This window comes from Lactuca sativa, chromosome 5 (genome assembly GCF_002870075.4).
Source record: "Lactuca sativa cultivar Salinas chromosome 5, Lsat_Salinas_v11, whole genome shotgun sequence".
NCBI lineage: Eukaryota > Viridiplantae > Streptophyta > Magnoliopsida > Asterales > Asteraceae > Lactuca > Lactuca sativa.
The window spans coordinates 368,386,342-368,458,430 of NC_056627.2; the positions used below are offsets into that span (position 1 = coordinate 368,386,342).

Sequence of the window (72,089 nt, forward strand, 5' to 3'; positions counted from 1 at the left end):
TGCACCACCGGCCTTGCTCCTTCTTCTAAATTGATTTTGTGAGAGCAGTAGGATGGACTTATTCCTTTGATGTCGGAGATGCTCCATGCGATGGCTCTTTTCCTTTTCTTCAACACGCGTACAAACTCCTCTTTTTCTGTTTTGGATAGGTCCGAGGCTATGATCACAAGCTTCTGATTTCCTTCTTCCAGAAAGGCATACTCCAGATGATCAGGTAGTGTTTTGAGCTCCAATTTGTTTTGCATAGTGACGGACTCGCCGAGTGCAGGTTTGGTACTCGGCGAGTTGGTGGCTGTATTCACGACTTCTGGCTTTTCTTCGGATGTACTCGGCGAGTAGATCGGGTCTACTCGGCGAGTAGTTCTTTCAGTTTGCTGCTTTATTTCTTCATACTCCGCTTCTTCCAACAGTCTTTCAATCTCTAGTAAGTCCTTTTCTGGATCAAATTCTTCATCCATGGCTGCAAATTTGCCGGAATCTTTAGGTATGTCTTCTTCCAATATTTCGTCAAGCATGTCGATTGAGAAAGCCGTGTCGTCACTACTCCTTGAGTACTTCATGGCTTGGTCTACCCCGAATGTCACTGAATCGTCCCCAACTCGCAATGTGAGCTTAAAATCTCTCATGTCTACGATAGCGCTAGCGGTGTTGAGGAAGGGCCTTCCAAGTATGATTGGCACTTGCGGGTCCGCCTCCATGTCGAGAATGATGAAATCAGCCGGGAAGACAAATTTGTCTACTTTTACTAGCAAATCTTCACAAATGCCTCTTGGAAAAGTAACCGTCTTGTTTTCCAAATGAATTGCCATTCGAATTGGCCTTGGCTCCGGGAGGTCCAGCTTTTTAAAGAACGAGTATGGCATAAGGCTCACACTTGCTCCAGAATCAGCTAAGGCATGAATTGCAGCCAAGTTGCCAAATTGGCAAGGCAAAGTTAAGCTCCCCGGATCACCCTTCTTCTTTGGTAATTTGTTTAGCATTGCGGCGGAGAAATTCTCATTAAGCACTACCTTCTGCACTTCCTCCATCTTTCTTCTGTTAGTGAGGAGTTCCTTAAGGAACTTTGCATACTTGGGCATTTGCATGACGACTTCAATGAAAGGAATGTTGATTTGAAGAGTTTTAATATGATCTAGAAACTTCTGATATTCCTCTTCCTGCTTCTCTTTCTTGGCTCGGGCTGGGTATGGCATTGGAGGCTGGTATGGTTTCAAGGGCGGCTGTTCATTTGTTTTAGCAGGGGTACTCGCCGAGTCCATCGGTCCTACTCGGCGAGTAGGACTCTCAGATTGTGCGTGTTGGTTTTCTGTTCCTTCCTTCTGTGAGTCCTTGGTTGCTTCAGTTCGAATGGGGGCCAGGGGAGTAATGATCTTCCCACTTCTTGTGGTAACAATGTTTACTTGTGCGCCTCGTGGGTTGTTCTCGGTTTTGCTAGGAAGCTCACCCGGTGACCTTTGGTTTAGTTGTTGAGCAAGTTGCCCAAGCTGTGTTTCTATGTTGTGGATGGATGCTTGCTGGTTCCTGAGCATTGTTCTTGTTTCTTGGATAGCAGCATCATGGTCACTATGTCTTTTCTCGGAAGCGGCCACAAATTTAGTTAGCATATCTTCCAAGCTTGGCTTCCTCTCTTGCACCGGCTCCTCCTTTTGGTAAAAGCCTCTTCCTTTTTGTCTGTACTTCTCCTCCTTGGCCTTCTTATACTCTTCGTAAGGCAGCCACTCCTTCTTTTGTTTGCGCCAGTCTTCATCATACCGGTCACCACTCGAATAACATACTTGTGCCTTTTTGTTGCCGTGCTTATCCAAATCGCAATCTCTAGTGAGGTGGGGTCCATTGCAGTTTTCACAACCCACCCGTATGGCATGGATAGTTTGATCCATTTTGTCCATTCTCCTATCCATGGTTTTTAACATGGCCATGACCGCGGATAAATCTTCAGTAGCAGCGTACGCGGCTCCCCTCGTGACATCATTCCTAGGGTTGTGGTATTCTCTAGAGTGTTTAGAGAATTCTTCAATTAATTCTTTAATCACCGGGGGTGGCTTCTTTGTAAGTGGGCCTTGTGAGTCTAGCAACTGCCGGGTTGTGACATTGACTCCATCATAAAAGATGGAAACTTCTTGCTGGCTGTTTAGATCATGGTGTGGGCAATTTCGTAGCAGACTTTTGTACCTCTCCCATGCTTCATATAAAGATTCTCCAGCTTGCTGTTCAAAGTTTGCAATGGCCTTCTTGAGTTTGGCTATTTTGGATGGTGGGCAAAAGTGATCTATAAATTCTTCCTTCATTTTGGCCCAAGTAGTGACTGACCCGGGGGGAAGTGATTTGAGCCAGTCTTTAGCAGCACCCTTGAAGGTTACCGGAAGCATCCAAAGTAGTTGAGTTTCGCGGGTTACATTTGGAATGTTGAAATAATCAGCAACATCATTTACTTCATCCAAATGTTTGTAGGCATCTTCATGATCTTTCCCATAGAAAGGTATTTCCTTAAGCGCAGCTAGGATATGACCTTTTAGCTCGAAGGTAGCAGTTGCGGGAATTGCGGGTTGCACAAGTCTCGGGCCATGGTCGTCGCGCATCCTCTTCTTCCATTCCCCCATGGGAATTTCATCAATGTTAGCCATAGTGAATGCTAACTCTTCCTCCGATTCGGTTTCTTGTTCGTACGTTGCCTCCTCTTCTTCCTCGGTCTCGTATCCAATATCTTCTTGAATTGGCTCCTCAATTGTCAAGGAAGCGCTAGAAGCTCCTGATTTATTGCTCTTCTTTTTCCCAAAAACAGTCTTCAAGTTGGACAATGGTGATTTCTTTGGTGTGCTTGAACTCTCCACGTCCTTCCCTTTGTTTCTTTTCAATTCGGATTCGGCATCTTCAAACGGGGGTACCAGTGGTGTGTTTGCTCCTCTGGTCATGAGAGTCCTGAAATTAATCAAATAAAAAAAACGTAAAAAGAAAAAAAAAGATTGTAAAAAAAAATTGCTGATTAAACTGCTACTCGCCGAGTAGGTGCGAGTGCACTCGGCGAGTATCAGTGATATTTCAAAAAAAATTTAAGTTTTAACCTAACTAAAACAGATACTAAAACCTAATTACTAGTTACAAAATTGCAATAAATGAACTTTATGCAAGAAAACTCACACAAAGGATCGAAAAAATTAGGAATTAGCTTAATTATTTAGAACCGTTCCCTGGCAACGGCGCCAAAAACTTGATGTGTGTAAATTCAACTAGTTTTATCCCTACTTTTTATTAGTAATTTGAGCACACAAAGGCAGTGAACCTGTCTTTAAGTGGTATAGATTGATAAGTAAGGTATCGAACTCAGGGAACGGACAATTAAACTAATAGCTAATTTTAACTAAAACAAATAATAAAAGTAAAGGGTTTTTCTCTAGTTTTGCAAGACTAGAAACTTAAACAAACTAAATTAACTAATTAACTAAAGCAACAACTATTCACCAAATTTGATAAAGATGTTTCTATTTAGGTTCAACCAATTCACTCCTATGGTTATTTAAGTTAAGGTGGATTAATTGCTATTGGTTACCAATGATAATAGTTAGGTTCATGTTCATTACTCCTAACCCTTAGACAATTAACTAATTTAAGCATTGATCAAGTGCTTAAACTATTTAATTCCCTAGATTAATTATTTGGATTAAATAAGATTTGTAATGGTCAATTAAGTTATTAATTCAATTAACCTCTTGTTGATGGTTTCTCAAACAAGCTCACACATTAATCTTCCTATTTTCTTATTAATCTTAGTTTCATAATCATTACTTCTAAGCATATATTTTAGCATTCACATAGACATATGAGGTTAACAATTAAGTGATGTTCATGCAACCTAATTGCCTTCCAATTAACAGAAAACAGTAGTGATTAATACATAAGGTTCTTTAACAAACTTAATTTAATAAATCACCAATAGACAATTAAGCAAAAATCAATAATTAAACCATAGGAGTTCTTTGGTATTCCCCAAACAGAAACAAAAACGAGTTTAGCTCATAGTTGCAGTAGAAACAAGCATAAAAACAAAGTTTATGAAAGCAAACATGTTTAATTCCTAAGTCTAAGTGGTAGAATTAACCTAATTGCTTGAATTCTTCCAACTCTTGAAGCCTAGGGTTCCTTAGCGCCTTCTGAACCTTTTAGTCGCAGCTGATCCTTCAAAAATCGCCAGGAATGCCTTCTCATGGAATAAGGATTCGTCTTTTATAGATATCCCCAAACAGAGGGTACTCGGCGAGTAACAGAATCAACTCGCCGAGTAGGTCAATACTTATCCGTCTTGAATTAGCAGTCGTATTTATCTTCTGGCACATCGTTATGTACTCGCCGAGTAGGGTCGATCCACTCGCCGAGTAGGACTCCTTCTTTCACTCTTTTATCTTCACTTGCTTTCCTTTTCTCCTTTTTGCCTCCAAACATATCTTTTGGACTGAAAACACAATTCACAACATTTTAAGTACCTTTTGTCCACATTATTCTCATAATTAATCAAAAATAACTAAGAATATACGTTAAATAATTAACTAATTATGCACATATCAGCAATCCATCGCTTGGCAGCAATGGGGTCTTTCACCCCGTGGAAATCTGGCGCACCACTGCCCTTAAAGTCCTTAAAGGACAGTGTGCGAGGACCCGACTGACCAGATGCCATGTCGCTCCTAAACGCCCTGAGGCGATCCTCCATCAACTCGATGATCCCTTCCTTGATCGACCCGAAGATAATGGGAGTCGACTCAAGGATACCCCTGGTGATCTCTGACGCGATGAACTCGCGTAGCCCCTCATCTACCTGTTCGGAACCTGATCCCGAACCTGACCCTCTCCTGAACCACCATCAACCGGCCTCGATCCAAGTACCACCATGCTGCAATACATCACAACAATCATTAGTGATACTGATACTTCCTGAGGGATCACAACTACTACAAGATCCCTGGTCTTATCTTGGCCTTCCTTGGTTCGGGTACGGATCCTCTGCTTTTAGTAGTACGGGCCCATACTACCTTCCACATCTATCCGTACCTTCTTCAAGGACTGCCTCGACTCCACCAGACCCCTTTCACTATGGCTGATCACTACTATACTCATCCTAGGCTCGCTCTAGGGAAATCTCCGATTATACTCTATCCAGTCCTCAGCTGCTGCAGGCCTCCTTGTAATGCCAATTAGTCATTACCCGAATACCATCACACGTGACGAGGCTTTGATAATCCTTCGAGTACCCGACTCGTCCCTACAACGGTTGGACTCAAACAAGAGCTGCGCAGTAGGATCAAATCCGGTACTCTAAGATTATTCAACCCTGATCACATGTGACGTGACGTATTCGCCTAATGGCTAACTCCCATTATTCAGAGCCCCACATAGCACAAAGCAAGCAACATTCAGACAAGGGAAACAACCTCAAGCAACTCCGCTCTCATAGAGAGAAACTGAACTAGCACATAGTGCTAAACTCATACTATCAGGCATAACCTAATCAGGCTATCCTACTTGCTGTCTACTCAATAACTAGCATGCAATTCTCATATAACTGGAACACATAAAGCAGGCACATAAGGCATCACTCCTAGATCCTTAGTCCTATACTAGCATGCTGTTCTACAAGAGCTGATTAACATAGCATAAACTTGTATGGGTACTTTGGGGAATACTTACTTGAGCTCGGCCGGTCGCGCACATCACACACTTCGTTCTTTCTCATAACTCTTTTCTTAACTTTTAGAAAAAAAAATTCTTTTAAAAGATCTTTTAATCTCTTGATTTGAGTTTAGACACCCCCGGAGGTGTGTCCGAATCCCTCAAATTAGGGCTCTTATACCAACTTGTAACGACCCAATTTTCACGTCCAAAAATTTTGTTATAAAACATTACATAACAACATTAATAGTTAAAACATTGTTTGATTAAACCATTTCACATCGAAAACCAAATTGAAAACCACAACATTCGATCAATCAAATATCAGAGTATTAATCCCAGAGTAAACTCATAACTGCGGAAACAAGAGAGTGTGTGTGTGACATGCTGCTACCGCGCCGGCTCCTTTCCCCTAGCTGAGGAGGTACCTGAAACCAAAACTGAAAACCGTAAGCATGAAGCTTAGTGAGTTCCCCCACTGTACCACTGTACCACATACCATATAATCTCATAACATACACGTATTGTCAGACATATCTGGGTGCCCGACCTACCCCTTCGTGTAACGCCCGCAAATCCGGGCTAGTCAATTTAGCGGCAATAGGGGTCGAAACCAAGTTGTAGTATATGTCACGAGGTTTCCGTACATATAAAGAACGCCAAAATCCGAGTTATAACGAAGAAGTTATGGCCCATCGAAGTTTTACGGCAAAACCGGCACGGCACCGGAGAGCATAAATAATGAATTTATGATAGAGCGAGATTTAGGCTTAGCAATCTAAACGGAAGTCGTAGAATATGTTAAACTAAGAACATCGATAAAAAAGAACGTCCAAATCTGACTTCGTATGAAGAAGTTATGATTTTTCGAAGTTTCGGACTAGCAGTGTACAACCCTAAATTCGAATATTTGATCGAGCGGTTTTTAGCTGACACGACCTAAACGAGAATCGAAGATCTCGTTGAGAGTAGCGTAACGAGAAAAAGATGGGCGAAAACGGATGTCGGATGAAGAAGTTATGAGGATTTAACGGACCAAATCGTGTCCCGGCCCGTTAATAATATAAAATTTAAAATCGAGCCAAAGTTAGCCGACGAAGTCTAAACGAAAGTTGTAGAGTACGTTCCCACCTTCTCGTGGATATAAAGAACGTCGAAAACGGAGGTCGTACGCGAAAGTTACGAATTTTTAAAGTTGGAAAGTAAACTTGCGAAGCTGATGCATGAAAGGATGACGTGGCCGAACTCCCAGCCGTCGGATGAAATCGCTTCGGATGGTGACACCTGGTGCGAGGGTTACGCCCAGCGTAGCGAGGATACGCCTAGCGTCCGGAGAATGCCCCGCGTCCGAGGCCAAGTACGCCCTGCGTACTTCGGTTCTTATCCGTCCGATGGAGTGCAAGACAGCTGGTCCGAGGCTGGCAATCTTATCCGAGGAGTACGCCCAGCGTAATGTCCGAAGCCAGACCCTATAAATTGAGGTGCGAGGCTGCCATTTCTCTTCACCCCAAAACCTCTTCTTTCTCTCACTACTTTCTCTCTCTAGCACCTCTAAACATCCCTAAACCCTAGAAAAACCCCCTAGCACCCTAGGGAAGCCCCGAGGCTCCCGGAGTCCCGAGAAAAAGGAGTTTTTCGGTTTCGAAACGCTGCTCCAATTAAGTCCCGGTTTTCGATAAAATTCGCTGTAAGTGTGCTACGCTTACGCAATTTTTTATATAGCTTTCAAATAATTACAGGAATGTTATTAGGTCCTTAAAATAATTATTTGGGCTATTATTATGAGTTATATTGAGCGTTATTAACGCTTAATAATAGCCAGACTAATTAATTTGCCGCGGTTATCGTTAAACTAAACCCTAGTGGTATCGGTACTAGGTTTTATCGAAGGAATATCGTTTTGAGAGTATCGAAGCGCTGTCCGAGTGCTGAGTCACCACCTACTCAGGTGAGTGCATAGTCCCTTTCATCTTACACATAGATATGAAGTATTTTAATATAAATTACGTGCTATGTGTGCATATTGTTTGAATACTTGTTGTCTATGCTGGATGAATGATTTATACATGTTTTAAATGATTTAAACTGTATATTTATTTTATATCTACAAATATGTTGGGATAAAACATGGGTAGATGAAATAGTTGGTGAGTGATGAAATAAAATAATGAGAGATAGGTGATGATAGATAGGTGATTATGAATTGGTGATGTAGGATACTACAACCTTGTCCGACAATTTGGAGATGTAGTCATCTACCAGAGTATAGATGGCGACCACGGACTATTATAGACAACCCCGTGGAAACACCAGCAGGCTAGCAACCTGTAGGTGATGAATTACGAGTTCAGGCGATGTTGTAACTATGTATTCATGCGATGATAGTCTAACCCTTATTATGAAGTACGAGTCCAGGCGATGTTGTGGCTACGTATTCATGCGATGATAGACTAACCCTTATCATGATTTACAAGTCCAGGCGATGTTGTGGCTGCGTAATCATGCGATGATACCCTAACTCTTGCTAGACACATATTGAGGGAGTAATCCCCGGATTAGTATTGTCTATGCAATGTAGGCGATGATCCTTAGGTAAAGTTCGTAAGAACAATCATATAAGGAAATACGATGTAAGGAGATGAAAAGTAAATATGATATAAGAGATGACCCTTGAGATAATATCTTTAGGGAAGACTAAAAGAAGATAACGGGGATGGGTAATTGGGTTGATTGTTTGATTGTTTAAACATAATAACTATATTATTGTGGGTTGAAAACCCTATGTACTCACCAGGTTTCCCAACCTGACCCACTCAGTTTATTTACATCACAGGTGACGATATGAAGTGACATTACACTGAGAGATTTAAAGAGATGTAGATCACTAGTGTAAATAATTATAAGTTCTGTTTATGCTTATGTTTCTGTATTAACAATGACATCCCAAACGTTTTAAAATGAAATAAATACGCTTCTTCGAAAATGTTTTAATAACGTATTTATCGTGTTTTTCTGGGAACAAATTCCGCAACATTTTTATAAAATGAAGTACTCTGATTTTTATAAAGCATAAACAAAATCGGTCTTTTCTGGCCGTGATTTTGGGGATGTCACACTTCGGCCCTCTCGATCGGATATTGCCTAGCATATCTGGGTGCTGGCCTCCCCTTCGGTCCTCTCGACCGGATACTGCCTAGCATATCTGGGTGCTAGCCTCCCCTTCGGTCCTCTCGACGGGATACTAGGGAACTATTTCTCCCCTTTACTACTACTACATAGCATGTAACATAATATCAGAATCTATCTAACATGGCTGGGTATGACTACCCCTTCGGCCTTACCGACCGGATATCTCGGGGACTATGTCCCCCTACTGTCACTAGCACATAGCATCATATCATACCAGCACATAAACACAACACAGGTAGTAGTAATCCCTAGATGAATATCACAGAGACAATCATCTACACACAACTCCTACTGGTGGGCCGGCATTGTGGCCGTAGGCCCACCGCTACTGGAAGGTAACTCACCTCGAAGTAGCTGCTGATCTGATCGGGAACTGACTGTCTACTGCTGCTGCTACTGCTCCGGAAATCCTCTGGCTGCAATTCCCACAACATACTCAATCAAACACTGCTAACTGTCCTTTGGGTAAAATGACCATTTTACCCCTGATCATGCCCTAAGTCAAAGTCAGAGTCAACTTTCAGTACCCGACTCGTCGAGTTGGCTCTCCAACTCGTCGAGTCCCTACCCGAATGGTTGTCCTGAATCCCGTTTCTACTCGTCGAGTTAGGCGTTGAATCGACGAGTTCTCCTTCCAACTGATGTCCAAGTCCTTCATCCTACTCGCTGAGTTGTATGAACAACTCGTCGAGTTCGTCTTCATCTGAAGAACACTCATGCTAAGACTCGCCGAGTTGTATGAACAGCTCGCCAAGTTCATCTTCATCCGAAGAACACTTATGCTGAGACTCGCCGAGTTGTATGAACAGCTCGCCGAGTCCGTTCTTGATCTAAGGAGATTGCCTTGAACTCGCTGAGTCAGGGCATTGACTCGCCGAGTTCCTCCATAGATGAGTTCAGCTTCCGACTCACTGAGTCACACCCCGTGACTCACTGCTCACTTGACGCTATGAAAAGGGGACAAACTCAGAGACTCGCGAACCGACTCGCCGAGTCGTTGCCATGAAACCATTAACTACACGGATCTGCTCGATTCCAGTCCATGCCAATCACAGATCTGGGTTCCTAGAGCATGAATCACACGTAAAGTTTCCAACTTTACGTGTAGATATTCACCAATAAGGGTTTTAGCGTTCAAAATGCACCCAAAAGGGTAGATCTAGGGTCTTCATGCAATGAGGGTCCATAAAGGCAACAGATCTGAGCTCCTGGAGCTCAACCATGCGTAAATCTAAGGGCCAATAAGCTTATTACGAAATAATTTGCACATACAAGCTTGGGGATTGGCTCAAGAATGACTTAAATGAAGTAATAAGCATAGAAACAGGGGGAAAACGGGTTATACCTCAAAGGAACTGCTAAGAGATCACAAAGATGCTTGGATTCCTTCCCTTCCTCTTGATCTACTTCCCTTTTTCCTCAAAACCTTCAAGAACACACAACAATTGCTTCAAATTCTCAATGAATAGCTTAGAACGAGGGTTGGAAGCTCTGGGGGGGGGGGGGGTGAATGGGGGCTGGCTTGGGGCGGATATGTTGTTTAAATAGGGTGCAAACCCCTGAAACTTAGGGTTTCATCCAACAGCGGTGACTCGCCGAGTCACCAACTTAAACGTGTCCCGGGGTCCAGTCTCTACTCGACGAGTCGGACCTATGACTCGTCGAGTCCAAGGCTAAAAATGGAAAATACTCAAATAAGATTTACGTACCAGGAACCAGGTGCTACACTATGATCAATGATCTATGTGCGATCAGAGTATCTTATGTGCGTATATTGAGTGTTATGATATCCTGCATTATGTCTTTGTAATTTATGTTGTATATTATGTTGAGCTTACAGAGTTAGGACCAGAGGGTCCCACTGAGACACATTGACTGGAGGGTCTTACAGTGATATAGCCTTGAGTGGCTAATGAGCTGTGTGTGTGGTATTTTTGGGGAACCCACTAAGCTTCGTGCTTATCGTGTTATGTGTTTCAGATCTTTTTTATCAGAATTGCGGGAAGGCGCCGACTTGATTGTACACACTAGAGAAGGAGCTATATTTTGAGGATCCTGGATTGTTAACTAAATAATTATGGAATTGTATTTGGTAAATTAATTAAATGGGATTTTGGTAAAACACGTTGTGAAAATTATGTGATTTTAAATGAAAATTTTGTTTGAAAATTTACGGTGTTACATTATAGTGCCAAACGAAGCTTTCTGTCCAAAACGGACCATTTTGTCAAACGCAAGAAGCTCCCAAATGCTCCATACCAAACACACTCAATAACTTATTAGATTGACGGTTTGTAAAAAAATGATGACTTTTATGTCAAAAAAACGAAGGACAAAAATATTTAAAATATATATATATATAGTGCTTTTGTGTTGTATTAAATAATAATTGTAAATAAAAGGATATTATATTTACATATTTTGTATATAAAAAGAGATTACATTTATATATTTTAAAAGTTAAAGGTAAAAAGTAAACTTATAAGGGGACTTAATGTAGGTATACATCTGTTTTGTAGGTCACATGTCCTATTTTTACCAATGAATTTGAAGGGACCTAGTTTTACAAACAAAATCCAAAACAACCTTATATTTGCAAAACTCCCCAAAAACCCCAACCCGATGTCCGTCCACCCTTAGAGAGTGGTACCTAATCACCACAAACAAATGAATTTGAAAGGCTCTAGTTTTACATTCGGTCAGCAACCGGTGATAAGGGTAAAATGTGAACACTTCAAATAATTCATGGGTAAATCAAGCACGAAAAAAAGTTCAATGACTGAATATGAACTAGTTGAAAGTTTGTTACCCTTTCAAGTCATTATCCATTTTTGTAATAATCTCTTAGTTTATTTTGCTTATCGGTAGCAATTACTTCGATTAATAATTTTGATTTCAGTCACTACGATTGTTTTGTTTTGTGTTTGTAAGTAGTATTACAGTTAAGAATGCATATCACATAACCATGTTGTAGTTCATTGCTTTAATCTTAGTCAGTGAGATAAAATTTTAACTAGAGTTTTGTAACACCCGAAATCAGAAAGGTCAAGAAAGGAAAGGAGAAACCCTAAGTTAAAGAGGGTTGACTCGGCGAGTCTAGGAAGGAACTCGGCGAGTCGGAGCGGGATCCGGGTGTAAAGTAAGTGACCGACTCGGCGAGTCGGCAAGTGGACTCGACGAGTCTGTTCTGGGTTGGGAAACCCTAATTTTGGGACTTAGTACCCTATTTAAGCATCTTATTCTCTTCCCTAGGGCTCATTTGCGGCCCCTATAGTCCAAAACCAGAAACCCTAAGCCTCCATTGTTGCTCATTCAAGCTTTCTTGCCATTTTGGGTGATTTGAAGGAAGAAGGAAGAAGACACCCATTGGGGATTCAAGGATTGGCAGTAGATCCAGAGTGTGTGAGGTCTTCCAGAACATTTGAAGGTAATGAGTCGCTACCTTCCCTCTTTTGCATATAGATCAACCTTTATCTTGGGATTTGGGGCTTTTAGGGCAAGTTTATGAACCATTTCAAGTTAGAAGCCCAGATCTGAAGTTGCTACTTCAGATCTATGTGTATCTTGGCCTAGAGAATCATAAAGCATCGGTCTTTGGGTTGATTGTTAAGCCCCTTTGTCTCAAACCATAGTTTATAGTGTTTTGAGCCTAGATCTCCTTAGCCACACATAAAGTTTGCCACTTTACGTAAGGAATAGACTTTAGAAGAGTGGATCTACAGTTTGGAGTCCATGCATGACTCAAAAGTCCTCTGCATGTATGTAGATCTGAATGGACTCGGCGAGTCCTTCGAGTGGACTCGGCGAGTAGCATGAAGATGAGGAGGAACTCGACGAGTGGGATGAACAACTCGTCGAGTCGGATGAAGTTGGGCATGAACTCGGCGAGTTGGAAGAACAACTCGACGAGTTGGTTGAAGATTGTCTTGGGCTCGGCGAGTCTATTCGTGGACTCGGCGAGTCAAGTCGCGAAACCCCAAACCCTTCAAGTTGAGACTCGAATCAGTGAGTCGGGTGGAGACTCAGCGAGTTGGATAGGACAGGACTCGGAAATCGTTGGACTCAGCGAGTCATGTACTGACTCGGCGAGTCGAGTCGCGAATAGAAGGACCCTGAGCATATCAACTCGGTGAGTCAGTAGGTGGACTCGGCGAGTAGGGTTGACCTGGAAGGTTGACTTTGACCGGGATTTTGACTTTGACCAGAGTAGACTTAGTTGACTTTTAGAGGACTGTCAGACTAAGTGTCATATTGATATTGATAGCTCGGAGAGCTAGAGGAGCAGCGGCTCAGGGGATTGTCGAGTAGCAGCCAGAGGATTATCGGCAGAGCTCAGCAGTTCAGGTGAGTTTCCTACCAGTAGGAACGGGTCTACGGCCACAATGCCGGCCCGTTTAGCTAGCAGTTAGTTCTGGACTTCGGTCCGAAGCAGTAGTTCAAGGTGCTTGATGTCTTTGTGATTCAGGCATGTCTATGTGTTATGTGTTCCGGACTTCAGTCCGATGCAGTATAAGTGTTATGTTAGTGGATACGTGTTATTGTTATGCTATGTTCAGTCAGTTCCGGACTTCGGTCCGATGCAGTTAGTTCCGGACTCCGGTCCGATGCAGGGGACAAGGTCCCAGTCAGTTCCGGACTTCGGTCCGATGCAGCTAGTTCCGGACTCCGGTCCGATGCAGGGGACAAGGTCCCAGTCAGTTCCGGATTTCGGTCTGATGCAGTTAGTTCCGGACTTCGGTCCGATGCAGTCAGTTCCGGACTTCGGTCCGATGCAGTGGGCAAGGCCCAGTATGTGCTTTATATGTTATTGTATGGTATGTGGTAGATTAGGGGAGCTCACTAAGCTTCGTGCTTACGGTTTTCAGTTTTGGTTTCAGGTACTCAGTTTTCAAAAGAGGAGCTCGGGAAGATTGCAGTGCACACACCATAGTCAGTTAGCCTGAAAATGTTTTACTCTGATAATGAGATTATGTTTTGAATTAATACTCGAAAACTATGTTATGACTTATGATACAGTTTTATAAATATGGTTTTAGTAATGTTTAATAAGAAATTTTTAGTCATGATTTTTGGGTCGTTACAAGTTTCTTTATTCATGTATAATTGAAACGCCAACCCACAAAGAAGAAATAATCAGTAGAGTTTTACAAAGGCAAAAAGACACATATACAAGCAATAAAACGAAAAATAGATCGTAAATCAAAATGAGCATGGTGAGAAGGTACATATACAACCAACATACAAATAGAAAAGGTAGATACAAGTAATAACTAGGAAGAAAAATATCGACAAAACAAGTTGAAAGTTAAAACTAGACAAAATGCACAAACAATGTAAAGGCAACTAGCACCTAGACTACTCATGTACTACTCCACGACCTTGATCTTATGCATCCACACTCTCCAATCAAATCTCGTGTCTTTGTAAAGAGAAAAACCTTATTCAAATTTAACAATGCATTATCTTCATGCTTATTTATCATATGTTCTCTCGTCCTCGCACGATCTACAACGACCGTCTCCATCATCTAGAGTGAAAATTGTCGCTTATGTCCTAAGTATATTTCTAAAACCACAATAATCTTTGTTTCTTCAATTTCTATGTGATTAAAGTCGCTTCTATTGTATTTTAAGTGTTGTTTTTAGTACCTTACACAATAAATGTATATCACACAATTACTGTAACATCCTCACTTTTGTGACCTTCATATTCAGCTTGTGCTCATTCTTAATAACATTTAGAACCATTTACATGATAATGGCTTGAAATGGTAACAAACTTTCAATTTTGTTCACATTTAATCATTAAACGTTTTTTGTGCCTGATTGACCCCCAAATTATATGAAATTGTTCACATTTTACCCTTATGACCGGTTATAACTAGTCATAAGGATAAAATGTGAATAAATTCAAGTAATTCAGGGGTAAATCAAGCACAAAAAAATCAAGTGACTAAATGTAAACAAAGTTGAAAGTTCGTTACCCAATAAAGTTTGAAGAGGGTAGTCGAATTTGAAGAGGGTTGTTGCCAGTGGCATTGGGTTGGGACCCTAAGATCATCTCCAACCTCTAACATTAATTTTTTACACTACACTAATAATTATAGTGTAAACACTAAAATCCTCCAACCCATTACACTATATTTAACGCTAAAAAGAATATTTTATGTATATTGTTCTTTATTCAACACTATATTTAGTGTTACAATAAAATCCACCACTATATATCGAGTTACACTAAAATCCAATACTATATATAATGTTAAGTATAATGTAAGGTTGGAGCATTAGGCCTAGGAAAATGGGTGTGGTAGAGGATGCACTCCCTTGCCACCTCAGCTTAGAATACCGCTCCCTCATTGTGGTTTCGGTGCGGCAGAGGCCATAGTTGACACTTTGTGGCCACGCTCCATTGTTGCACTTTCCACCCACATGACCAATGAACGGTCAAATTTCAAATGTATATATATATATATATATATATATATATATATATATATATATATATATACCTTTAAATGAGTGTGACACCACTCATTGAGTGTGCACACTTTTATGATAAATGTTTATATATCGCAAAGTTCTAAATAACGTAAGGCGTGGTTTGGCGGCAATGTCAAGCCTCAAGTTTTTCTGAGCTTTGGCGAGACACGTCGTTTGTAAGGCGACAATTTTGTATATAATTAATATTTTTATATGTATTTCCAACTACTATTCATTTTTATACACATATATGAATTAAGACGACGTTTTTGTAAAGCAATGTCAAGCCTCAAGCTTTTCTGAGCTTTGGCGAGACACGTCGTTTGTAAGGCGACAATTTTGTATATAATTAATATTTTTATATGTATTTCCAACTACTAATTCATTTTTATACACATATATGAATTAAGACGACGTTTTTGTAAAGGCTCAGGTAGTGTACAAATGACTTTTTATGCGGGGTTAGAGATGCCCTACGCCCGTGGAACACATCTTCTCTTTTGTTCTAACTATTTTCTTTTTCCCGCGAATACCTTATCTCTGCCTCACTAACAACTGGGATCTTCTCCATCGCCATTCTCCATAAACTCATCCGCCGCCATTCACGCCGGCCACCTCTTTGCCTCCCATCACGTGACTTGTGTTGTGCGAAGAAGTGAAGAACACCAAGAACGCAAGCAATCAGGCCATCAGCCCTCTTTCGTCTGGTAGATTGTCAAATGAATAGGGCAAGGAGGTAATCGGCTGGAAAGGTTATTGAATTCCTGAAAACTCAATTGGTTTCCAGCACAAGAAAGAAGGAAGTAGCACATCAACTTTGAAAAAGGAGGGCTGGTGGTGCTCACGACCATATACAATATCGGTTTGTATTAAGTAAGCTTACTGGTGGTGGTGCTGCAGACTGCTTGCAGTTCGGCTAAAATGGCTATCCCTCTTTCAAATCTCACTCCCAGTCTCATTGTTTCAAAGCTCTGTTTAGGTTGTCCTCGACCTTCTCCCCCTTTTATAGAGAGAGTAACAATGGACTCAAATTTTTTGTTTTGTTTTGTTTTTTCTTTGAAAGGGACGATGACGTTCGGTGAGCAAAATTCGTTGTCACAGTCCTTCAAACTCCTGGACAAAGCATTCGATTATGGAATCAACTTCTTCGATTCTGCAGAAATGTAACCTATTTTGCTTTCTCATTAATTGATTATTACTTTGTAATTTGTATTGAATAATTTCTGAGAAATTTTCAGGTATCCAGTGCCACAGCGTGCAGAAACACAAGGAAGGAGCGAAGAATACTTTGGTCGCTGGCTTAGAGAGAGAAAAATACCTCGTGATCGTGTTGTATTTGCTACCAAGGTTTTTGTCTCCTTCCTATTTGCTAATGATTGGTTGCTTTTCAGAATTCGATATGTATGTCTGTTTGTTATTAGGTTAAATTGAATAATGAAATGTGTTGGTAGTACTATACATGTTGTTTGCTTAGGAATTATCGAATTGGTTTATTGTATGAACTTGACAAGCTTTGTTTCCTAAAAATGTCCATTAGGGAATGTAAAATTACTCTTCTGAAAGTAAATTTTGCAGGTTAGTGGCCCTTCTGGGCAGATGAGTTGGATTCGAGGGGGTCCAACTAGTTTGGATAGAAGGAATATAAAGATGGCTATTGACAACAGGTTAGATCACATTCACATTCACATTCACATTCACATTAGTGTATTATCATCTTACACTCAGCTTGCTTTTTACAAGAATAGAATACTTGTGCTGTAATTCTAGTAAAAAATGGTAACTTTTCAGTTGATGGGTGCATTTTGTATGTTGGACAACTGCTGCAGTTTGCTGAGACTACAGACTGACTATATCGATCTTTATCAACTCCATTGGCCTGATCGGTTTGTTGCCCCTTTAATATAAACTCCATTAACATGAAGCTGTATGTATATATAATACATAACATGGTTCCTAATATTTTGTTTTCTTGGAAATTATTTGATGCAGATATGTTCCAATGTTTGGAGAAACTGATTATGATCCTGTCAGACAATATAGCCCTGTTAGTTTTGATGAACAACTTGATGCTCTAGGAACAGCAGTTGATGCTGGTAAGGTTGGTACCCTCACCAATCATCTGTAAATTGTAATTCTACACCAAATCAGCTTTAACTAATGATAATGAAAATGATGTTTTTTATGTAGATCAGATTCATTGGTGTAAGCAATGAAACACCATATGGGGTCATGAAGTTCCTACAAGCTGCTGAAAATAACCCTAGCTATCCAAGAATAACCACTGTTCAGGTTTTGCATCATTTGATTTTGACTCATCAGACTATTTGCAATTAGCATCAACTTTTATTGATCTTGTAGAACTCGTACAACTTGCTCTGTCGAAATTTCGATTCAGGATTGGCAGAGTGTTGTCATTTGGAGAGGTATCTCTTCATTGCTTACTATTTTTCATACTATATATAAATAAATATTTCAAAATTTTATGGTCTTTTTGTAAATAATTTTTTTAGGGTTAGGTTATTGGCATATAGCCCTCTGGCAATGGGTTTGCTTTCTGGAAAGTATATGTTACCTGATGGTGGTGGAGATGATGCTCGTTTGAATCTTTTCAAAGGCAGGTATTCAGAAGGGGAATCCAGATATAACTTATCAAATCCCACCATTACAGAAGCTACTAAAGTAAATCCACTCTCCTTCTTTATGAATAATGAATTTCACATCAATTTTGTTCATATGCTTCATTTAAAATTTGATTCTGCAGGCATATGTCTCGATTGCAGAACGTTATGGTATCCATCCGGTATCTCTTGCAATTGGTATACAATGTGTTTTTTTTTTTTTTTTTTTTTTTTTTAAGTTTTGTTTTATAAAAAATCATTAAAAGAAATAAAGTTAATTTGTATGTGGTAATTATGGACAGGTTTTGTTTTGAGACACCCTCTTGTGAGCAGTGCTATTTTTGGGGCTACAAAATTATGGCAACTTGAGGAGGTTGTTAATGCATGTGATATAAAGCTTAGCCCAGAAATCATTGCAGACATAGATGAGGTTCATTCAAGATTTCCCAATCCTTGCTCTTGAGTAAATCAGTTTTCAACTCTTTGTTATCTTCTTTGGAATTAATAGTGTTACTTTAATTAGTTTATACTTATTCACTTATTTCTTATTAATAAACAATATTACTATGTTATTATTTGGACGTTAGTTGTTAGGCAGGGTCCATTTCAATTAATGCAAATCGTTTTAATTTGGCAGCTCTTGCCTACATAAGAAGACCATTCTCTGATATTGATATTCGTATCAAGCCATGCGAGATTATATTATTGGGTTGGGTTTTGTTGAATTCTAAATTTTTTTAGAAGGAAAAAAAACACCCATGGACTAATTTTTAATTTCTATCTTTTTAGAAAAAGATAAAATAAAACACATGGTCTTGAAGTAAATGGGATCAAATGTTGTGGTTCTCTCTTTAAGAGGTAAAATGAAAATTTAAGGAGACATAACGCAAAAAAACTAGCCATTAAAAGCCAAAGATAAAAGTTGGTTGTGTTAGACCATCCGTTATACCCACCACATACCACATATGTGGTGGGTGCCACATCAGAACCACATTCCATTACCACTAACATGGGATACTTACCACTAAACACACCACTCCACATCATTATTTTTATTTTTTTTTAATTCAAAAATACAATAAAATAACTTTTTTTTAAATCAAAAATACAATAAAATTACTTTTTTTTAATCCAAAAATTAAAATAAAATTACAATTTTTAAAAGTAAAAAGCATTTATTTTTTTAAAACTATTTTTTCATTAATTATAAAAATAAAATAACAATTTTAAACTACATTACTTAGTTAATCTAGAAAACAAACATTACATTAATAAGAAAACGAACAAACATACATATAAAAATCCTAATCGTCGTTCATGCTATGTTGGTACAAATGTTCCGCGACATCTTCTCGAAGATTGAAACACGTTTCACTGTTATGGATTTCGACAACTCGCTCCAAAAAAACATTCGTTCCGGGTACGAACTCCTCAATTGGAACGACAACGTCGTTCGGATCATACGTGCAAATCGCTCGACCTTCATTTTCAATAATCATATTATGCATTATAATACATGCTAGGACCATTCGCTTAATTCTTTCTTTATCCCAAAGTCGTGTAGCATATTTCACTATATGCCATGTTTGCTTAAGGACTCCAAATGCCCTCTCGATATCCTTTCTTGCTGATTCCTGTTTTTTTGTAAACAATTTTGTTTTTTCACTTCGAGGAACTGAGTATGCCTTCATCAATGTAGAATAATCCGGGTATATCCCATCACCAAGGTAGTAACCATATTTGTACGCGTGCCCGTTTACCGTGAACGTCATATCAGGTGCTTTGCCGGTCCAAATATCGTTGAAAAGTGGAGACTGACCAAGAACATTAAGGTCGTTGTTGGACCCCGCTACTCCAAAAAAGGCATGCCATATCCACAAATCTTGAGATGCAACAGCTTCTAGGATGATAGTTGGTTCACCTATATCTCCTCGAGTGAACTGACCACGCCATGTAGTTGGACATTTTTCCCAAGCCACATGCGTACAATCTAGACTGCCAAGCATACCGGGAAATCCATGCCTCTCTTCATGAGCCGAATATAATCTCTCAATATCACGTTGAGTAGGTTTACGCAAATATTCTTCGTGAAAAACCTCATAAACACATGCAGAAAACCAATCTACACATTCAACCGCGGTCCTCTCGGATATTTTCAAGTATTCGTCAGATGCATCAAATGCTATACCGTATCCCAAATACCTAAGAGCAGCCGCACATTTTTGTATACTACTAAAACCCATTCTTCCTCTAGCGTCGGGTTTTTGTTTGAAAAAATCATAACGAGATTCTAAAGCATTACTAATACGTAAAAATATAGCCTTATTCAGACGAAAACGACGTTCGAACGAGTCGTCATTATAAAGACAATTATCGGCAAAGTAATCACGTACCAATAAGTCGTGTGCGGCTTGACGATCACGATTGACGACCGTCCTTGTACGCGCTGCATTCGAACTTTCTTCGACGTGAACGTGTTGCACAACATTGAAGAATGTCTCGACGAATTCAACGTCGTCATCCGAGTCAAAACTTTTTAAAAATTCCATATTTATCGAGGGATCCATAGGTGTAATTGAGTGTAGAATGTATATGTATGTGTATGTGTTTTGGTATTGAGTTTTGTAATTGAGTTTTTATAATTGAGTTTGAAAAAAAAAAAAAAAGGAACGGCCACAAAATAGCCGTTCAACGGCTCAAAATATTCGACCAATAGCAATCCTCGTTTCATTTCGTTGTCCCGAACACATTTTGCAACGACCACGGTCGACCACGAACCACCGGGACGGTGTGCACGTCCGTGGTTCGTGGCCAACTAGACCACGGACGTTTACGTGATACCCACACCGGTTGGCCTTATAGTAACATTAAATTTTTTTGTTTCTATACAAACTCAAATAACAATACTTTTCTTTTTCTTTTACATTGTTTTTAGCTCAAATAAAATATCATTTTCATCATCTAAGATGATCGATAAAGGGTATAAATACCCTCTTTATAAAGAAATGTAATTATCATTGTTCAATCCTAAACATGTTGTTGGCCCATGTCATAAGGTTTTTTTTATCATGATCAAGAATTTCCACAAAAATAATGCCAGATAATATATTGGCTTCTATACGCATGTTAGGAGAAGTCAATTAATTAGAGTGACATCAAAAAGCGCAAGGAAATTATTGCACGTAGAAACAATATCACAAAAGATTTCTTTTTTTTTTTTAAAAAAAAAAAAGGATGGATTAGCGACATCAAAAAAGAAATTAAAGATGCAGAAAAATGGTTATTTGATGTAAATATAGACATTTAGCGATTACATATTCAGAAAAATGGTTATTTGATGTCAATATAGACGTTTATCAACTATTCAGATACTCCCATCTTTATCGTTTCATCCGATCATAATTTGTTTATGGCTAGATGATGTTTCCAGATCGTGGTTGATCCACCATGGATTGTGGTAGACAAGATGACAAGGTTAGGAATATGTTTCTAGTTATAGCAAAGAGTTTTTTACAAGATGACGCTATATAGATTATTCTCTTTGTAACATTACAAATAGATCTCATATCATATTGGTACATGTGTTTTGAATTATGAATTTTTTTTAGATATTCACATGTGCATTTCAAGAGCTTAGAAAAAATATAAAATTATCTTTTTGGTGAGAATTTTGAATATATTAGGTTGTCTGAGTTTTTTCAACCCTTTATTCATCGAAGAACAATGAGTGAGATTCATGTTATGCATTGAAAACCTCAATAAGTTCAAAGTTATGTAACTAACAATTTGCATCATCTTTATCTTGTTCACCATCTCTGTTTTAGATGGTATTCACACCCCTAAGCAATACATTTGTTAATATTTATACTTAACAAGTGGTACCAAAATAGGATAAATCTAGATTTATATATTCTTGTCTCATATAAGATCTTCTTACATATATTCATTTCCCATTAGGTTTCTTAAAATTCATTCAATGACTATGTCTCTATATGGGTTTAAGTGTCTTTAAATTGATGCTACTAAAACTTATCCTCCACATACAAGCTCTAGATCCTTATATGATGATATTATCATCGTAAGGCCAATCTGCAACCTCCTATCTTATTTAACCTATCTTCTAGGGCCCTTTTCTATCGACCGATAAAATGTTAACTTTCTCAAAGAATAGATAAATAGTCTAAGGTCCTTCACTTTTAAGAATAAATGGGCAAAACTAACGAGGGTCGGAGATGCTACAATTGCTCCAGCAAGAGCTACTATAGGTATTAGAAACGTCCTTAGTTCTTCGATTCATTATGTGGCTCGAAATCCATCATTGGCTAAACAATCATTTGGTTATGTCATTTCCAACTAACACAACAACACAACACATGTTGGCCCTCCATACATGCAACTTCAAATTATGTTAATGGTGATGACGAAATGGATTATTTTTACTAAGAAAGACAAATGCATTTTTACAAGTAAAATGATTTTCTTGAATCAATTATTATTTTACTAACTTGTTGTGATTTCATGTCGTTCAAAAATATCCCTAACATATTATACACCAATCATTGTTTGAATTAAAGCACAAAACAAATAAAACAATTGTATTATTCTTAGTATGTAAATATATGGGTCACACTAAACAACATAAAAAATAATAATAAATATAATGTATAATTTTTTTGCTTATCAACTTAATATAAATAATTTAATATTAGTTATTTATTATTTAATGGTGAAATGTTATATAAATAAAATAATAAATAAATAATGTATTTGTCATTAACCAAATCTATATTAATTAAATCTTTTTAACTAATCATAAATTTATTAAACAAGATTGAGTTTTTATGAGTAATCATCAAGAATGGGTTTAGAAAAAAAAACCACTAGTTAAATATATAAAATAGGTTTTGTGGCAATGATATTGGAAATAGTGTGTAATATTGGTAATATTTTTAATAATAACAAGGTCTTTCTAGGTTAAACTTAACACCCCAATTGAGCAATTAAATGACAAAATAAAATTAGAAGAAGTTAGTTTATTAATTTATCATCTTATGATTAATTAATTAGAAGCTAATTTAGAATTAATTAATTGTACAGATTGGATGTTAGTTAACTAAAAAATTTAATTAATTGGAATAGTCCAGGGGCGATTTAAGCAATAATGTGGCTGCTTTGGCATTAAGCGACCGAATATCTATAAATAGAGTGGTAGGGATCAAATCACAGATGCTAAATCCCTTAGCTCCAAAATTCGTCCCTTTCTTCTCCAAAAATCGACGCAAAAACAACCCTTTTAGGGTTTGTGTTTTAGGTTATTTTTTCCTCTCTCCAAAGGGTTATCTTGTTGTGTGGTTGGTGTTTTTAGGTGTGGTTCTATTAGATGGATTCTAGTTTGGATCTTTGACATCCATTTAAAGTGGGAAGAACAAGATTGCAATAAGGAGATCTTTAGTTAATAAATTATGTAATCATCATAATTCTTGTAGTTGCAATAATAGTATGAACAGAAGATCCTTGTAGGTTTTAGCTTGAACATATGAGTAGAATTATTATATGCTTTCACTGTCATAAATTATTTGTTAGTGTGTTCAAAACCTTTCACATGATCAACATAACAAATAAACTGTGAGATAACGGTTTAATGGTTTATTCATGAGTTGTGTATATTATAATGAAGTCAAATTAAAAAAAAAACATATGAATCGAAAGAATACTTACTAATTGTGATATCATTGACGTTGAAAGAATGGATCAATTGTAATGTCCCAAAAACTTATAGAAATTTATTCATTTTAACAAGATAAAAACCATTCATTCTATTTCGTCAAAAGATCATCGTAGTATCAAAGTAGTTTCAAAACAAAACATCAGAGTATCATAAAAACAATAGTGTGAAATCTCCAATGTATGTGATGCAATCAAGTCTGACTCTTCCCCTTGCTACAAGAAGTAACTAAAATATTTAAAACTTAAACCGTGAGCACGAAGCTTAGTGAGTTCCCTAAGATACCACTTGTGGATTTTTAAGGTTACAACTTCAACGTACTGGAGAAAAATTTCTTAACACTTAAGGATACCATGCAACCTAAGGATCTATGTCTTTATAATTAATATCAACATACTATGAAACATAAAAACCATAGTTTTATTCTAAAATCATAAGATTAGGGTTACATACTGTAAGGTTTTGATTTGATCGGATACACTTCAAGTATAAATAACAAAAGCAAACTAATCTATGGAAAACAAAGAATAGAAAGTAAATAACACAAGAGTTCACTAAAATTTTCTTTCACCAAGAAGACAGATTGTCACAAACACGATTACGACACCAAGTCGTGTTTACATTAGGGTTTCACCCCTAATGTTCAATATATACTAATCTATACAATTGTATCCCTTGATTAAAGGGATTGTATCTTATCTGGACTGCTCTCTGGGCCTTCGTCCTGACTGGTCCGCCGCACATGCCTTGAGTCTATCCGAACCATCCTGGGGGTCTTGGCCTTCAGTCCCAGTTGGTCCGCCTTAACCCAGTATACCAACACATATCAAAAAATACCATAACAATCAATAGGTAGCAGATACATGTATTCATACAGATCTAACAGATCACTACAACATAACAACATTCTATATACCAGGATACAGATCTAACAGATCACTACAACATATCGACATACAGTAAACCAGAATATCAATCCAATGGGCCGACATTGGTTCCTTCGACCCGTAAGTATAATGAGGAAAACTCACCCTAAATGCAGTCTGAATAACTCTCCACTCAGACAACGACTCAACCCAAATCCTAAATGTCAAAACATTTTCCATTCTAAATTAATAACATTTTCCCATAATACCCTTGGTCAAAACTGGTCAAAATCCACAAGGCAACCAAGTCAACACAACCGAGTAAACTCAGTCAATTCGACACAGGCTTTATATGCGAGGAGTACTCTGGAGGTACACGAGGCATACTCGAGGTCCGAGACATCAGGGCCAAATTTGCATACACGCATCGTACCATTTGGTTCGCCCAACGTACGTAGCAACTCTTTTCTTAACCGATTAAGAGCTTATTACTTCGGCTTATTATGTCCAAATGCAGATCCAAGTCCTAAATAACGTTTTTGACCATAAAGTTTCCAACTTTATGGTCTTGCATGGCCAATAAGGTCTTAACACCAAAACCTCAACCACTTAACCTATTAAGACCTCAAAATACATGCATGGAAGGAAAACTATGATCAAGACTACATTTTTATGCTTCTAAGCACCTCAAAGTGACTGAAAGGATAACTTAAAGGGATTAGAGTAGCTCATACTCAAAATACCCAAACAATGGGACCTAAAGGACACAAAGTCCATGGTTAACTTAGATCTATGCATAGAATCATCAAGTTCATAACTATATTCCTCAAAATGGATCTTGAAAGTGAGGTGTTCCTAGATCTAAGGTCTTGATCTTCCAAGATGATGCTTCTTTCTTCACCTTGCTTCAAAGGCACCACAAACACACACTTTTGAACTCAAATGATCATACACATGGGATTAGGATTGCAAAGGACGAAATGGAGGTTGGAGGCTAGAGAGGGAATGAGGAATGAAGAGTTAATGATGCTTATATATGGACCAAACCCTAAATATTAGGGTTAGAGTATTTACCACGTACACGCCGCTGTACGCCCAGCGTACTAGGGTCCGTCCTAGTACACCTAGCGTACAGAACGTACGCCCAACGTACTAACCTCTTGGCAAAAATTATGAAATTGCCACTTTGGGCCATTTTACAAGCTTCCTCATACCCAAGGGCTAAAAATAAAAAATCTTCATACATAAGAGTGAATTTTGGAAATACATCAAGTCGGGATGTTACATGGAAGGTATAAATAGAGTTGCCCCTAGCCAAAATCGGCCACTACCTCTCATACTTAGAGAAATTTGATTTTCTCGTCTCTCTCTCTCTCTCTCATATTATCGATCCTAGGGTTTCCTAGGGTTTGGTTGTGATGCATTAGAGGCTACCACACAATTGGAGTTAGTTTTCCAAGAAAATCTTCAAAAAATATGATTAGCTTAATTCGATTAAGCAAATGTATGTTTCCTACTTGTGATTTCGATTATCATAGGGTTTTAGTTTTGTTTCATAAAATATGTTGTTATCAACAGTGAAAAGTTGTAAAATGTTTTAGGTTCCATGTACTCATAAGTATTATGTGAAATTCCACAAATACATTTTTATTATAACCTAAAAACCCCACTACTATCAACAAGTTCTTATTTTAAATAAAACCTCTGGATCAAAAAGTTACTTCAAATACATAATCAAAAAATACTTCAAATAATTTTCGATTATCATAGCCTTTCCAACACTTTTTTTTTTGTTTTAACTAATTTTACATATTAAAAAGTTAACTAACTATTTTGCCAAACAATTTTACATAAATAAAAGCTACAACTTTTAGTTACTAGCTTTTAGTTTTCAACCAAGTTTCCAAACACATCCATAATGTCAAATCATTATATTCATAATTAAAATTAATTTAAATTATCTTAAGATTAGATCATCAATTTAGAATTATCAATAAATTAAATATAATTACTTGTACATCGATGTTTTACCATTAGTTTACTGTTATTTGTTTGAATAATCAAAATCTGGAAGATCTCATAACTTCAAGCGACAATGAATATTCACTTTTGGCACTAGCTTGCAGCAAAATATACCATCAATAGATAGAATCAAATTACGTGCATATTCTTATTTTGTCTTTAGTTTATATTATCCTTTAATCAGATTTGTCATATATTTTATACCATGAAAATAATATCTAATTATTATCTTTTGCAATATTTCCTTTTACAATAAATCATTAAATTATGTCATTCAATATTAAATAATCATTTTTAAAATTTACTTCCAAACACACCCTAACATATTTAAGCTTAAGATTATCCAATTTCTACTTTCTAGAAGAAATAACTACTTTCGTTGGTTGTCCAAATTGAAAAAGAAAAAAGAAAAATAGGTTATCATTTACAAAAATATATAAATTGTTAAAACTAAATGAAATGTGCCGTTTATTATACGATTATAGTATTTTACTATTATTTTAATAAACATTTTATTATTTAACAAGTACCATGCTTTGTAGTTTGTAAAACCACGTCAGAACTCCTGATCTTCCTTTTTTCAAGCCCACTTTTCCATCTCCGGTCTTCCCGGCGTTCCTCTTTCTAGTGCGATCCCACATAATCCCAATTCAGTATCACTACAGTTTTCTGTTGTCAATTCCTCCAATATTCTGCTCTCTTCAATGTATTTTCTATGATACACATCCAGTAATTTAGCTGTCAGAGGCCAAAAGCCCTCGGCCGAGGTCGCATCCACCACCTCACCTCACCGCTGCGACAAGGAGGTGGTTTCTGCTGCAAGCCTTTTTTTTAACCATTCTATTCGTTCTACAATCATCAGGAGATATTCAGTTGAATTTCTGATTGTTGGTAACTTGTAGTCATTTTGGGCTGAGTGATATAATTGGGGGTATTTATTGGTTTTTATGGGTTCAAAACCGTGGCTACAACCAGCTCCCGCCTATTCTCCATTGGAGACTTTCTGGGATACTGAGGATGATGCTCCTGGTCCTCGCTGCGGCCACACTCTCACTGCCGTCGCACCAACCAAATCTCAAGGCCCTCGCCTTATCTTATTCGGTGGCGCCACCGCCATTGGAGGTGGCCCGTCCTCTGCTGTCCCCGGCATCCGTAAATATCACTTCTTAGTTGGTTATTATATACCGTTGGGGTTCTAATTGCTGCAAATTGATTGAGCTTTTTCGATTTTAACACTTTAGGGTTGGATGGCGTGACAAATTCAGTTCATGTATATGATGTTATTACCAGGAAATGGACCAGGTTGCTTCCATTATACTTTATTCTTGCATTCAATTCCCTTTAGTATCCGATTGTTAATTTGTGAAAAATTTCCAGAATACTACCGGCTGGGGAGCCTCCTTCACCTAGGGCTGCCCATGCGGCAGCTGCTGTGGGAACCATGGTTGTATTTCAGGTGATTATAATGCTGATTTACAATCAAATCAAATCACACACAATTCTTGCTTTTGAGTTTTTATAAATTTGTGTTTGTTCATTAGGGAGGGATAGGCCCATCCGGGCATTCAACAGATGATCTTTATGTGCTTGACTTGACCAATGACAAATACAAATGGCACCGGTAAACTTGACTTGTTCAATGTTCATTCAAAATGTGGATTTGTATCCATGTCTTGTGAAGCTTTTATGAGTTCTCTGAAATGTTTGTGGAGTGCAGGGTTGTTGTTAGAGGGGAGGGTCCTGGCCCTCGTTATGGCCATGTGATGGACTTGGTAGCCCAACGATACCTTGTTACTGTTAGTGGCAATGATGGTGAGTGTGATTCATCATTCATCATTCATGTCTAGGTTTTTCTTTGCTCTCTATGCATCTATCACTACAACCGTTTTCTTCATCAAGACACAAAACAAGATTAGAGGGCATAAACCAATAATAGCAACATCTTTTATTTTAGGAAAGAAAGTACTTTCAGATGCTTGGGCTTTGGATACTGCTCAAAAACCGTATGCATGGCAGAGACTAAATCCGGAAGGTGATAAACCTTCTGCTAGAATGTAAGTATGCAAGTTAGTACCAGTTCTGAAGGTTCTTTGATATTGTTCCTTATAGTTAACCTTGTTGAAAGTTTTTAATCTTCTAGTGTGTAGCTCGTTTGGAGTAAAAGATTCGTTTACAAGTTCCTACATTCATTTGTAGGAATATATGGTATCCCATTTATTTAAAGAAGGTAGTGTTGTATACTTTGCAGGTATGCAACTGCTAGTGCCCGTTCAGATGGTATGTTCTTGCTTTGTGGTGGAAGAGACATCTCAGGCACGGTATGCCTTGTTGTTTGTTGTTTAGTTGTATTCACAACTGTAATTATAAAGTATAAACAAAACATGGCATTCTGTTTTTTCTTATAATCGGTTTGTGTATGTTGATTTGCAGCCTTTAGCAGATGCTTATGGATTGCTGATGCATAGAAATGGTGAATGGGAATGGACACTTGCACCTGGAGTTTCCCCCTCACCAAGGTATCAACATGCTGCGGTAAGTATTAGTTTCTTATTTGATTCACCATTTACCATTTACCATTTACCAGTGTCTCTCTCTTTAAAAAATCTACTCATTTGTTGGTGATCAGGTCTTTGTTGGTGCTAGATTGCACGTTACAGGAGGTGTTCTTAGGGGAGGACGAGCAGTAGATGGTGAATCAGCTGTTGCAGGTTAATCTTTTTTTATCATGAACATGATGAACAAAATATCTATGTATCTATGTATCTCTCTAAATATAAGTGTTTTGCAACATGGTTGGATAATATTGTGCACAGTATTGGACACTGCTGCTGGAGTTTGGTTAGACAGACATGGCATGGTGACTTCTTCGAGGCCCAACAAGGCCCAAACTGAAGACCCTGCTTTGGAGCTGATGCGGCGTTGTAGACATGCAGCTTCATCTGTTGGTGTTCGTATATATATTTATGGTGGTCTTCGTGGAGATGTGTTGTTAGATGATTTTCTTATTGCAGAGAATTCGGCTCTTCAGTCAGATACTACTGAAAGCACCTCAAATATGACAAGTCCAAGAACAAATAATTCAAGCCCATTTGATCCTATGTCTCCTGATAGTAGACCAGAGAGCCCCTCATCTGGTGCTTTAAGGTCAGACATGTATCTCCTTTTACCGTATGCTGAAATTTTAGGATCTGTTTGGTTGGATGGAATGGAATAAGCAAAGGTGATGGAATACATCATTACATTCCATGACTGTGTTTTGTTGGTCAGTAGGACTTTAATGAGTTTTTTTTAATATTTATATAGAAATACAATGTATAGTTCTAACTCTATTCATTGCATATATTTTATTATAGCTAATGAATTTCTATTTACAGAAATAATAAATTATTCATATAGAATCTCATTAAAATCCCAATAAAAGTATATTTTCTAGCTTATTTTAGAAAATAATATTTTTATTTAGTTAAAATCATGAATGCTTTAATAAAGATTTTTGTGATTATAAGTTACATAAATAAAAATGGTTATGTTGGTATGTTACAAAATTCCATTCCATGTGCATGATGGAATTAAAAAGAAAAACTAATGTGAAGTATTATTTTTGAGTATTTGATTTGAAATTCGTATTGTATATTTTCCAAAGAAGTTAAATATGTTTATATGCAATTTATTTAGCGATACATCTCTATTTCATAAAATACATTTTGTTGTTTATTTATTTGAAGCCAAGCCCAAGCAAACCTGAAAGTGGTTTGTAAAGATCCATTTCTTAACCTTGCTGATTCCATTTGTTTGTGATTTCATTCCATCATAGCAAATAGAGGCTTACTTAGTATGCATATTTATGTGTTTTTCAGTAGAGAATCTATGGAGAGGCTGGCGGAAGCTTCTGCTCAGGAAGCCAAGGCTGTGAATGCTGTCTGGCAAGCTGCACAGGCACAGGCTGCAAATCAAGACAACAACTTACCCCCTTCAGACGACTCACATCCTCCAGAGCCTGCTGATACAGAGGGAGATGTTAGGCTTCACCCTAGAGCTGTATGTCTTCTTTTTTCTTTATTTAAAAAATTGTGTCTTCTTTTTTATGATAAAGAAGCGTTGTTATTATTATTATTATTAATATGATATGATGCAGGTTGTAGTTGCTAAAGAGACTGTAGGAAATCTAGGTGGATTGGTGAGGCAATTATCGTTGGATCAATTTGAAAACGAGAGCAGACGAATGATTCCTACCCAAAACGACCTTTCCTATCCAACCAAAAAGTTCACTAGGCAAAAGTCGCCTCAAGGCTTGCACAAAAAAGTAAGTTTACAAACTACTTCTTTTCACAAGAAAGTGTAACTGCTAGTTGCTAGTGTATGTATGGGATGGGTAATAAAGAAAGTTGATTTTGTGTATATTTGGAAAACTTATGATATGATGTATTTGCATTGTTGCAGGTGATATCTAATTTGCTTAGGCCTCGAAACTGGAAACCCCCTGTTAACAGAAGGTTTTTCCTTGATTCATATGAAGTAGGAGAGCTTTGCTATGCTGCTGAACAGATTTTTTTACACGAGCCTACGGTTCTTCAGCTGAAAGCTCCGATCAAAGTGTTTGGTGATTTACATGGACAGTTTGGTGATCTGATGCGCCTCTTTGATGAATACGGATTTCCTTCTACTGCTGGAGACATAACGTATGTATTACATATGCTTTGCCTTACTTTTTAATTAATATATATATTTTTTTTTCCTTTCAAAATCTTGCAGCATTTACTGAATTCAGATTGTGTTGACCCTTCCACTTCAGATATATTGACTATTTATTCCTTGGCGATTATGTTGACCGAGGTCAACATAGCTTGGAGACTATCACATTGCTTCTTGCCTTAAAGGTAGGTATATGCTTTACAAGTTGGTTGTTACAACTTACAACCAAAATATGATATGATTTATTTGTCTATTTATTCAGATTCAGTATCCTGAGAATGTTCATTTGATACGTGGGAACCATGAGGCTGCTGATATAAACGCGCTGTTTGGGTTTCGTCTTGAATGCATAGAAAGAATGGTAAGGAGTGGAAGGAGTTAATTTGTTTTTTTTTTTTGATATGTGAATGGAATGATGTATGATGTATGATGTATGTATGGTGTGTAGGGGGAGAACGATGGGATATGGGCATGGACACGATTCAATCAGGTATTTAACCATCTTCCGCTGGCGGCATTGATTGAGAAGAAGATAATCTGCATGCATGGTGGGATAGGGAGGTCCATACATTTGGTTGAACAGATTGAGAAAATAGAAAGACCAATAACTATGGATGCTGGATCTCTTATCTTAATGGATCTTTTATGGCAAGTTCCCTGAATTCCATTCGTTTACTTCCAAGGAATCAGACTTATTATTATTTAAAAAAGAAAATTTTTTGCAGGTCTGATCCTACGGAGAATGATAGTGTGGAAGGTTTAAGGCCAAATGCTAGGGGACCTGGTTTGGTTACTTTTGGGGTATTCATATTGCATTTTTTTTTTTAAAAATATTTTATACATGTGATCAGACATGAATGAGTTAATTAAGTATTGAGTTGTTTGGTTGCAGCCTGATAGGGTTACAGACTTTTGTAAGAGAAACAAACTTCAGCTGATTATAAGAGCACATGAATGCGTGATGGATGGGTTTGAAAGATTTGCTCAGGGCCAGTTGATTACCCTTTTCTCTGCAACCAACTATTGTGGTATGTATGGTAACCACTAACTTAAGCAATAGTATAGTATACCTGTTGTCTTTTTTTTTTCCCCCACTATATATAGTATTATACAATCTCAGTCTAAATGACTGTATTATCAGGAACTGCAAACAATGCTGGAGCTTTACTAGTGGTTGGAAGAGGACTGGTGATTGTTCCAAAACTGATTCATCCACTGCCACCTCCACTTCACTCGCCAGAAAACTCTCCAGAACATGTCCAAGACGACACCTGGATGCAGGTAACTAATCTAAATTCTAAACTAAACTTGTTTCCTTTTTTACTCAATAATACAGAAACAAAAACAGCAACTGAATAGGAATATATGATAATACTTACTTATCCTTCGATTTGTAATTGTAATTGTAATTGTAGGAGCTTAATAATCAAAGACCACCAACGCCTACTAGGGGCCGCCCCCAGCCCAATCATGACAGGAACTCCCTTGCATATATTTAGACTCTTGCTATTTACACTATATTTATTGGACAAAATTACATATAGCTTTGTTCATACGAGAAAGACTTTTGCTATCCCTTTCTTGGTGTCGGTGGGTGTTTCTACATTCAGGATTCAGGAAAGATGAGGTTGAATGGTGTTGTATTGTGTATTATTATTTAACTTGTAACATAACTCATAAGTTGCCTTGTGTTTATATTTTTTTAATGTTTTATCTTTTATGAGAGACTGACTCATTTTATAGATAAATTCTTTATGTAGTCCCTAACACGTCCCATCTGTCCGTCCACCTTTACTTTTCCACTTTTTGAAGAAAAAATAAATAAATAACTTTGCAAATAAGTCATGCTGAATGATTTGTAGATCTAAAACGTGAGTACGTGACTAGTACTGAACTGAATGTCCTATCAACTTCATAAACATTTCAAATCAATGTCTTATAAATATACTAAAAATATAGACCAAAGGGACTGACCTATTTTACAAGGCCTCAACAATATGCAATGCTCGGTTTCGACTTCATTTGACAAAAAAATTCAAGCTATAAATAGGCAGTTTCTTAGGCTCTGCGCCAGGGTTGTGACTTGTGAACATACCTCATGGATTTCCTAGGATTTAGAAAACTAAGTATATGACTACAAAATAAAAACTAATGGGATTAAATAGGATCGGGGGTAAAATCTTACTATCCTAGTACATATTTTGCTTCAAAATCGGAAACATTTTTCTACTTGTTAGTAATACAAAAAAATATATTTTTTAATAAAAGATTTGGGTTGTTTAAGGTTGCTAATAAACCAATAAAAAATTGAAAATATTGGTTCCGTTACCAATGCATAGTAACATCATTGAAATAGTCCAAGATTCTTGGTTGCTTAATTAGTGGAGTCAAAACTTCATGCAATCTTCTTTTTCAACGGCATGTTACTTAAAGTTGAAGATGATGTGATTCAGATTTGTGACAACTTTTTTTTGGAGTGCTTGACTCTCAAGTAATCATAAGTTATGAAGTGGCCCATGTTTACAAACCTTTCTCACGAGGAAAAAGTGGTTTTACTATTTATAAAATGTTTCAAATTTATCCGACATACTTATTTATATATTTGACCTACAGGTTATTAAAAATTATAAAACGAAAGCAATTTTTTATTATTTTTTTTTTTTGTAAAAAGTAGTATTTTTAATATAATTAAAGAAAATGACAAAACATTCTTGCCTTTTTATATAACTATAAGTAAAATTTATAATAAAAACAACAACATAGAACATTGGTCTTATTTTCAACACGTCAATTACCTCTTTTGAACGGTAAAATTTATTAAAAAATAATATTATAATTTGTGTTAAATATGTCAAAAGGGGTGTAAACTGAACATATAATCTACCCTAATAAATAAGAATGGTTTTGCTGCATGTCATTCTCTCATTCAATTAGCCACATGTCATTTTGTCATAATTTTGAGATATATTTAGTTTTCACTTGTCATTTACTTCATTTTTTATTTCCAATATATCATTAATATAACTTCCATAAATTAAACCTACCATAATGACTATTAATTTCAAATTTCAAATTCTAAATTTTAATTTCAATTTCAAATAAATTTACAATTTAAACCTTTGTGTTTAACATTTTGTTATAATTTACCCGTTTAGTACACAAATTTGATAACTAAACACATAATTTTAATTTATTTATTTTTTGCATGTTTTTTTCTCATAATTTTCAGTTACCTCAAATTTCAAATTTAAATAAATTTTCTATTTAATCATTTATATTAACATTTTGTTTTAATCAACCCGTATAATATACAGGTCTCACACCTAGTATCCTAATATAGAAGTAATAGATAGAAATGAAAATTGATGCAGATGAACATAAACATACTCTAATTTCCAAGATTTTACTAAAACCTTTGAAGAAAGATATATATGAATATGATATGCATGTTAAGTTTCATAGTTTGATAATTAGTCTTCACAAAAGCAAGCAATGCGATTTGGTAAGGTATGTATGCAGAATAATATGCATGTTTGGTTTTGTTTAAGATGCCAACTCAAACTAATCTAAAAGAAAGAAAGAGAGAGAGAGAGAGTTTAATTGTGCAAGTGGTGGATGACGAGAAGTTTAGTGGAGTGCCAGAGTATCCTTTTTCTTCCAAATGTCATTTGCGCGTCAGCATATGAGTTGCCAGTAGCATGACACGGGTGTGGGAGACGAGTGTTTTCATCGACTTTGAGATATGTAACATCCACAACACACAACCCGGATTTCTGCAAATTTGTGTCAAACCATATCCCTTTTGCAAGATGTATGATTCCCTTCCCAATCTCTTCTCCTTTCCCATCAAACAGGACAACATGTTGTCCATTCTGTACCCTAAAACAACTTCCCCCCGTCACATCTTTCTGCTGGGTTTGCGGCTGCGGGTCACCTTCATATGAAGATGGCTCATCAGCACCAGGACTCTGACTCTCCGGTGAGTCCGAGACATGATCTGTTACCGACCCACCATCTACATCTACAGGGGTGGTGGTATTCTTAGCAGCTGCCCGTGCTACTTTCGCTTTCCGATTATTTAACCTGAAGGAACATCAAACCAAAAACCGTATTTAAAAACACCCTCCCACATTCTATAAAAGGAGTCCAAGGCTTTGGTTTCAAATTGCACCGAGTCAGTCAGATATCCTCTTGTTTTGAGTTTGGACATTAAATATTTGGAGAGTGTCGGTGTAATTATATCAGCCTATGTGATTGTAAAAAATTGTCATATAGCAGCCTGTGGTTGTGTTTTTTTTTTTTTTTTTTTCTTCTGGTTTTGGAGTTTTTCACGTTGGGTTTCTTACCAATTTTTTAGCTGGGAATAAGTGATTTCTGAACCCTGTAAAAGAAAATTATACAACTTTAGAGGAAATAAATTATTATAATGAATTGACAATATGCAAATCTTACGTACATGACGACTCAATTTATCAGCCCAAAGTTGTACAGAGGCGGTTCTCCGCTGCATATTAGGCTCATCACATAAAGCATTCTCAATCATGGATATTTGCACATCATTCATTATGTTGCGCTTCCTTTTCTTTAGCTGCAAACTTCTAAAACTTTCCTCTTCAACATTGTTCGTTCTATTCTTTAACTGCAAATTGGATAAATATGATCCGATTATTTCAATGTTCGTAGCATCTCTCTCACTCTCACTCTCATCCACACCCCTCCCTTTGTTTCGCTTGCACCCATCTCGAGTTGATCTTTGAGGTATACGTCTATTATGAACCTCCTACAATCACAATCATGTATGTCTTAATAAATCATAAATAACGACTATATATTTTGTGTTGATGAGAGTCAACCGTTGTACCTTGACTTGGTGGATATTGGATTCTTGACGACGTATTAGTTCCTCCAATTGCATAACGAACAACCTACATGAACCCAAGACAACAACAACAAAAAAAATTAACAAATCAAGCGACTTGTGATGTTTTTAGCATACAGAAATGCCCTTCGAGATTCTAATTGAAAACCAATTGTGAGTCTGGAGTCAAAGGTTGAATTCAGTAGTTTAAATTAAAGCAATTACCTAAGGCGTTTAACATCATCTTCATTAAGGTATCTAGAAATAGTCAAAGATCCAGCATGAACCAATAAGGAATCTGCAACATACAGATAATATGTTATATAAGCAAAGCAAAGGCATGTGTTTCTTATCAACCAAAGCTAAAGGAATTGTTGAAATTGATATATACTCAGGTTTGCAGCTGCTGTTTTAGCACCACCACCATGTGCAACTCCATCTGGTAAGTTAGAACGTTCCTTTTGCAAGCACTGAAAAAACTTGTTAAGGAAGAGACTTTTCTCCTCTGTGGATAAAAACAATAAATATAATTAGACAAAGCAAGTGACAGATGCATACATATATATGTAAAGCTAAATTGGCTATTTTTTTTTTTTTTTTACCTTTACAGAGATCTGGAACAAAACAGGTGAGATTAGCTACAATTTTGACCAGTAAAGATGTTTTTTGATGTGCAAAGGGATAGGAGGTCTGAGAAGCAGGGGAGTTAGTAATGAAAACAGGTTTTGAAGCATGTGATGTATGCATAGACCTCACACCCAAAACCTGTCCAGATGCTGAATAGGAATCATAATTCAGAGTAATATCCCCTTCAGCAGCCCTTGAATCAGAGGAACACCAACTACACAAGAATTCTTCATGTGGTACCAAAAACACTCTTGTCAAAACCTCTGTCTGCATTCACATGTGATACAACAACAATTGCAAATTCAATGAATCACAGAAAAGTAAATGTAAATGTAAATAATAATAAAGTAGATCAAAGCTTACAAAATTTGACACTATGTAAGATCGGAAATTAGAATCATCAGAGACTATTTCAACTAGTCGCATTGCATTTAGTTGCAAAATCCCCCTTGGATTGTAAGCAGAAACACCATTGACACCTCCACAAAACATGATATTTAGCAATTCAAGGACCTACACATTATCCAATGTGCATGAATACAAACATCATGCAACCTAATTTGGTTATTATTATGATAATGTCTTTTTCACACCTCAGACATAGTAGACTTAGCTAAATCCAAGCCTTCAGTGGTGCTTGCAGCCAAATCCAAGAAAGAAATGCTTTCCACTTCACAAAGTTGCAGCATCTGAAGAAAGAGGATTTATAGCTATTAAAATTCCTTTAATAAAGTAAGCATAAGATGATCATGGTCTACAATCAGAACTTACAATAGATAGAATCTTTGATTTTAGCCTAGAAACCACCACCATAAGATGAGAGTCTTTGCATTGTGGAAGTTTCATAATGTCTTGAACCAACCAAAGAACACCACCTTCTTTGCGAAGATCCTGGAGAAGAATACAATGAGTATTGGCTTGTTATAAGAAATTTGGAAGATAGATACAATTACAGCTAAGGATTTAAAGAGTAAAAACCTTATTCTTAACAATGCATTCACGAAACAGTTTTAGCTGGCAAAGTGAGTGAAGAAACTGTAGAGAAGCCTCACAATGCATGCAGAAACTGTAGACTTCATCAGCATTGTAAGTGTCAGTATGTTGAGCTGAAAGCTTCACTTGAAGAAAATTAATAACCACACGGACAGAGGGGAAAACTACACCCGTAAATACATCAACCTGACAAATAATTTCAATAGATAATTAAAAACCGAACATATAATTAACGAATCATAAATCATTGACTCATAAAAAAAATGTTACCTTTGGGTGTGCAAGTAGAACACTGGTAATGTCATGCCACTGTGAAGATATACATGCTTTAAAGAGATACAAAGTGCTAGCCAATAATGTCGAGTGATAAAGAACCTCATTATTGCTTGGAGGATTAAGTTTCTGGATCACCAAAGTTAAATTTCAGTGACAAAATGTTGTGTGGAAATAAAATGTGAAGAGGGCAGAGTTAACCTGCTTAAAGTTGCTAAGAAAAACAACGATGGAAAATATAAAATCAAGAACACATTCTGATGAACTCGAATCATCAAACAGAAGCTGCAGCAGGAAAAATCGGTTACTACTGGAATGTAAAAGATAAAGAAAAATTGAACAAGAAATAAGAAATTCACCAACCTGCCTGAGTTTTGAATGGCAATAAGCAATATCATGCAAACCATGCAATAATCGTACCCCGGATAATAAGTATTTGAGATGCTGTTCGTCTCTTTTAAATAATAGAAGCTTTAAAATAAGGTACGAAGGAAGATTTCTTGCTAGACTTTCTATATATATCTGAAACATGTCAAGGTTAATCACAGTCAGCATGCAATAACTAATAACTAATAACTGAGGTGAAAATTTTGATTAATAAATACATGATTGAGTGAATGTAAATTGTAAAATGTAGCAACCTCAAACAATGATCCATTGCGTTTAACATATCGAATGGGGCCATTTCCAGAATCCCTGATTAGCTGGCTTAGATCCGAACAGCTTAGTTTATGAAACTGTTCAACAGCTGAAACTAAATCAATAGCCTGCAAATCAAAGCATTCCATATGAGCATTGTATTAATATAAAGTTTAGATAAATTTCCTACAAAGTAACCTTCTAAAGGACCAGAAATGACTAATTAGATTGTGATACCTATTTAAGCCAGGGGTATTAGCGTAAAAAAAAAAGAGAGAGATATGAGCAATTCATTAAAAACTGTACGTCATATATCGTATGAAAATATCCATTCATGTTAAGAAAAATAAACTTCAAAAATTGTACTCGTTACTCACTGGTTCATCCTCCCTTGCAGACTTCATTGCTACATTTTTCGAACCAGAACTGAAAGGGAAGAACAGAAAACAGAACATTAAAAACAAATATACATTTTAACAATATTATTTTACGATTCTTCGAAATTCAACAATCTAAGCCCTAGATTTCTGGTCGAAAACAGGAAACAAACATACAACTGAAGAAATTTTCAGAAATTACTAACGACAAGAAGGCGGAACTTGGAACAAGTTACCTTCAACTAGCGACGATATAGTTGGGAAATCGCTAGGGACTAAATGGAGTAAACTTGGTTAAGCAAATGTTGATTGATAATCAATCGTGAGATGCCGGTGAGTGACTGAGTTGAGTTGAGAAATATGGATTTCTCTTGGGTTTTATATATATGATTGGGACTGCGTTCGTCAATCAATTACTGAATATTGTCGTCTCAACTATGAAGAGTAGGCTGTGCTAACTTGCGCTAGTGTGACCCATTTGTATGTACAAAATTTATTTATGCCTGAAGATTTTTATTCTCTAGTCTTATTATCATTCGTAATTGACCATTGTACCCTATAAGAAGAGCCGTAAAATATTTATAAAATTATGTAATTTTACTTTACTTGATTGATTATTTGATAATAATCCTTAAAATCACCATGATTACTTTGAGCACACATACTCTAAATGAACATGTAAAAATAAGAAATTAATATCAAATCATATGAAAATAAATCATGTGTGGTTTAGTGAAACCGTAGATTTTAATCTACGTATTAATATTTCAGATCTAAAGTGTTTCTACATATCGGTTCAATAAAATCTTAGATCAGATGCATTGAAATTTCAGATCTGAATTGATCCGACATATACAAGAATAATAAAACTCAAATACAAGTTTATGAGTACTTTATTTATTTTTGAATGTTTTAACTTAAAGTAAATATAAGATGTTAAAAATCTAGTACAAGAATGATATATCTAGAATCGAGCAACATATTTACCTAGATCTTTCATATTGATGAAGTCGAAGGGGTATGCGGGGCTTCCGATTTCTCATTATGTTGGTTCTGAACACAATTTGAGATCTTGGATTTCAAGATCTTAAGCGCACAAAGTTGTTTAGATTTCAAGATCTTGAGCGTACAAAGTCGAAACAACTTCAACTTTAGGGGAAAAACTCTTTGAGCGCTGGCGACGAGAAAGAGGGCATGTTATAATCTTCCTCTTTTATATGGCAAAGAGTTAGGGTATTAAAATTTGATACATATAGAAAAATAACGAAATTATCCATAAAAATGTCACGCGGCTTCCACGCGGTCTTCACCTCGTGTACTATTTATGATTCGGTTTTAATATATAAAATTTTTGGAAACCATTTCACGTCACATGTCAGAAAAAGTATAAAATTACTAGTACTTAGAACCATTATAATTCTTATCTTGTTTCTAAACATGTATGTTATGCTTGCAAAATTGTATAAGAAACCTCTTATCAACAAGAAAAAATATAAAAATGTTTGTTGATTTGTTAATCGGAATAGCCAATAATCTAGCTAAAATATGTGACATGACATAAAATTTTAGAGAAATTAAATATTATAGTACTTGTTATTCTTATTTATCTTCCTACCGTATGAAATAATGACAAGTGTCACATTTTGATAAAAAAATAATAATATTTTAAGACACTTATCATAATTTTACATAGATAGAAAGATGAGTAGGAGGGTATTTAATTTCTCAAAATCTTATGTAGAAGATTCGGTTTCTTTATAATTAATAATGGTATATTTGGAGAAATTTAAAAAATGCTGGTTGACATGTTAATCTGAATAAGTTTACGAAAAAGAAAAGGTTTTATGCCAACTTCTAAACTATTTTTTGAGTTGTCGAATAAGACAACTTGAAAAATAAGTTAGTTATGATGTGTCAAACATACTCTTACATTATTTAATACATTCATATTAAAAAAAACTATTTTCGTTGTTAAACACATATAAAAACCTATTTAAAAAATGATACTTAAATTAATATCAAATCAAATGATAGTTTTATAATTATGTTCGAATAAACAACAAAAACAATATGGTAAAAATATATAAATAAACAATATTTCCATATTTGTCATCAAACTCACATATATTAATAGGATTTTTGAGTGGACTAAAGAGCATAAAGATGCTTTTCAGGAACTTAAAAATTATTTAAATTTTGCACCCTTGCAAGTAAAACCACTAGATGGAGAATCACTCTTCATATACCTCTCAGTATCCTCTAACGCTGTAAGTGTCGTTTTAACCAAGGATCTCAGCGAGGACCAACATCCCATTTACTATGTAAGTAAAAGTCTCTTGGATCCAGAGACCAGCTGACCAGGTATTCCTATCTTGAAAAACTAATACTTGCATTAGTAATTGCTTCCATAAAATTAAGACACTATTTTGAAACACACACAATACACGTAAGAACTAATTACCCCATTAAGAATGTTATGCGAAAACCAGAGATGTCATTGGCAAAGTGGTCCGTGAAGCTAACCGCATATGACATCGAATATGAACCAAGATCAGCAATAAAGTCGCAAGCACTAGCAAACTTTGTGGCTGATTCCAGTGATGATCTACAATCTAAAGCGAAATTAGAAAGCAAAGAACTCCAAAAAGAAGAAAGCATGGGAAGATGGACACTCGTCACTGATCGATCCTCAAACTTTATAGGATCTAGTCTAGGGATCATACTAAAATCGCCACAGGGAGACATCATACCCCAGACAGTTAGCTCTGAATTCAATGAAACCAACAACGAAGCTGAATACAAAGCATTGATTATGGGATTGCAGTTGGCCAAGGATCTTCAGGTATTTGTTGAGTCCTTATTATTAACTAATCATTTTAATTGATCCTATGTAGTTAACGGCAAAAGACTAGTACAATACCTCCAAATTAAATCCTCAAAAAGTTGGCCTCTGAATTCGAGACTTTCAGCCTAAGCCAAGTTCCCAGAGAAGAAAATGTTGATGCGAACGAATTAGCCAACCTTGGATCTTCCCTCAGGATCCTGCCAGAGGTCAGGATCCATGTGACCCATATGTTGATCCTGGCGATAGAAGATCCCTCCAATAAACCAGATGATTACAATCACCATGGACAAACAACCAACGTGACAATAATCGAGGATCTTGACCTTCAACCGTTCCATCGGGATCCTACTCATCAGGATCTCAACTATAACATCCCAAAAATACGATCCAAAAATTTCATTTTTAATTTAATAAAACAATATTCCAAAACATTATTCATACAACCCAAAAGAAAATAAGTGTATCAAACATCATATCAAATCAGAGTAATATCTCTAAAGCGAAAACCATATGGTGTGTGCGATGCAGTCATCCCGAGCTCTTCCTCTTGGAACCGGAAGTACTTGAAACATAACTTGAAAACCATCAACACAAAGCTTAGTGAGTTCCCCAAGATACCGCATACCAAACATAAAACACATAACGGGCCCCGCCCAAAGAGTATAACGACCTTCGCCCTAAATCGCATAACGAGCCCCGTCCAATGAGTATAACGGGCCCCACCCTAACTCGCATAACGGGGCCCGCCTAATGAGTATAACGGGCCCCGCCCACATATAATTCATATCAAATAATGGCATACAAGAAAATCATCGGGCCCCGCCCAGAAAGCATACAAAAACATACACATACTAGTGTCACACAAACAAAGAGTATTCTAACATATCAAATCATGGGTCGATATTGGTGTCTTCAACCTGCTATACACGGTGAGGAAACTCACCTCGTGCTGCTGAATCTCACAGAAAATCCCTAGCCGTTGTCTTGACGAATCCCGGAGCTAGCAATACAAAATAGCACCCAGTTAACACTTGGGTTCCCATCTATATCCAATAGTCCAGACTCGGGGTAAAATGACCATTTTACCCATGACCTAGTTATAACCAAGACTGAGGCCCAAAATCACAAACCAAATGATCCTCCAAGGCCCACTTATGGCCCAATTTTCCAAATTGGGCCTAAACTCTATATGGACCTTACCTTAATGTAACATCCCAATTTTCGAGTCGAAAATTTTTGTTTTTAATTAAGTGGTTTATAATTCAGTCTATCAAAACATTGCCAAGATCATATCAATACATAAAACCATAATATCATGTCTCAAACCAAATCATCTTGGAGTAACAAAATATCATAGTACAATCCCAGAAAACTCTAAGCGGAAATCATGAGTGTGTGTGATGTGCTGCTACACCGCCGACTCCTTCCCCTTAGACGAAGAGGTACCTGAAACCAAAACTGAAACTGTAAGCACAAAGCTTAGTGAGTTCCCCCAACATACCACATACCATACAATCACATAGCATACATGCTGCCAAGCAATTTTGGGGTGCCCGACCTATCCATGTCAAGCCATTCTGAGGTGTTGACCTGCCCATGTCAGGCCATTTTGGGGTGCCGACTTACCCTTGTCAAGCCGTTCTGGGGTGCCGACTACCCTTGTCAGGCCATTATGGGGTGCCGACTACCCTCCGGTTTATCTCACCCGGCATCGGGGACTATTTCACCCCTACCTCTATCATACAATAATCAAATATAATCATACGGTCAGGCATATATGGGGTACAAAACCTACCCTTCGGTCCTAATGACCAAGTCAAGGAAAAACTATTCCCTACTACTACTACTAACTCACATAACATATCACATAAGCATATTTCATAAACACATCACATAATCATGCCAAGATAATTATCACAAAGAAAATTATCTACCAATTACTCTTGTTGGTGGGCCGGCATTGTGGCCTTAGACCCACCCCTACTGGAAGGTAACTCACCTCGATGTCGTGCAATGTATGAACTATCTTCGGCATACAAGTCGACTACCCTCGACTCCTCGATCCCTACACGACAATACTTCAAAGTTATTCATTTGAGTATGCAACCCTAACTGGGGTCATACCAAAACCAGGAAAAGTCAACATTAGTCTAAGTCAACACCCAGTTGACCTGACTCGCCGAGTTGGTCTACCAACTTGTCGAGTCCATACTCCATTATCCCGATCCAACCCCGACTCCACTCGTCGAGTCTAGCAAGAACTTGATGGGTTCTCCTTTATTCAAACCATCGGGACCATCTTCATCCGACTCTCCGAGTTTTTCCTTGAACTTGTCAAGTTCATCTCCCTAATAAGAATGTGTCCGGTCTACGACTCGCTGAGTTGTATGAACAACTCGTCGAGTCCATCTTCAAAGATTGGGAGATTGCCTTGGACTCGCCGAGTCTGCTCATATGCTCGTCGAGTCCCATGATTCCCAGGTCCCTTTCCGCGTCTAAACATCTACGAGACTTTCCTCCCTAACAACTAGTCCATCCACATAAAGGATTTGGTGGTCAATACACCGCGACTCGCCGAGTCCCAAGAACAACTCGTCGAGTCCATCCTTGACCGACACTATACAGTCGATTTAAATGGGTATTAACACACCAAAACCATGGATCTGGCCTCCTAATGTCCATTTTACACATAAAGTTCCAAACTTGGTACACATGCAAGGGGTCTTTGGCCCAAAAAGCCATAAAAGATGGCCTCCAAGGTGCATGGGGTGTTCATGGCAGCAAAATGAGCACCTTTGTGCCATAACCCCCCCCCCCCCACTAGACATGGATCTAAATCATACACTGACTTCCAACACTTAATCTCGAATAAAACCTCTCTAGGGCTTAGAAAGATGAAGGAAAAGGCCCAAAAATCAAGATCTATAGACAAAGGTTCAACTTCATACCTCCAATAAGCTGAAAATGAGCTCCAAACTCTGGATCTTTTAGGTGTTTAAATAGGGTGCAAACCCTTAATTTAGGGTTTTACCCAAACAACACCTGCTTGCTGAGTCAGTCTTTCGACTCGTTGAGTAGGTCACTTAAACTCTCCGCGGATCTCGACTTTACTCAACGAGTTGAGCCTCCAACTCACTGAGTCCCAGAGAAAAACACAAGAAATGCTTGAATTAACTGCGTACCAGGAATCAGGTGTTACAAATCTCCCCCAATCATCTTAGACTTCTTCCTCGAAGTCTGCTGCTCGATCCTGAAAAAGCTCGGGGTAATGCTCCCTCATCTCGTCCTCCGGCTCCCAAGTCCATTCCGAGCCCTTTCGGTGCTGCCACTGCACCTTTACTAGCTCCACTCTCTTGTTCCTCAGATCCTTTGACTTCCTGTCAAGGATTGCCACTGGCCACTCGATGTAGTTCAAGCTTTCATCAACCTGAAAAGTGTTATGAATCTGACTGAGTTCAGCTGGCAGATCCAGCCTATATGCCACCTTGCCCACCCGGGCTACAAACCTGAATGGTCCAATATACCTGGGGCCCAACTTGCCTCGCTTCCTGAATCAAATGACGCCCTTCCAAAGAGACACTTTCAGGAGCACCATATCCCCGACCTGGAACTCCAGGTCTGATCGACGCTTGTTGACATAACTTTTCTGTCGACTCTGAGCAGTCTAAAGCCTACTCCGAACCTGCTAGATCCTCTCCTTCGTCTTGAGTACCACCTCGTTACTCCCCATGACTCTCTGGCTAACCTCTCCCCAGCATATCGGGGTCCTGCACTTCCTCCCATACAACATCTCGAAAGGAGGATGGTCGATACTCGCATGATAACTATTGTTATAGGAGAACCCAACCAACGGAAGGTAAGTATCCCAACTACCTACAAAGTCTTAAATGCACGCCCACATCATATCCTCTAGAGTCTGGATGGGCCGCTCGCTCTGGCCGTCCGTTTGCGGGTGAAAAGCGGTGGTAAAATGAAGTCGAGTACCCATCTCGTCATGAAACTTCTTCCAAACCCTAGAAGTGAACCGTACATCCCTGTCCGAAGTCACTGAAACTGGCACCCCGTGACATGCCACTACCTCCCAGATATAGATGTTGGCCAACTTTGTGGCCAAGATACTCTCCTAAATCGAAATAAAATGGGCGCTCTTGGTCAATCGATCAACGATGACCCAAATCGAATCCACTCCTCGCGCGGTCCTGGGAAGCTTCGTAATGAAGTCCATAGTAATATCCTCCCACTTCCACAGTGGGATATCCAACGCCTGGACCTTGCCGTGAGGTCTTTGGTGCTCAGCCTTGACCTTCCTACAGGTCAGGAACCTCTCCACGAACCAAGCTACACCCCTCTTCATACAGGGCCACCAATAATCCGGATGAAGATCTCTGTACATATTTGTCGCCCCAGGATGGATATAGAACCTGGATTTGTGCGGCTCTGACATCAATACCTGGCGCACACCCCCATGATAAGGGACCCACACCCTATGGTGAAGAGTCAACAATCCTCGACTATCATAGTTGAAGGAGGAAACCTGACCCACGATTCGCTCGCTCTTCCGATGTTCCTCCTTCATGGCCTCCTGTTGGGCCTCCCAAATCTGCTCCAACAATGGAGTCACAACTCTCATCCTCAGACAGATGTCCCTGATCAGCGCTGCCTTGTGGCTAAGCGCATCGGCCACGACATTGGCCTTCCCCGGGTGGTAGATGATCTCGCAATCATAATCCTTCACCACATCAAGCCACCGACGCTGCCTCATATTCAGGTTTGGCTAGTCTATGAGATGCCTCAGACTCTTGTGGTCCGTGTAAATGGTACAACGAACCCCATAAAGGTAATGACGCCAAATCTTGAGGGCGAAAACAACAGCCCCCAGCTCCAAATCATGCGTCGGATAATTCGCCTCGTGAGGCTTCGGCTGCCTTGGAGCGTAAGCAATAACATGCCCCCTCTGCATCAATACTGTGCCCAAACCCGAGATGGACGCATCGAAGTATACAACAAAATCCTCTATGCCCTCCGACAGGGCTAATATTGGCGCCTCACACAATCTCTGTCTCAATGCCTCAAACACAGCCTGCTGCTCAGGCCCCCAACGAAAAACAACGACTTTCCTCGTCAACCGGGTCAGGGGCACGACTATCTTGGAGAAGTCCTGAATGAATCTCCGATAGTAGCCTATCAGTCCCAGGAAGCTCTGAATCTCAGATGGAGACCTCGGGATCTCCCACCTCATCACGGCCTCCGCCTTGGCTGGATCAACCGAAATCCCGTCCGGTTGACAAGATGCCCAAGAAACTGTACATCATGCAACTAGAACTCACACTTGGAGAACTTAGCATACAAGCTCTCCTTCCTCAAAGTATCCAGAACCTCCCGCAAGTGCTCCTCATGATGCTCTCGCGTCTTAGAATAAACCAAGATATCATCAATGAAAACTATCATAGACCGATCCAACATCGATCTGCACACGCGGTTCATGAGATCCATGAACGCGGCAGGAGCATTGGTGAGCCCAAAAGGCATCACCACGAACTCATAGTGGCCATAACGCATCCGAAACGCAGTCTTCTACACATCCTCCTCTCTGACCCTCATCTGATGATATCATGAACACAGATCAATCTTGGAGAACCAAGACGCTCCCTGTAGTTGGTCAAAGAGGTCATCAATCCTCGGGAATAGGTAACGATTCTTCACTGTTACCTTATTCAGCTCCCGGTAGTCTATACACATCTGATGCGACCCTTCCTTCTTCTTCACAAACAGAATCGGGGCTCCCCAGGGTGAACTACTCGGTCTAATGAATCCCTTGTCTAACAGCTCCTGCAGCTGTGTAGACAACTCCTGCATCTCAGGAGGAGCCATCTGATACGATGTCTTGGTTATCGGAGTCGCACCAGGGACTAGGTCGATCTTGAACTCTACCTGCCTCTCCGGAGGTATCCTAGGCAACTCCTCGGGGAATACATCCGCAAATTCTCGTACCACGGGCACATCGCCCACCATCGCCTTACCCGCTTCCTGGATGTCCATAACATAGGCAACAAATCCTGTGCAACCCTGCTGAAGGTAGCGCCTAGCTCTCGCCGCTGAACATAAAGTTGGTCCTTGTTGTGGCCTCTTACCCTGAATCACCAGCTCTCCCTCACTTGGGGTCCTGATCCGCACCAACTGCTGCGCGCAGTCGATCACCGCCCTATTGGGGCTTAGCCAATCCATACCTATAATAACCTTGTTCCCCCGCAACGGTATGGGAACCAAGTCTACCAGGTAACGCTCCTCGAACAATCTCAAAACAAAATCCCTGAAAACCTCTGATGCCTGCACTGACCGGTCGTCCGCATTCTCGACCTCTAGAGGGCAATCCAACATGCCTGAGGACTCAGGAAACTTCTTGCTAAGTGCAAGAGAGACAAACAATCGGGCAGCACCCGAATCAAATAACACCTAAACTGGGGTACCGTTCACATGGAGCGATCCTAAACAGAACATACATATCACATATCAAAATCACAGCGACGTAACATAAAAGATTAGAGAGAAGAAATCATACCCGTCACCACATTGGGTGTGGCGCGTGCCTCCTCGGCTGTCAACTGAAACACTCGGCTCCACACCACTGGAGCCTCCGCCTTGACGTTCCGGCCATCCACAACTCATGCAGTCGCTGGAGTCGGCACCACCACTGGCGCTGCTGCTGATACTGCTGACAATCAAGGGCAGTTGGCCTTCTTATGGCCCCTCTGATTGCAATGGAAGCAAATCAGGTCTGATGTCTAAATTGTGGGGGCGAGGCAGTACAATCTCTGCCAAAGTGCCCCATATTGTAGCACTTGTATCAGCCCGATGATCCCGCTCTACAAGCTCCCTCATGCGGCCTGCCGCATTTCCTGTAACGGCTCTGGCCCGACTGGCCCTTCGACCTAACGTCGGATCGCTTGGGTTTCTTCCCCAAAACCCCTGTCACCTGCTCAGTCTCTTCTTTCCTCTTCCTGACGTACTCCAAATCGAGCTCCCTCTCCCGCGCCCTGACAATCATGAACTCCGGGGTCGTGCAGGCTGAATAGCCGACATGCTCCCGAATATCAGCACTCAATATATCATAGTAGCGGGTCTTCCGCATCTCCTCATCCCCCGCATACCGGGGTACCAACATGGCCCTCTCCCTGAACTTGGCGGTGATTTCCGCCACTGTCTCAATCGTCTGCCTCATATCCAAAAACTCCCAGGCCAGCTGCTAAAGCTCCACATCCGGCGCAAACTCAGCCCTGAATCTGGTCACGAAATCTGACCACATCATAGCCTCGACGGTTGGGGCTCCCAACGAGTCACCAATCGACTCCCACCAGTCTCTAGCTCTATCCCTCAGACATCCCGCAGCAAAGCGGACCTTCGACCCTTCCGGGAAGAAGCTCGTCAACTGCGCAGACTCAATGTTTGCGATCTATCTCCTGGCAGCAATGGGGTCCTTCACCCCGTGAAAATCCGGCGCACCACTCCCTCTGAAGTCCTTGAAGGATAGTGTGTGCGTACCCGACTGGCTGGACGCCAAGTCACTCCTGAATGCTCGGAGGCGATCCTCCATCAGCTCAAACAATCCCTTCCTTGATCGACCCGAAAATAACCAGGTTCGCCTTAAGGATACCTCTCATGATATCAGACACAATAAACTCACGTAGCCCGTCATCGACCTGCTCGGACCCTACACCCGAGCCTGATCCTAATCCGAATCCAAATCCTGAACCTCCTGCTCCATGTCGTGTGACCACCATACTGAAAAGGAAACACGTAAACGTCAGGATCATACATACTCCCGAGAGGTCTCACACACTCTCCCGGTTTCTTGGTTCCATCTCGACCCTCCTTGACTCGAGTACGGATCATCTGTTTTCAGTAGTACATGCCCATACTACCTTCCACATATATCCGTACTTTCCTCAAGGATTTCCTAAACTTCACCAAGTCCCCTTCCCAATATCCCTTTCCAACTGATCTCATCCTAGGTTTTCCTAGGGCACCCTCCGACCAACTCCCTAGCTGCACTAGGAGTCCCTACTTCCCTTCCCTAACTAGCTTGCAAATACTGTTACATATCCGCTCACTAGTTAGTTAAAGTTAGCCAAGACCCCTATAACACAAAGCAAGCAGCATTCGTGCATTGAGTAACCACATCAAGCATAACCTAATTAGGCTCTCCTACTGCTGACTAAATAGCCCTAGCATACAACTCATACAACAGGCATTTAAGGTATCCTTCTGGATCCTTAGGCCTAATCTAGCATGCGGTTCTCAGAATCATATATTAGACATATAAGGCATCCTCCTAGATCCTTAGCCCTAATCTTGCATGCAGTTCTCAGAAGCATATATCATGCATACAACGCATCCTCCTAGATCCTTAGCCCTAATCTAGCATGCAGTTCTCAGAATCATAAATCATACACATAACATAACAAGTATGGTTATCTTCGGGAAAACTTACTTGAGCTCGGCCGGTCGCACGCATTACACACCTTGTCCTTTCTCAAAATTCTTTAACTTAAAATTTAGAAACTATTTTCTTTTGTGAAAAATCTCTTAGCCCCTCGGTTTGAGTGCAGACACCCTCGAGGGTGTGTCCGAATCCCTCAGACCAGGGCTATGATACCAACTTGTAACATCCCAATTTTCGAGTCCAAAAATTTCATTTTTAATTTATAATTCAGTCTATCAAAACATTGCCAAGATCATATCAGTACATAAAACCATAATATCATGTCTCAAACCAAATCATCTTGGAGTAACAAAGTATCATAGTATAATCTCAGAAAACTCTAAGCGGAAATCATGAGTGTGTGTGATGTGCTGCTACACCGCCGGCTCCTTCCCTTAGACGAAGAGGTACCAGAAACCAAAATTGAAACTGTAAGCACAAAGCTTAGTGAGTTCCCCCAACATACCACATACCATACAATCACATAGCATACATGCTGCCCAGCAATTTTGGGGTGCCCGACCTAACCATGTCAAGCCATTCTGAGGTGATGACCTACCCATGTCAGGCCATTGTGGGGTGCCGACCTACCCTTGTCAGGCCGTTCTGGGGTGCCGACTACCCTTGTCAGGCCGTTATGGGGTGCCGACTACCCTCCGGTTTATCTCACCCGGCATCGGGGACTATTTCACCCCTACCTCTATCATACAATAACCAAATATAATCATACGGTCAGGCATATATGGGGTACAAACCTACCCTTCGGTCCTAACGACCAAGTCAGGGAAAAGCTATTCCTTACTACTACCACTAACTCACATAGCATATCTCATAAGCATATTTCATAAACACATCACATAATCATGCCAAGATAATTATCACAAAGACAATTATCTACCAATTACTCCTATTGGTGGGCCGACGTTGTGGCCTTACACCCACCCCTACTGGAAGGTAACTCACCTCGATGTCGTGCAGTGTCTGAACTATCTTCGGCATACAAGTCACTACCCTCGACTCCTCGATCCCTACACGACAATACTTCAAAGTTATTAATTTGAGTATGCAACCCTAACCGGGGTCATACCAAAACCAGGCAAAGTCAACATTAGTCAAAATCAACACCCAGTTGACCTGAATCGCCGAATTGGTCTACCAACTCGTCGAGTCCATACTCCACTATCCCGATCCAACCCCAACTCCACTCGTCGAGTCTAGCAAGAACTTAATGGGTTCTCCTTCATTCAAACCACCAGGACCATCTTCATCCGACTCGCCGAGTTCTTCCTTGAACTCGGCAAGTTCATGTCCCTCATAAGAATGTGTCCGGTCAACGACTCGCCGAGTTGTATGAACAACTCGTCGAGTCCATCTTCAAATATTGGGAGATCGCCTTGGACTCGCCGAGTCTGCTCATACACTCATCGAGTCCCATGATTCCCAGGTCCCTTTCCGCGTCTAAACATCTACGGGACTTTCCTCCCTAACAACTGGTCCATCCACATAAAGGATTTGGTGGTCAATACACCGCGACTCGCCGAGTCCCAAGAAGAAATCGTCGAGTCCATCCTTGACCAACACTATACAATCAATTTAAATGGGTATTAACACACCAATAATTTGACATGCGATCACTTATTGCTCGCATAGTTGATGGAAGTGAATGCGTTGAATTCAAGCAATTGTATGTCACTGTGAGGGATAAATTACCACTTTACCTTCAAAACATTACATGATTCATGGTATACTTTACGATCTGATGATAATTAATTAGTCTTAGTTTTATATTCTGGGTTTTTTTAAGAGTTATGTTTGATCTGTATGTTGAAACTGCTGAATCGGGGTGAAGAGGGACATAGATCAAGAGCCGCTTTTTGTTTCTACTTGGTAAACTGTATGATTGATCTCTTCTTTTACACCAAATTACAATTCTACCCTTCATAAGTTTTTCATTACAGGATGCACTTGCAACTGCTAAAATGCTCACTTCAAATCGCAACGACCAATTGATTAAGGTGCTTCCATTAATTTATTTTTCTTTTTTTTTTTGCATTCGTGTTTTATAATTCCCTTTTTCTTACAGCTTCATAAATATTTTCTTAATATGAGAGAATATAGTGACAAACTTAAAATATGTGAAGACGAACTCCATGTTAGTCTCTCTATTATTATTGTTTTTTTACTTAATGCATACAAAAAAACGATATAGTTTTAAATGAGTTGTGTTATCATTTTGTTATCCTGTTTTCATTTGCAAATATAAATAATAATTTGCTTATGTTATTTCTCCATATTATCCAAAGGAATTCTGCAAAAAAACTCTTACTTGAACATAACTGAACTGAGTAATCATCAATGTTGAACTTCATGATATTCGCAACAATAATATGCGCTATTAAGTCTGTCACACTTCATACCGCGAATGCTTATCGGTTTGTTTTGTGTAGGGCTTCCGTATGTGAACAATAAAAACAATAAATGGTACCGGTTGTAGAGGCTGTTGATTAGATTTCTGCACTTTGGATACCCGATCTTTGTATGGAAAGAGACCAGAGTAATACACATTGATCTCTGTTTTGTCCAAATGAGGTTCCAGGTGTGACTAATTGTTGATGTCTAGAGGAGGCTGCATCAGAACCCACAATTCAACAAAAGGGACAAAAGGGTATAATTGTAATTTTGATCATAATTGTACCAACCTCTATTTTTTTTCATCTACAATTGTTTGTTGCCATCATTTTGAATGTGTTGTTAAGAAAATTCTTGACCCATGCGGAGCATGGGCTCCTTTTCTAGTTTAATATAATTAGAGTGAAAAAATTTAAAATTTGAAATTTAAAATGGAGAATCAATTATCAATTATTAATCATCATATCATCATATCATACCATACTATATTATAAAGGAAACATTTATCCTTTCACCACATTCATTAGAAACTCCCATGACTTTTCAATTTCTTTCTAATAATAATTATAAGTTGGTTAATAAGGTTAAATAAATATCAAACCTAAACTGTAATCATATATAAACTAAATTTCAATATTAAAATAATATCTTTAGTTCTACTTATAAAGTTATGTTTTTTTTAACTTTTAACATATTATACTTAATTTATCAGTTTTAATATATTGTTGGATGTAAACTAGTATCATTTTAAAGATATAATTTTGGAATAATTTGTACAAAATATTTAAATTATCAATTTGAATATAACATTACAGGATCAACTTAAATATAATCTTTCGTTGAACTTAAACAACCCAAAAAATATTTTGTAAATAGTTAAAAGTGATTAATTGTAGTGTCTTTATGATAATGATTATAAGTTGGTTAATAAGGTTAAATAAATATCAAACCTAAAGTATAATCATAAATATACTAAATGTCAGTTTTAAAATAATATATTTAGTTCTACTTATAAAGTTATGTCTGTAACTTCTAACATATTATACTTAATTTATTAGATTTAATATGTTGTTGTATGTAAACCAATATCAGTTCAAAACTACAACTTTTGAACAATGTTGTAACATCTCAAAATTCAAGGCCAAAAATTTCATTTTTAAATAAGTTATTATAAAACCAACAGTATAAGAAAACATCCATAATATCATGTCATGTCAACTAAAGTAGAAATAATCAGAACATGTTATCAAAAACTATATCAGAGTGTAATCCCAAAGATCTCATGTGCGGAAAACCATAGTGTGATACACTTCGATCGAGCCGACTCCTTTCCTTTGAAAACAAAGTACCTGAAACCAAAACTGAAAACAGTAAGCATGAAGCTTAGTGAGTTCCCCCATCATACCACATACCATGCAACACACATGCTGCTAAGTATACCCAGGTGTTGGCCTACCCCTTCGGTATCTTTCAACTGGTATATGGGGACTGTTTCACCCCTATCACTACCACACAATAACATAGCATAACATACATAAATATACTGTCAGGCATATCTGGGTGACCGACCTACCCCTTTGGTATCTTTCAACCGGTAACCGGGAGCTAACCTCCCCTTCAGTATCTTTCAACCGGTAACCGGGGACTATTTCACCCCTATCACTACCACATACTAACATAACATAACGTACTGCTAGGCATGCATGGGTTCTGACGACCCCTTCGGTATCTTTCAACCAGTATTCGGGGACTATTTCACCCCTAATACTACTAATACATATAACAGAGCATCCTAACACATAAAGCATATCAGATAGTTGCAAACTAGACAATTATCATAAAGACAATCATCTCATACATAGTCACCTACTAGTGTGTCGGCATTGGTGCCTTAGACCCACCTCTACTGGAAGGTAACTCACCTCACACTGCTAAAGTCGCGTAGACATAATCCCCATGTGCTGGATGACAGATTCCAGAACTGTCAATATCAAAATATCACCCAATTAATAATTGGGTTCCAACACATAACCATAAATACATACTTGGGGGTAAATACTACTTTACCCCTAACTTAGCTTTATTCAAGCCCAAGGCCCAATCCATAGGCCCAACAGTCAACTATGAGTCAAAGCCCAACATATAGCCCAATTTTCCAAATTAGGCCCAAACCTTTACAAGGTCTTACCATAAGGCCTAAACATTTAGTCCAGTCCAACATTTAACATTCTAATGGCCCAATATCACATAATCATAAAGGACCAAACTATGGCCCAATTTTCCAAATTGGGTCCAACTCCTTATATGGTCCTTACCTCAAAGCCCATTAATTATTCTAGTCCATTTGCTTGATCTTGGATGGCCCATTAATAGTCCAATCATCAAGGCCCAACAATAAACCCAAGTGAAATTAGGGTTTCTTATAAAATGACGATTAAGGTTTAAGTGTTTCTCACTTAACCCATTAAGTCCATCACTCTTCTAAATAACTTATATGGTGTGATTGGGCTTAATACACAATTCCATTCTAATGGCCCAAATGTGGGTCCCGATAAGTCCAAGCTCATAAATCCAATATTAGGGTTTTCTAAACCCTAATCAGGGTTTCCAATCCCATCTTAGCCCAATAGGCCCAAAACCAAGTCCTTAATCCCATTAGGGTTTTCATTAGGTCAATTTGGGTTTATTACACCCATTAGTCACATGTTTGGGCTTTCGGGACCATTAGGGCTTCATTGGGGGCATTAGGGTTTTATTCCTTTGTCCAAACATCCAACAAGCAATCCCAACACAACTAAGCACACCGCCACCCGACATGGCGACCGGTGGTGGTTTGATTTTTCCTTTTCATTAATTCGACATGATGACAGTTACAATGCAAAACCTAAAAATAAAGACACACACACACACACACTAATTAACATAAACACACATATCACACTCTTGCCTGGGAATGCACACTACCATCCACCTCACGGTGGTGCACGGAGGTCCGGCAGTAACAACAACATGACGTACATCAACAACACGGCGGTGGTCATGGCGTTTGGCAGCCGCTTATGACAATTCGCGACTCCTCCATCGAAAACGCATCAGAAAAGCGAGCCCAACACCCACAATCATGCTTCTGATCTGCGAGATACACCCTAGCCACCCTCCTGATGGCCCACAGTGGCGACAACAAAAGTTTTGGGATGACAGCCACCACCTCACGGTGGTGGCGGTGGTTTCTATCGGTTCCCCGCCAAACAACAACACCCACCACATGTATCTTGAGGCAGAAACACACACCTACACGAACTCACATCCACCTCCCATGGTGCTGGTGGTGACGAGATAAGGCAGTGACATCGGAAAGTAGAAGGGACGACGGTAGGCAGCCGAATTTGCGGTAACAGCCACCACCTCACGGTGGTGGCAGTGGTTTCCTTTCGTCCTCTTGTCGGAATTTACCATAGTGGAAGCATCGAGGCGGAAACTTGGACATCGAATTATTCTCGCCAGAAGCTAGGTAGCAATGGTGGTTGGAAGGCTGCGACGGCTGGAAGGAAACGGGAGGCATAAGGTGGAGGCGGCGGCTGAACATGTTACACTAGGGTTAGGGTTTCAGGGTTATATACCCGACGCCATCCAAACGCATCTCCATAATGACAACTATGGTCCCTCCTTCCATAAATAATTTCGAAAGTAATCTAATATTTACCCTTTCCACCCTAGCTTTAGAAATCTTCTTCAAATTAAATTCGATAATTACCATTTAAACCCTCAACATTAAAATCCTTTACACCTTAGGTACAAAATTTACCAAACAGTCCCCAATATCTAAATTGTGATGTAATCAACCCTTCCACCTCATTTCCTTTTAATTTAAATCCAATTAATTACCACAGAGCCCCTGTTTTCATAAATAGTTATAAACCGAGTCTGAAACTTACACTTTTAACCATCAACTTCTAAATTATGCCAATTAACTCCTCGCAATCAACACCCTGCATATATAATTATTGATTTTAGGGCTACTATACATTAATTAATTAATTTATTAAATAAACGGGGTGTTACAACTCTCCCCCACTTAAATTAGATTTCGTCCTCGAAATCATTATGTACCATCTCTTATGCGCCAAACCACTCAAGTAACATAGCCATCATCCTGGGCACACCCTAGCCTTCCCAGGGTAGCCGTGACCAATCTTCGTAAAGCCCTAAAATGTGTAAGTGAACAAATTCCTCGCAACAAGATCACATCTACTCCGTTTGAAACCTACCGTCTTGAGATGGTCTGAATCCCTGATAGGCCACTCCTACTGAATCATTATTGTTGAATCTAGTCCATTTATCCCTCAACTGACTGCCCAACTTCTAATAACTCGAGGTTCCCACTATAAAACAGGATCACAAACCCAATTATCCCTGTAGATCACTTATACTTGGCCAAGACTCAGATATGCTCGTTGCGAGTGACTTAGCACAGCCCAAGCAATATGCTACTATGTCCGTACATGTAACCCAAAACACAAATACTAATACTGCCCAAAATGCTGAAACTGCCCGAACACTGAACTGCCTAAAGCAGTATGTTGCCACATGGCTGCTTCTAAATCTACCGAGACCTGCTTGGTCTCAATTCGTTCACCAACCATCTGAAATATCGGGTTTCGGCCCGGCTGTGGAGCCAAAGGGTTCCCCACTTAGTCGCATCTAGAGGTGGCAATCGTGTTGTGTCGTGTCGGGTTCGTGTCGTGTCGAAACACTAAACGGGTTGAAAGTGCTTGACCCTAACCCGACCCATTTAATTAATGTGCCGTGTCATGTCAACCCATTTATTTTCGTGTCGAGTTCATGTCGGGTTTTGGGTTAGGGCTATACCTTGAAATATGTCGTGTCATGTGAGGTTAAAAGATTGAGCATATTGAAAGAGTAGGAGTTTGGTAGGCGGAAATGAAAAACTAATTGTTTTGAGGCAGAATAGATGAAGTCACAGCAAGTTTAGATGACAAAATTAAAAGAGTAGGAGTTGGGGAGGCAGATGGCAAGGTCATGAGGATGTGAGAGTGATGAAAGAGACTGGGTAATTTGGGAGAGAATGGAAAAAATGAAATGAAATCTTGATCTAGACGGCTAAGTCATTTCAACATTACAAAACAATTCAATTCGAAGGTTTTCTTTTACTTATGATTTTGGTTTTGTATCTTTCTAGTTTATTTAAATAATTCAAAAAACTTGCATATAAATAAACGAGTCATTTTCGAGTTATATTCAAGTTGAAATTCTCAACCCTAACCTTACCCATTTAATTTTCGTGTCGTGTCGTGTCAACCCGTTTATTTAAACGAGTTGAAATATCGTACCCAAACCTGTTTATTTCGTGTCGGATTTCGTGTCGTGTCAATTTTTGCCACCTCTAGTCGCATCCCACGACTTCTGAACGAAATCCTTCTTTGGAACTAGTTGCCACTAGTTATCATGCCACTGCGACTTTAACAACTTTCTGATCTAACCAATCGGTTCCATGCGTCGAATCCTGACATCATCAAATCCAAGACTAAAAGTGATTGCTACCTGACCAATGGTAGCCTTATCTCACACGTCATTAAGCAATTTATTGCTTCCATGATCTCATAACTATAGTAACGCTCCTGTAATCTTATTATTGGCCCAACTAGATCTAATCCATTGGGTAATTCCGAAATCCAATCCATTGATTTTCATACCCTCACTGGTACACCCAAACTATTGGGTGCTACTGTTCCTTCCGCGTTCCAACAACACGCTCATGCCATCTACCAACCTAGTGAATGCTATGGCTACCCGCAGTCCCACGATACTCTATCACTATCTGACCGCTAGTGAATGCTACGGCTACCCCCGTAGTCATACAACACTTCCCATGCTAACTGACCACTAGTGAATGCTACGGCTACCCCCGCAGTATCACAACACTTCCGATGCTAAATGACCACTAGTGAATGCTACAGCTACCTCATAGTCTTACAACACTTCCCATGCTAATTGGCCACTAGTGAATGCTACGGCTACCCATGTAGTCTTACAACACTTTCCATACTAACTGAACACTAGTGAATGCTACGGCTACCCCCGTAGTCTTACAACACTTTCCCAAACTGGGTCGAACACGCACTCGACCTAACACACCACTAAACTTGAGTCCTAACCGGAACTCTAACCTGGTTCCCAAAACCTGCTATCATGTGATCCCACTGTATCAGTACCGCACACATACCCGTGATCAAAGCGTCACAGTAAACCACAAAATCATCTACACCCTCTGGCAGGGTGAGAATCGGTGCCTTACACAACCGCTGTCTGAGAGTCTCGAAGGCTGCCTGCTGCTCAGGCCCCCAACGGAAGGCCACCGATTTCTTGGTCAGTTGGGTCAAAGGAACCGCAATCTCGGAGAAGTCCCGTACAAATATCCGGTAATAACCTTCGAGATCCAGGAAACTCCGAAACTCAGATGGAGACCTCGGAATCTCCCACTGCATCACGACTTCTATCTTAGCCGGATTGACTAGAATACCATTCTGGTTGACAAGGTGCCTAAGAGATTGCATCCCGCGTAACCAGAACTCACATTTGGAGGAATTTATAAAAATTTTCTCCCCCACTTAGATTCTCTAGTCTTATTATCATTCGTAATTGACCATTGTACCCTATAAGAAGAGCCGTAAAATATTTATAAAATTATGTAATTTTACATTACTTGATTGATTATTTGATAATAATCCTTAAAATCACCATGATTATTTTGAGCACCACAAACTCTAAATGAAAATGTAAAAATAAGAAATTAATATCAAATCATATGAAAATAAATCATGTGTGGTTTTGTGAAACCGTAGATTTTATGTATTAATAGTTCAAATCTAAAGTGTTTCTACATATCGGTTCAATAAAATCTTAGATCTGATGCATTGAAATTTCAGATCTGAATTGATCTGGCATATACAAGAATAATAAAAGTCAAATACAAGTTTATCAGTACTTTATTTATTTTTGAATGTTGTGACTCAAAGTAAATATAAGATGTTAAAAATCTAGTACAAGAATGATATATCTAGAATCGAGCAACATACTTACCTAGATCTTTTATATTGATGAACTCGAAGGGGGTATGCGGGGCTTCCGATTTCTCATTATGTTGGTTTGAACACAATTTGAGATATTAGATTTTAAGATCTTAAGCGCACAAAGTTGTTTAGATTTCAAGATCTTGAGCGTACAAAGTCGAAACAACTTCAACTTTAGGGGAAAAACTATTTGAGCGTCGGCGATGAGAAAAAGGGCATGTTATAATCTTTTATATGGCAAAGAGTTAGGGTATTAAAATTTGATACATATAGAAAAATAACGAAATTATACATTAAAATGTCACGTGGCTTGCACGAGCTCTTCACCTCGTGTACTATTTATAATTCGGTTTTAATATATAAAATTTTTGGAAACCGTTTCACATCAAATGTAAGAAAAAATATAAAATTACTAGTACCTAGAACCATTATAATTGATATCTTGTTTCTAAACATATATGTTATGCTTGCAAAATTGTATAAGAAACCTCTTATCAACAAGAAAAAATATAAAAATGTTTGTTGATTTGTTAATCAGAATAGCCAATAATCTAGCTAAAATATGTGACATGACATAAAATTTTAGAGAAATTAAATATTATAGTACTTGTTATTCTTATTTATCTTCCTACCGTATGAAATAATGACAAGTGTCACATTTTGATAAAAAAATAATAATATTTTAAGACACTTGTCATAATTTTACATAGATAAAAGGATAAGTAGGAGGGTGTTTAATTTCTCAAAATCATATGTAGAGGATTCGGTTTCTTTATAATTAATAATGGTATATTTTGAGAAATTTAAAAAATGCTCGTTGACACGTTAATCTGAATAAGTTTACAAAAAGAAAAAGTTTTAAGTCAACTTCTAAATTATTTTTTGAGTTTCTCAAATATGACAACTTGGAAAAATAAGTTAGTTATGATGTGTCAAACATACTCTTACATTATTTAATATATTCATATTTAAAAAAAACTATTTCCATTGTTAAACACATATAAAAACCTATTTAAAAAATGATAACTTAAATTAATATCAAATCAAATGATAGTTTTATAATTATGTTCGAATAAACAGCGAAAACAATATGGTAAAAATATATAAATAAACAATATTTCCGTATTTGTCATCAAACTCACATATATTAATAGGATTTTTGAGTGGAATAAAGAGCACAAAGATGATTTTCAGGAACTTAAAGATTATTTAAATTCTGCACCCCTGCTAGTAAAACCACCAGATGGAGAACCACTCTTCATATACCGCTCAGTATCCTCTAACGCTGTAAGTGTCGTTTAAGCCAAGGGTCTCAAGAGGGACCAACATCCCATCTACTACGTAAGTAAAAGTCTCTTGGATCCGGAGAGCAGGTATTCCCTTCTTGAAAAACTAATACTTGCATTAGTAACTGCTTTCATAAAATTAAGACACTATTTTGAAACACACACAATACACGTAAGAACTAATTACCCCATTAAGAATGTTATGCGAAAACCAGAGATGTCATTGGCAAATTGGTCCGTGAAGCTAACCGCATATGACATCGAATATGAACCAAGATCAGCAATAAAGTCGCAAACACTAGCAGACTTTGTGGCTAATTCTAGTGATGATCTACAACCTAAAGCAGAATTAGAAAGCAAAGAACTCCAAAAAGAAGAAAGCATGGGAAGATGGACACTCTTCACTAATGGATCCTCAAACTTAATAGGATCTAGTCTAGGGATCATACTAAAATCGCCACAGGGGAACATCACACCCCAGACAGTTAGCTGTGAATTCGATGCAACCAACAACGAATCTGCATACGAAGCATTGATTACGGGATTGCAGTTCGCCAATGGTCTTCAGGTATTTGTTGAGTCCTTATTATTAACTAATCATTTTAATGGATCATATGTAGTTAACGGGGAAAGACTAGTATTATACCTCCAATGAGTATAATGGGCCCTCGCCCAAACTCGCATATCCGGCCCCGCCCAATGAGTATAATGGGCCCCACCCTAACTCACATAACGGGTCCGCCTAATGAGTATAATGGGCCCCACCCACATGCAATTCATATCAAATAATGGCATACAAGAAAATCATCGGGCCCTGCCGAGAAAGAATACAAGAACATACACATACTAGTGTCACACAAACATTGAGTATTCTAACATATCAAATCATGGGTCGACGTTGGTGCCTTCAACCTGCTATACATAGTGAGGAAACTCACCTCGCGCTGTTGAATCTCACTGAAAATGCCTAGCTTTTGTCCTGACGAATCCATGAGCTAACAATACAAATTAGCACCCAATTAATATTTGGGTTCCCATCTATATCCAATAGTCCATATTTGGGGTAAAATGACCATTTTGCCCCTGACCTAGTTTGGGCCAAGACTGACGCCCAAACTCACAAACGAAAAATGCCCAAACCAAATGATCCTCCAAGGCCCACTTATGGCCTAATTTTCGAAATTGGGCCTAAACCCTATATGGACCTTACCCTAAGGCCTAATAATTTTCTCTAGTCCAAACTCTTAGCCCAATGCTTGATTTCATATGGCCCATTAAGGTCCAAAGGAATCACCCAACCGAAGCCTAAAAATTGTGAATCCCAACAGACTGAGTACGCGGGGCGTACTCAACTATACGCTAAGTGTACTCGCTGCTTGGCTTGTACGTTGTGCGTACAAAATTGTATGCCCAACGTCCTCATCCATTAAGACAAATTTTATATTAAGCTCCTAATGCTTAAGTTCAAAGGTCCAAACCACAGATCTGAGTCCCACAAAGTGTCTAGAACCATAAAGTCACTGACTTGGTGACTTTGCATGCCCCAAAAGGTCCCAACTTCAAAATTTAGCATTCTACTTCCATTAAATGAATTCAAACTCATGCATAGGGGATTCTAAGCCCTAAAGGTGTCAACTTTATGAATCTAGGACCATAGAAACACCAAGAATGGAAACTCTAAGCTCCTGGAGTGAGATCAAACCACTAGATCTCATCCATGAGACCAAGAAGGTCCAAAACTTAAACAAGGAAGATCTAAGCTTCTAAAGAACAAGATCAAAGATTCATAGCTGAAACAAGCTAGAAATGTAGCAGATAATCCAGATCTACAAGATCTTCCTCGATCCACCACCTTGCTCCAATCTTCTCATTCTTGAAAATGGGTCAAAATGCACCAAAATGGACACTATAAGCTCAAAATTCAAGAGAGAGGATTAGGGTTTCGAGTATAGGGCTAGGAGGTCAGAAAAGGCTGAGAAATGAGGGTTTCATGGTCCATAATGGTGTTTATATACTGTCCAACCCTAAGAATTAGGGTTTCATGGTCCATAATGGTGTTTATATAGTGTTTAACCCTAAGAAACGTGGGTCAAAATGTGTAACGCTCGTAGATCTGGGCTCGTCAATTTAAAGACAATGAGCATAAAAAATAAGTTTTTGATGGAAGATTATTTAGAAGGATTAATCTTAATCAAGTTATAGTATATGTTACAAGAGTTCCGTACATATAAAGAACGCCGAAATCCGAGTTATACGAAGAAATAATGGCCCGTCGAAGTTTTACGGCGAAACCGGTATGACACCGCATAACGTAAAAAGTGAATTTTTGATAAACTAATTTTTAGACTTAGATATCTTAATGAAAGTTGTAATATACGTTAAACCAATAGTGTGCATACAAAAGAACGTCAAAATCTGACTTCGTATGAGGAAGTTATGATTTTTCTAAGATTTGGCATAGCAGTGTACAACCCAAAATTCGAATTTTAGATCGATCGATTTTTGGCCAATGCAACCTAAATGAGAATTGAAGATCTCATTAATAGTAGCACAACGGTAAATAGACAGACGAAAATGGACGTCGGATGAAGAAGTTATGAATTTTTAATGGACTTTTCTTGTCCTGGCCTATTAAAAAAACATAACTTTAAAAATAAAGTCAAAATTAGCCGACGGAGTCTAAATGAAAGTTGTAGTGTACGTCTCCACCTACGCATGGATATAAAGAGCGTCAAAAAACGGAGTTCGTATGAACGAGTTATGAATTATAATAGCATATTTACGTATTAAAATAAAGTATAAATCATATACACGTATACACACACACACACATATATATATATATATATACACACACACACACAAATGTATATATCATTAGAAAGGTATCGACGATGCGGTCATTATAAGACTATTGTTGAGTACTTTCGACATTAGTTTAGTACAAATATCGGCAAATCTATTTAAAATAGTATTATGAATGGGTGTTTAGTCATTTATATAACTATAAGATCATTAAGTAACTATGAGGGTAGTTATTGAAAATTCAATTACTATAAATAAGAGCCTTGGGCTCTCATATTTCTTGCACCATTCTCTTGATTGAAGAGTCTTTCTCTTCTTATCCTCCAAGCATTTCGGTCCCTCGTGATTCGACTTCTCTTTCTGTAGTTTTAGTATAGTAAGGTGAGCGCTGAAGCGCTATACGAATCTTTCTTAGAAAGATTCAGCGACGAAGTTCTACCCCTGCAGAGCCTGACTCCTAGCTAAAACCCCCTTGTAAGTAAGTTATGCTTACCCTATTTTAATATAGCTTATATTTAAAATTAATATTGTTATTATGAACTTATAATAAATATTTGGGCTATTATTATGACTTATATAAGTGTCGTTATAATATCTTTTTAACTACTCGCGGTACGGTGAATCTGGTTAAAAGGGCCGCATAGGGTTGTTGGATTTCAGAAGTGCTATATGCCAAAATGGTCTTGCCCTCCGGTGTTTTATGTCTGACCCCTGTCTGTATATAGTGGTTGAGAAATATTGTTTCGTGCTTATATAATAGTAATAATAGCAAGACTATTAATTAGTCTTGGTGAATATTAGACTAAACTCTAGTGGTAATGATGCTTTGTTTTGTCATAGGAAAATTGTTTTAAGAGTAACGAAGTGTTGTCCGAGCGCCGAGTCACCACCTTTTCAAGTGAGTGCATAGTTACTTTCATCTTACACATAGATATGAAGTATTTTATATAAACTACGTGCTATGTGTGCATATTATCTGTATACTTGCTATCTATGCTGGATGAACGATGTATACAAGTTTTAAATGATTTAAACTGTATATGTATTTTATATCTACGAAAATGTTGGGTAAAACATGGGTAGATGAAAGATGAGAGATGAAGGATGATATGAGTGAACATAGGCAGCTATAGACTTAGTGACTAATAAATAACATCGGCAGCTATGGACTTAGTGACAATTGAATAAACGTTGGTAGCTATGGACTTAGTACTTGTTAGATACTAGAAAACATCCTTTTACGACGCGTAATGCGTGTCGTATAATGCTCAAACTACGCGCAAATGTGTGTCAAGGAAGACCCTGTCATAACAAGAGACGACACGCTTTTGCGCGTCGTCTATTTATGACGCGCATTTACGACATGCATTTATGACACACATTTACGACGCGCAGTTATGACACACAATGTGTATCAAGGAAGGCCCTGTTATAAAGAAAGACGGCACACATTTGCGTGTCGTAACCTTACGACGCGCGTGTTTATGACATGCAATGCGTATCAAGGAAACCCTTGTCATAAATGAAGATGACACGCATTTGCGTGTCATAAACTTCAGTAACCATTTACGATATGCATTTACGTAGCGTCTTTACGATACTCATTTACACATAATACAAAAATATGTAAACAAATATATACCAAAACTATCAATTTCATCCAATAACATCATGTCAAAAAATTGTAATACATTGATATTAAGGGGATCTAATTGTACATTGTTATTAAGAGGTTTTCCCTAACTATATAACCTAATACTACATTGCTATTAAAGGACACCTTCTTGTTTTTACTTCTTATTGTTATGCTTCTATTTCCACATGATACCTGTTTTCATCATCAACACATTAGTATTCAAAAAGGCTTCAAGCATCATCAATCTATGTAATAAAATACTCAAATTTAATACACATGTAGTAAAATACCTTTTACCAAGAATCCAGGCTTCAATACAGCCAATACCTGTATAAAATATTAAAATTTAATACACATGTTGGATTATAAAGTTAATATGAAAGAGTGAAATAGTAAAATACATTTTGCTAATTGTCATTCAAGCAATTTAATACAAATACCTCTATAAAATATTAAAATTAAGCTTGGACATACTCTGGACAAAAGGATAACTTTGAAGCACCCATAAACTTGCATACCTGTTTTCAAGAGAATTTATGTAAGAAAGAAGAATATGATTCAAGTATTCAATATAAAATATAAGTTACCTCTCTGGATATAAAATATAAGTTACCTCTCTTAAATTGACAATGTCCTAAGGATAGATAATGTGGTAATTTGAGAAGACAAAAAAGTCCTTAAGAGAGAAAGAAAAACTAGTCACTAGTCTCTACCTACTGAATGAAATACAAAACATAACAACGAATTAAAGGATGATACACTTCCAGAGAGAGAGAGAGAGAGAGAGAGAGAGAGAGAGGCCATCCAGCTATCAGAGTAATCCTGATATAAGAAAAACTGCCATCCGACTATCAGGACTAGAAATATCCAAATTCATGGTTTTTGCAGCTTCTAGAAGCTGCATAGTAAGCTCAACTCCAACAATACCAGCTAAAGTGCCAAGTGTATTCGAGACACCCATCACATTTCCAGCATATCTAGGAGTAATATCCATATGATTCATTGCAAATCCAGCTCTTCCTAATGCAAGAAAATCAAGAGCCACTGAAGAACAAAGTATCACCCTTTCAGATGTTCTAAAAAGAGGAAGTAACATTAATGACACTGCAGACACCAAAAACCCTACAATATTCAAAACCTTACTTGTATTTGTCACAATTAAGATTCTCTTTGTTACCATGTGGTCAACAATAATCCCACCAATATTTTAAAAAACAAACATGTTCAGATGTGTCATCATTTTAGAAGAACCCATTTCTCAAGTTGAGCAAACTATAAAAAATAATAAAATAAATGAGTTATATGTTCATAATTATGAACAAGAGAGCAATTAAGAAAGAAAAATTGAAATTAAAAAACAAACCTAAATGAACCTGAAAACTTTACAATGACTCGTTTTAGGATCCGCTGGGAGTTGGACCTGCTCCATTATGTTACAGGACCCTACCAATTTTTTAATATAGCGATTAATTCATTTTTTTTATTGACCCTAATAATATTAGAATAAAAAACTTCATTTGTAGTTATTTTTTAGAAAATGAATTTGACTTGAATAAAATCTATAATTTTTTTAAGAGACTTGCTATTATGAAAATTTACAAATAAACATTTGGTTACTTTAAAATCTTCATTCCATTCCTTGATAAAAAAAAAAGAGAAAAGAAAAAAAAAAAAACACCCCCTTGGCTAAGGAATGAAAAGAATCAGATTTGTTCAAAAACAAACATTTCATTCCATCAAGTAAAAGAACTGGCTTATTCCATTCAAATGGTACAAACCATTTCATTAATTTTCCAATTCCATCATGATCATACCAAACACAACCTAAGGGAGGAGGGAGTCATTCCCTCCCAACCCACCGAACCCACTGCCACATCAATTTTTATCTCTTCTTTTTCTTCATCTTTCCCAACCCACAACACACGGAAATTCTATCTTTTTGAACCCATTCAACTCACTCAATTAAAAAAAATACAAAACAACTAAGGTACAAGTTTTAAAACACATGATACAAGAGAAAATAAGAAAGAGAAAGTAGAGAGAGATGATGAAGTGGGTTAGTGAAACCAATCAATCCACTCGTTGAAGCGAGAGTGGTATTGCCGATAACTCTATTGCTAATTAAGATTTTACATTTGATTGTTTTGTATTTTTTTTAATTGAATGGGTTGAGTGGGTTCAAAAAGATAGGGTTTCCGTGTGTTATGGGTTAGGAAAGATGAAGAAAAATAAAAGAGAAAAAGTGATGTGGCTGTAGAATAGGTTGGGAGGAAATGACTCCCTCCTCCCTAACAGAAAAAATGAAGAAAAGTTACCTGCGTCACTCCTGTTTTTCAGGCCTTGGTAATGACCTCAAGTAAACTTCTTTCAACAAACATATACCTCAAATATCGTTCAACTACAAACACATTATCAACATTCAAAATTTCATTATAAAATATTTTGAAAAAATTAAAATCCATGAATCTTTAGATGAGGAAAAAGGGGTCAAGAAAAAAGATAGAAGAAAACAAAAAATAAACAACCTCAAGTAAACTTCTATCAATCGCACTTTTTTCTCTGTGCATCTTTTACATTGTGCATCTGTCATATGTTCACATATAATAAAAAAAACATCAACCAAAGTTTCATTTAATTAATTTATTTATTTTAAAAAAACACCAAATTAATAGAAAGGTATGTGAAAGTAAAATTGCAAAAAAAAAAAAAAAAAAAAAAAAAAAATAGAAAGAAAGAAATATTACCTGAACTTGAGCATCCTCTTCAGGCTCTTTACTTCCTATCACTTTTTCCTGAAAAGAAAATTTTAGTCGGTTGGTTGGTTGGTGACATGTTTGGGATTTCAGATAAAACCATAGTACATGTTGGGAGTTTTTCAGATAAAACCTTGAATACTCGCGGATGTGGAGTTTTTCCCGATTTCAACTTTGAGGAAGTAGCCTCCTCACATGGCGTTAGTAGGGCAGCAACAACAACCTATTTAACAGATAAAGATAACAGAGGCATAGCTAGTAGTACTTCTAGTCATACTCATGACCATGAAGGTGCACATGAATTTCCACAAAAGAAAGGAAAATTAACCACAACAGCAACTTAACGCTAGCTGTCTCCATGTAAGAGACAGAGTTCAGTGAGTTTTGACCCTGAGTTGACTTCTTTTTTTAGATTTGGTACTTTGCACTAGCTCTACCTAGTTTATGTTGTAATAAGATGGTTTACAAGAATGTGAATTCAGATAAAATACTCTTCTATGAGTGTCGCCACTAATATAATAGAGAAACTAAAGAGAAGCATTGATGGCTTGTTTTAGGAAAAAGAAATTAGTAAAGACTTGAATAATTAATAAATTTATTTACTTTTCTTAATCTTATGTTATATATAACATAGGGAACAACCTATAAAAATAATTACCTCATTGTTTGGTGTAAAACCATAGTAAATGTTACTAGGCCATAACGGAGCTTGTGCTTGAGCCTGTGCCTGTAAATTGGCCCCCAGACTATCTTTAGTGGGATAAATCTCGAGGTTGTGATCGAGATTGTGACCGCTACCTACAATAAAATGAAAATTTATTTTTCCAAGTTATATGGAATGGAATAGTGAATAAGTCATAAGCAAGCAATGAAATACCTTCTTCATCCATGGGTTCCAAGCTTATATCGGCTCCATAGATGCTTGGCTCAAAGTTGGTGACAGCTTCCTTGCCATTACATTTAATGGCAGCTTTGTCATAAGCCCTGAATTCAGACAACATAAATTGCAAATGTTGCTGAATGATGCCTTCGTTCATATGGATGGGTTAACATGTTAACTGTCAATTATAAAATTACAACAACCTTGCAGCTTCTACTTCGTTGTTGAATAATCCAAGGTAAACATACCTGCAAACCAATGATTGTAATCTAGTAGATAAACAAAAAGGTGTCCTAATTGCTTTCATTTACTCGCTATGACATTGTATTTAAACAACTTAATCCAAAAAGTATACTACACACCTACATCAAGTCATCAAGTATGTATTTGTATCTAATGGCTGCTTTAACTTACTTTTTTCCAGGATGCGTCAGCCTCCCATCTCCCACATTTATGGAGGGTTACTCCTCGGTATTTTGAACTTCCTCGTGAGAATCCTGTGCTCTGTCTGCGAAGTATATGAATAAATTCTTCTTTTGACAAATTCTTTACCTGTTGTGTTGCATTGATTTGGAGACGTTAACCTTAAGAAACTAAAAATTTGGGTCTAATCTAATGAGACAAAAAGTATCCAAACATATTCTCACCACCTGTGTCATATCTGCCTCATATTCCTTTATATGAAAATTGATATCTGCATCAATTCCCCTGAACTTGATGGCAGCTCGATCATAGGCTCTGAGTTATAATATCATTGATTCATTTAAGTTAAAATCACATTCAATTAAATTAAACTATAATAATATTTGTAAAAAGGAACTCTCTCTAACCTAGCTGCAGCCAGTGTCAAATCCGCCTAAATAAACTTGTTTCCCACAATCCCTGACCATAGAAAATAGAAAATAAAATTAGTTACAAAATTCAAAACATTGACAATTTAGATTTATAGCAATCCCTAGAGAACTTATTGTTCCGAATTCTATTTCCATATGGAAATAATTGGGAACGGAGTGTATATTCCATACGGAATCAATCGTATGTGCTTCAGCTTCAAGCAATTGTACGGTGTAAATGAATGACGCATATGTACTAATTAAATATCAAGTTCTTACCTATTGTAGCGAAGGAGATGCAGGCAGGGTCTCGTTGACGGGCGGCGCGTAGGTCGGCGACGGTGGCGGAGAGGAGAGATGGGTCGGAGGAGAAGGTGTTGAGGAAAAGATCGTAGAGGAGGGTGGAGAGGAGAGTGGAGGAGCAGAGTTTGTTTCCTAAATGGAGAGAGAGAGAGAGAGAGAGAGAGAGCGTGTGAGAGATGAGTTGGGAGATGATGGTAGAGTAGAGGTAACTGGCGAGGGATGGTTCAGATTCGGCGTCGCGGCGAGCTTCGGCTTTGATTTCGTCCCAGACCCAATTGCATTCGTTTTCTCCGCCGTTGACAGCGGTTTATAGAGACGATGATGACATCGTGTACAGCGATGTGGCGTTCCGATCTTGAACCGACATCTTGAGATGGCAGAAGTGTTTGCTTATGCACTTCGAACTCTTAAAGCTTATGAGGTTCGATGCTCAGAGAGAGAGAGAGAGAGAGAGAGAGAGAGAGAGAGAGAGAGAGAGAGACTGCTTAAAGGATTAGTAGGGTTTTTTGGTAGAGAATTTTAGAAGGTGAAGAAGGATATGCATAGGCGGGGTGTTTAAGTTTTTGGGATTTCATTTCCCCCTAGGCTATTAAAAAACAGAGAACGCGCCTTCCTAAAAAAAACATAAAACGAAACATTTACACGACATGCTTTTTATGATTGGTGCCCTCTGTATTTTTTTGTTAGACACTAGTTTTAGGGCACGCAAAAATGCGTGCACTCTATCCTTCAAATTTTAGAAAACTGACATTACTTTTTAGGACACACACAAATGCGTGTCCTCTATCAGCGCGTGTCATTGTTTGCGCGTCATTAAAGGGTTGTTTTCTAGTAGTGAGATAAACATTGGTTGCTATGGATTTAGTACCTATTAGATGAACACTGGTAGTTATGGATTTTGGTACCCGATGAATGAACTTTAGCATCTGTGGAATTAGTGTTTTACGAACAAGCATTGGCAGCTATGGACTTAGTGCCTTTCATATAAACCCTGGAAGCAATGGACTTCGAAATGAACGAATGCAATATAGATGATTCTTAGGGTAGACCCTTAAGAGTAAAGAAGATACTGGGGATCGGTAATTGGGTTGATTCTTTGATGTTTAAACATAATAATTATATTATTGTGGGTTGAAAACCCTATGTGTTCACCAGGTTTCCCAACCTGACCCACTCAAGCTTATTTATATTAAAAGTGTTGATATGAAGTCACATTACACTGAGAGATTAAGGAGATATAAATCACTAGTGATAATGCATGTAAGTTCTGTTTATGCTTATGTTTCTGTATTGACGATGACATCCCAAATGTTTTAAAATGAATAAAAATCCTTTTCTTCGGAAATGCTTTGATAATGTATTTATCATGTTTTACTGGGAACAAATTCCACAAAATTTTTATTAAAGGAGGTACTCTGATTTTTATAAAGCATAAACAAAATCGGTCTTTTCTGGCCGTGAAAATGGGGATGCCACAGTTGGTATTAGAGCATTAGTTTAAGCGAACTAGGAATACGAATTTATTTCTAGACTTAAACTTAGAATGCTAAGTAATGATCGTGAGGCGTGTGTCTAATAAATTTAGGTAATACACCTGAATAGACCCAAGCACTAGCTTATTTAGGACAATGCCTAACATGCTTTTATGTGCTAAATGATTTATGATATGCATTATATGATCGGATCTATGGTCTGTTGCCGACCAGATCTGGAAACTTTATGTGTTCAGACTTCTAAACGTTTAATT

At 38.1% G+C, this 72,089-nt stretch overlaps 4 protein-coding genes, 1 long non-coding RNA gene and 1 other non-coding gene across 19 annotated transcripts; 3 read left to right on the top strand and 3 right to left on the bottom strand.

Moving 5' to 3' along the window:
* The first annotated feature begins 2,133 nt into the window (after positions 1 to 2,133).
* Positions 2,134 to 2,240, top strand: LOC128126482 (small nucleolar RNA R71). The gene has a single exon (XR_008224478.1). It is a non-coding gene; the product is annotated as a small nucleolar RNA R71 (small nucleolar RNA).
* A 13,535-nt stretch (positions 2,241 to 15,775) lies between these two features.
* Positions 15,776 to 18,586, top strand: LOC111892367 (uncharacterized). Of its 2 annotated transcripts, none has more exons than XM_042901967.1 (11): positions 15,776 to 16,311; positions 16,396 to 16,495; positions 16,579 to 16,679; positions 16,908 to 16,996; positions 17,159 to 17,215; positions 17,322 to 17,430; positions 17,520 to 17,621; positions 17,691 to 17,755; positions 17,843 to 18,011; positions 18,094 to 18,148; positions 18,253 to 18,586. In XM_042901967.1, exons 2-11 carry the CDS (start codon positions 16,465 to 16,467, stop codon positions 18,411 to 18,413), a joined length of 939 nt encoding a protein of 312 aa, XP_042757901.1. In that variant the 5' UTR covers positions 15,776 to 16,311; positions 16,396 to 16,464; the 3' UTR covers positions 18,414 to 18,586. The 2 variants fall into 2 exon arrangements, with proteins under 2 accessions (XP_042757901.1, XP_023744190.1); XM_023888422.2 differs by having other exon boundaries at positions 15,777 to 16,311; positions 16,571 to 16,679.
* Positions 18,587 to 19,254: 668 nt separating this feature from the next.
* On the bottom strand, positions 19,255 to 20,499 carry LOC111892946 (uncharacterized). The gene has a single exon (XM_023889024.2). The coding sequence runs from the start codon at positions 20,497 to 20,499 to the stop codon at positions 19,255 to 19,257; it is 1,245 nt and encodes a 414-aa protein (XP_023744792.2).
* Positions 20,500 to 27,106: 6,607 nt separating this feature from the next.
* Positions 27,107 to 32,978, top strand: LOC111892378 (serine/threonine-protein phosphatase BSL1). The gene is made up of 20 exons (XM_023888428.2): positions 27,107 to 27,715; positions 27,805 to 27,865; positions 27,941 to 28,019; positions 28,105 to 28,184; positions 28,281 to 28,375; positions 28,518 to 28,617; positions 28,812 to 28,881; positions 28,994 to 29,095; positions 29,190 to 29,271; positions 29,377 to 29,707; positions 30,421 to 30,601; positions 30,699 to 30,866; positions 31,004 to 31,242; positions 31,356 to 31,440; positions 31,518 to 31,616; positions 31,704 to 31,903; positions 31,981 to 32,056; positions 32,148 to 32,283; positions 32,397 to 32,536; positions 32,671 to 32,978. The coding sequence occupies exons 1-20, from the start codon at positions 27,511 to 27,513 to the stop codon at positions 32,752 to 32,754; spliced, it is 2,613 nt and encodes an 870-aa protein (XP_023744196.1). The 5' UTR covers positions 27,107 to 27,510; the 3' UTR covers positions 32,755 to 32,978.
* A 1,649-nt stretch (positions 32,979 to 34,627) lies between these two features.
* On the bottom strand, positions 34,628 to 39,490 carry LOC111892387 (nodulin homeobox). The gene is made up of 17 exons (XM_023888444.3): positions 39,259 to 39,490; positions 39,023 to 39,071; positions 38,648 to 38,773; positions 38,370 to 38,528; positions 38,208 to 38,291; positions 38,004 to 38,135; positions 37,719 to 37,919; positions 37,512 to 37,631; positions 37,334 to 37,429; positions 37,104 to 37,253; positions 36,716 to 37,007; positions 36,505 to 36,618; positions 36,339 to 36,411; positions 36,117 to 36,180; positions 35,712 to 36,035; positions 35,602 to 35,636; positions 34,628 to 35,338 (listed from the first exon to the last, which is right to left on the bottom strand). The coding sequence occupies exons 2-17, from the start codon at positions 39,047 to 39,049 to the stop codon at positions 34,852 to 34,854; spliced, it is 2,484 nt and encodes an 827-aa protein (XP_023744212.1). The 5' UTR covers positions 39,050 to 39,071; positions 39,259 to 39,490; the 3' UTR covers positions 34,628 to 34,851.
* A 26,084-nt stretch (positions 39,491 to 65,574) lies between these two features.
* LOC111892402 (uncharacterized) lies at positions 65,575 to 70,943 on the bottom strand. Of its 13 annotated transcripts, none has more exons than XR_006191685.2 (11): positions 70,319 to 70,940; positions 70,037 to 70,088; positions 69,857 to 69,944; positions 69,204 to 69,758; positions 68,318 to 69,124; positions 68,099 to 68,156; positions 67,889 to 67,971; positions 66,947 to 67,016; positions 66,014 to 66,845; positions 65,864 to 65,900; positions 65,575 to 65,765 (listed from the first exon to the last, which is right to left on the bottom strand). It is a non-coding gene; the product is annotated as an uncharacterized LOC111892402 (long non-coding RNA). The 13 variants fall into 13 exon arrangements; XR_006191680.2 differs by having other exon boundaries at positions 66,937 to 67,016; XR_006191683.2 differs by having other exon boundaries at positions 66,947 to 67,971; positions 70,319 to 70,943.
* Positions 70,944 to 72,089: the final 1,146 nt, after the last annotated feature.

Bases quoted from the DNA above. Each gene is read 5' to 3' on its own strand.
- LOC111892946 (XM_023889024.2), bottom strand. From the start codon at position 20,499: ATGGAATTTTTAAAAAGTTTTGACTCGGATGACGACGTTGAATTCGTC.
- LOC111892387 (XM_023888444.3), bottom strand. From the start codon at position 39,049: ATGAAGTCTGCAAGGGAGGATGAACCA. The intron at 37,008-37,103 runs GTAAGCTTTGAT...ATGTGAATGCAG, and splicing joins CTTACATAGTGTCAAATTTT to ACAGAGGTTTTGACAAGAGT. The intron at 36,036-36,116 runs GTACAACGGTTG...TTGTGATTGTAG, and splicing joins CCAATATCCACCAAGTCAAG to GAGGTTCATAATAGACGTAT.
- LOC111892367 (XM_023888422.2), top strand. From the start codon at position 16,254: ATGGCTATCCCTCTTTCAAATCTCACTCCCAGTCTCATTGTTTCAAAG. The intron at 18,012-18,093 runs GTAAATCCACTC...TTGATTCTGCAG, and splicing joins CCATTACAGAAGCTACTAAA to GCATATGTCTCGATTGCAGA. The intron at 18,149-18,252 runs GTATACAATGTG...AATTATGGACAG, and splicing joins TCCGGTATCTCTTGCAATTG to GTTTTGTTTTGAGACACCCT.
- LOC111892378 (XM_023888428.2), top strand. From the start codon at position 27,511: ATGGGTTCAAAACCGTGGCTACAACCAGCTCCCGCCTATTCTCCATTG. The intron at 28,376-28,517 runs GTGAGTGTGATT...CTTTTATTTTAG, and splicing joins TACTGTTAGTGGCAATGATG to GAAAGAAAGTACTTTCAGAT. The intron at 32,284-32,396 runs GTATGTATGGTA...CTGTATTATCAG, and splicing joins CTCTGCAACCAACTATTGTG to GAACTGCAAACAATGCTGGA.